This window comes from Monodelphis domestica, chromosome 1 (genome assembly GCF_027887165.1).
Source record: "Monodelphis domestica isolate mMonDom1 chromosome 1, mMonDom1.pri, whole genome shotgun sequence".
Lineage (NCBI taxonomy): Eukaryota > Metazoa > Chordata > Mammalia > Didelphimorphia > Didelphidae > Monodelphis > Monodelphis domestica.
Window position 1 is genome coordinate 668332720 of NC_077227.1, and position 72089 is coordinate 668404808.

A 72089-nucleotide genomic window follows, 5' to 3' on the forward strand; every position below is an offset into this window, starting at 1 on the left:
TTTTTGGATAGGAGAGAGGAGAGAAAATTAAAATGACACTGTTGTTACAATGCACCAGAACTGAAATATACTGCATAAAGAAAATATTTCCTTTAACTTTCATCTGAATGCATTAAATGTCAAAACAATTGTAAAGAAATATGATTCCCTGGACAATGATGCCATATTGTGATATTTTTACTAAGGAGGAAAGGATTTCAATATGGCAAGCTTATTTCTAACATGGAGATAGCTTCACATGCTTTGTTATCTTCAAAAATGAATGAATTCTGGAAAATGTATCTGCAAATTTTTCAAAATTTATAATTGTCAATATTAGTAAGTAGGTGATATAGTACCATTTGAGAAGATTCAAAAGAAACTAACTATGATGTATTGCCTTTACTTTGGGGTCCAAAATGTATTTACCTCCTATTTAATAAAGTTTAGTTTTCAGTGGATTTATTATTTCAAGTATTTTCATGACCAGCAAATTCTCACACATAATGCCTAAGCAAAAGACTTTCTTCAAATGGATTTATTGTTGGGTAAGTGAAATAATGCTCTGTGAATGATGAGGAGGTATTAGTTGGGTTTTTTTTTTAGGTCCATTTTGTTTAATCTTGTACAAAAAGTATGGGTAGAGCCAAAAGTGAAAAATACTTTATCACATTTGTTTACACCTCTATCTAGGACAGTTCATCAGATTCACTTTATTATGTGAACAATATAAAGTATGAGGCAATTTTGGGGAACAATCTGAGGCAAAAAGGGGAAAACAAAAAGAAACTTCCTATCCTGTTTATTCGTCTTCTTCTACAGTGTATAGCTGTGCTCACAGAGACAGCTTCTTTTACTCCTCCATGACTCAGGAATTCAGTTGTAAATAAAATTGACCCTGCTCAAAAGCTGAGGAAGACTGGTAATGATAGGTCCATATCCTGGGGGCATTGTCATATAATTCAAACAATGGTGCAGCTACCAGTTTGTAATTTTTGGGGACCTCAAACAAGGCTTTTTCTTGAAGCTCAACCAAAAAGAGTTTTTTTTTTTGCTCTTTAGTCTTTGTAATATGTGCTGGAATATATGGGTACTGTGGGGGTTCAAAATTTGGTCTCCACCAATTACCAATGAAGTCATCAGTGACCCAATCTTGCAGAACTCCATCTTGGTGCCCCAGTATCTCTGTCATTAAACATTTGAGTCCTTCTACTTCATCTTCTCCTAGATTAAGTTCACCACCAAGTAGTTTGAAAAAAGTTGTGCCCAGCTGTAGGAGTAACACATGGGGTAACTGGTGCTCATGAACAATGAAAACACCCTCTACATATGTTCCAAGAGTGTTTCATTGCATTCTAATCCTGAACCTGAACCTCTGGAATGGTTTGAGTTCAGCCTAGACAAAAACAATACCATATGTATTTGGTCAAAAATAGGATTCAATAATAATATAGCATTGATTGAGGTGGATGTAGCTTTGCTCTTGTTTCTTAGTAGCCCTTAATTAAATATCAACTCATCAAGTTTTGTTGACTTGAAGGGCAGTGCATATTCCTTTAAATCTGAAGCATGCCAACTCCTCATGGACTGAGCCTTTTAGATCCCAGTGAATCAAATCATGGGAATCATTTCCTTGCCACATTAAGGAAAATTTTGTCTAGTCTATAGGAAACAAATATAATTTCTAACAGAGGTATCTACCAGTTCAGTATTGCTGATTGTTTTAAGTTAAAATTCTGAAAAAAAAACATTGTGTTGCTCCCTCAGAATGAATGAGTAGGGGTAAAATGGTGGCTCCATTTTGGAAAAGAAATCCAGATACATTACATTTTGGAGCAGAGAAGCTTCTGGCCATGAAAAGGGAGGCAAAAGTGAAAGCAGATATAAATGACAGGCAGAAATCTCCATGGTTTGTTTTGAAATGAAAGAGGCAGGAATACTCAATTTTTCCATCTGGTTTTCAAAAATATCTTTCACTGAATCTGATATCTTAAAAACATACCTTTTATGCTTTTGGTAATCATACCATCAAAGTGTCAAAGCTCAGAATAGAGTTTACAATAAACCATAAAAAATATTAACAACTAAAAAACTATAAAATTATATAATTAAGAATAAACTAAAATTATTTAAACATGCTGTTGAATTATCTTAAAAATGGGAAATGGAATACAGAAATGACATTGACACTAAGAGTTTTTACCTATAATGTAAAACCAAGTTAAATATTTGTAACAAAGTGATTAATAGAGTCCAACAAAACCTTTTCGTTAATCAAACATTTAACTTATTTACCCAATGGAGAGAGATAGCTGCTAATCCAAGGAAAATTGAGAGTAGAATGCAAACTCATTTGGAAATGCATATGAAGGACAGCAAATTGTCTTATCAAACTTGGAGGGTGAGTGGAGAGAGAAAAAGTAATTTAAGGAAACCTGGAAAAAAGCAAAGCAAAGCAAAATTAAAATAGAAGATTGCTTCAAACAGAAGATACATGGAAAATTTGCAAAATATATTACAATAACTTGTTTCCTTCTCCTGAATAGAGAAATTACCACACTTTTACCTTAAAATTTTATCTGATAAGATGGTTACAGAGGAAGTAGACATGTAACTAAGAGGAGCAAAAATGGATGAAAAAAGTTAGATCGAATCAAAGACATATAGAAAAGATCCCTGCTAAATGAAGGTGATGTGACTGGGGGAGTATTGAGTGAAGCAATCTATGAAAATTGATTAAATGCCTCCTATGAGCCAGACACTATCTTAAGCACTGGGAATACAAAGAAAGACCAAAGTAGTCCCTGTTCTTGAGGATCTTACAAATAAATGAAGGAAAGAACATGAAAACAAGCATGTGTAAAAAAAAATCTGCTGTGTAAATTTAGAAATAACTGATAGAGAGAAGTTCCTGGAAATAATGGGAAGCAGGAAAACTTCTTGTAGGAGATAAGATTTTGCTGGTACTCAAAGGAAGTCAGGGAAGTCAGAGATGAAGAGGTAAAGTGTTCTATGCAAAGGAGATAGCCAGAAAAAAAAAATACCCATTTGGGAAATGAAGTGTTCTGCTCAAGGAATAACAAGAAGATCAGTTACTACATCACAGAATAGGTAGTAGATTGGAGTAAGTACTGAAAAAATAGGAGAGGTTTAGATGAGAAGGATTTTGAAAGTGAAAACAGACAGTTTTATAATTAATCCTAGAGGTGAGTTGGAGTTTGTTGAGTAGGAGGAGGGCATGGTTAGACCTGTGCATTAAGAAATCACTGATAGCTGAGTGGAAGATGAAATGGGGAAGAGATTTGTGGCAGGCAAAACAAACAAAAAAAACATCAAACTATTGAAACTGTTCACATATGAGATGATTAGGGGATGCTCAATAGAAACAGAGGAGAGAAAAGGTCATATACAGGAAATGTTATGAAGGTAGAAATGACAGAATTTCTCACCTAATTAGATATAGGCAATAAGAGAAAATAAGGAGCCTTGGATCATATTTGGGATATAGGCCTGGGTAATTGGGAGGATAATAATGCTTTTGAAAGCAGTTGGACAATATGGAATGAGGAAGATGTGGGTAGAAGATAATGAGTTTTGTTTTGGATATATTGAATTTAAGATGTTTAAATGACATTTAATTCAAGGTGCCTAATAGCTATATGTCTGACACTGAAGGGAAGTAGAAAGAATAAGGCTGAATCAGACAATTTGAGAATAATCCAGCACACAAATGGTCATTGAATTCATGAAAGATGATGAACTCACCGGGTGAAATATTTATGGTTGGAAAATGGAAGACAGTCTTAAGACAGAGCCATTTGGGACACCCGCAGTAAGCAAGCATGATCTGAATGAATTTTCAGCAAGGAAAATTGCAGAGTGACAGATAATTAGGGAGATAAGCTGCAGAGAATAATGTCATGAAAACAGACAGAAAAGAGTATCAAGAAGAGGGTGATTAACTGTGTCAAATGCCACAGAAAAGAATAAAAATTATGAAAAGTTCATTATTGTTGGTCAACTGAGAGAATATTAGTAACTTTGGAGAGAGCACTTTCAATGGAATGATGAGATCAATATCCAGACAGCAGAGACTTAAGAGGAGAGTGTGAGGAAAGAAAGTGGAGGCAAGTACTGTAGAGAGCTTTCTCTGGGCATTTAGAATATAGTATATCTAAAGGAGGTGAAGATGACAAAGGATTGTGAAAAATCTCAGACAATTCAGTTCTGTGTTGTGCTCTGTGCTAGGAGCTGTAGGGGATAATGACTGAATATGTCAGGGTACCCACTTTCATGAAGCTTATAGTTTAGGATAATAATAAAATAGACAGAAATAAGAATCCCATATGATATTATAAGCACGTTATTATGGTGCAGGGAAAAAAAAAGCTGGTATGATAGATTCATGAGAAAAATCTTTGGCTGCTGCAGAAACTAAAGGAAAGTTTAATGAATAAGGTGGCAGTCATTTAAGTTGAGCTTGTCCACTTTCTGAGGCAGAAAAGGACAGTGAGAACTATTCAAGTAGAAGGAACAGTATGAACAATGAATATCATTGAGAAAGAAAGAAGAGCAGTGGGCATGCTAAAGGAGGTGAAGATGACAAAGGATTGAGAAAAATTTCAGACAATTCAGTTGTGTTGCACTCGGTGCAAGGGACTGTAGGGGATAATGACTATATAACAAGGGTAATAATAAGGGTAGATCCAAATTGTGGAGACACTTGAATAGAAAAGGAATGAAAGACGTTTTGTTCAATAGGAAAACTTTGAATATTTTGGTAAAACAAAGTCTTTGATTTATGCTTCTGGGCAAATTATACAAATGAATCAAACACAGAAGAAACAAAGCACACTCTCCCACCACCATCAAGGGAAATGTGAAAAGGAGGATATTTGGGAAATGAGCACCTGGAAGAAATATTGATCTTAACATCAGAGGAAGATGCCAGCATCCTCAAGCATGAGTGAGCCTTTCTACTGCAAAGAAATTTCAGCTTTGGATTTAGGAAAGGAGCTGATGCTGAGTGGCCCACCTAACAGAGAGCTACATTCAAGAGGAATTATATAAAGATCATAGACAACAGTTTCATAGAATGAAATACTGGTTGGTTTTCATATATCCCAAATGGATACCTCATTGATAATATATTTTAAGTTTCAGCTACATTTTTCTATATACTCTGTCATCATTCCCAAGGATTTCAGGGACAATGTTTTGTACTTGCCTAAAGTCCTTTGATCAGGCCTAATTGAATATATTAGTTGATTTTTAAATGAAAAGTAGTCCAACAGGAGCTCAAAAGGTATAGCTTTATAAATATTCTACTACATAGCTACCCCTAGAACTCAAAGTAGTGACCTGTATTTGAGGATTTAACAAATAAATTGAAGGAATAGCCCCAATAGTGTTATCCTCTTCTATCATTTAGTTAACAGTCATTTATGATGTATTTAAGAACTTAAAATGTTAAGACCTGTAAGAAAGATTTTTCTCCAAAACTGTATGATCGAGATGAAGGAATATACCAGTTAACAGATGACTAATATTCTATTTGTTTCTTATTAGTTAATCACTACATTCATTATGACTCCCTATCACAACCATTTGGTTTTTATTATAGTCCATAAACTATTTCAAAGGATAGTAGTAGCCATTTTTGGATTCCTTCATTTTTTTGCAGGAATCCAAATGTCTGGAAGGAAAAATCATTCTTAGAAAAAGATCTTACTGAAATTACAGTGAATTGGCCAGAGCTTCAGTGAAGTTGCCTGTTTGACAGCCTTTGAAATGTGGCCCAGGGAAAAAGAGTAGGAATCTTTCCACTTAACACTGATTATTCCTTCAGTTTGCCTATATAGAGAGAATAAAGCTGTAACTTATTCTTCATATATTTGGTAATTTATAAAGAGAAAATATTATTTATGTAACTAAGTAGAATGAGTACTACATGAGCACTATAACCATAAATAGAGTCACACATATATTCTGCAGTAGACAATATACATATATACATAAAGTTGAAATATACCTATTCTTTATATATTTATAAATATGTAAGTAAATATACACATCTCCAAATTTCTCTCTCTCCCACTCTTTTTCTCTCTCACACACTCTCTCTCTATTCATCTCCCTTCCTATCCATATTAAGAAGTAAAACTAGCCTGATAGTGTTTCCTACTGTTGAGATTTTATGCAAGTCTTTTAAAAATTATCAGTTCTAATAGCAGCAACAATGTGATGATGATATTGGTGATGATAATAATGATATCGATCATTAGTAAAACATTTTAAGAGCTGCAGTGAGTATTTCATCTGATCCTCTCAACAACATTTCTCTTACTATCCTTTTTAGGTGAGAGCATTGAAATTGAGAGACATCAAGTGAGTTGTCCCAAATCATATAGCTAATATGTGTCTCAGGCAGGAATCCACCTCAGATCTTCTGGACAAGTTCAACATTTTCTCTGCTGTGTCACCGAGCTGCCTTATACCAGTTCTATATATCATTAAAAAAGTATCTGCCTAGATATGTTCATATTTTGGAAAATCAGTAAAACTATAAAAATGATGTATCATCAATGCCTGCTCTGTTTCAATGCCATTCTGGTAATAGAAAAATATAAAATAGGCAGTGTGTTATAATGGACAAGCAGCCTGCTTTATGCTCAGAAAAAAAAAAAAGACTAGTTTAAATTGGACTTTTGTTACTTAGTGGCTGTATGACCCAAGGAAAATCAATTCCCCTCATATATGTTCCATTCAACTGTCTACATCTCCATCTGTAAGTTTTACAATAGTTGATGATCTTGATTGGGAGAGAGTTTCTCTACTGGGAGTTCACTATGCCAGTGTAATAATTGCTATATCATATCATATCATATCATATCATATCATATCATATGTCATGTCATTCTATATAATAGCATTGTAGCATGTCTACATATAAATTTATCATATGTATATATAAAGATTTATACATTTATCACACGTGATGTTTCATCAATTTAATATATTTATTGAAATGAAACATGTATACATGCACATGTATAATTGTGCATACAGATATAAACATTATAATTCATTTCTAGGGAAATATCTATTTGTATACCTATTCATGGGACCCCTGATCAACCATTCAATCAATCAATATTTATTAAATGCCTACTATGTATTGGCACTGTGTTAGGCACTGATTGAGGTTTTTTATTCCACAGATAGAAAGAATGAATGACATAGGATCTAAGATACAACGTAACTATCTGTTTTGAACCTCTCTAATATAGCTATCATACACTGTTTTGTCTTATCAGCTTAATGAGGACAAGAATTATGTCTTATGCATATATGTATACACAGGCATATATATGTATTTGTATATTTTACATATACAAAAAAGCAAATTATTGCCTCTTTTAAAATGTTATATTCACAGACAAAACCATAACATTTTCTGATTTGGAATCACGTGACAATGCCAAAGTCATTGATAACAAGAGCATTCTTTTCTGGGTCTTTATTACCTGTGGGCATAGCCCCTGTGGGAGCAGTCACCAGGAAGCATCTCCACAGATAGTTTCCTGGGATGATGACTGTGGGAAGTGGATTTGAAGTGTTGCTGTTTTCATGACTTTGGGCTTCAAGGTCCAGGGTAAACCCTATCAGAGGAGTGGAGTGAAACACTGATCAAGGTAGTGGTGGTAGTTGGCACATGCTACCTATTTTATTTCTTTAGGGTATCTAACAACATCAGCTAAGTTGGTTTGCCTACCCTGCAGGTAGCAATTGGTAGAGATACTTTACACTTTGATTAATTGATTACTCAAATGATGACTGTCAGAGCTTCACTGGCAATAATATTAGTGATGTGTGTGTGTGTGTGTGTGTGTGTGTGTGTGTGATGTCATTCTCAGGGCTTTACCCATCAACCCATTTGTGGAAATTCATCTGCAGATGCCACTGGTGATGATAAAGAAGGTTGGCACCTTGTTCACAACTATCATTGCCCAAGTACATGTTTTGCCTTTTAATGCTTATAATTATTGAAAGATGGATTTTGCAATATTTAGATTACAGGCATAATAACCCTGTGTAATGCTTCTCTCTTTACTTATGAAACCCTGGGAAATATCAGCTTTGACTTTGTATAGTGCTTAATAACATAAAATATTTTGATGATCATTATTTCATTGGATCATTCTAAATCTATGAATTTTACAGGATGGGTATTATTATCATTACCATCATAAGATCCTTATTACCTTATTCATTATTGAGAGAAAACATTTACAGGAGAAAAGACATAGGGTCTTGAATCAGGAGACCTGTGTTTGATTCTTTCCTCTGAGGTTTTCCCTGTGTTTTATTGGACTAGATAGACACTTAATATTTTAACCTTTAGGTTTTTTATCCATAAAATGAGATTAGACTATATAGACTCTCAGGATCTTTTTCCCCCAGAAATTTAACTGAGGCACATGTAGATCATTTGACATATCCAAGGTCACAAAACTAGTAACTGCTGAAAAAGTTTGTCCATGTATTTAAACTCTAAGTCTAATATTCTTTCCTCTGTGTCAAGCTGTTGCTGAAAGAATAATTACAATACCTGAATCTTTGTCATTTTTTCTCTTAGTTATCCTGACAAGTTATGCTGACTTTGTGGATCTACGAAATTTGCAAATGGAATGATAATTTAATATGAATAAATTAAATACATAGTCATCTCATATTTGACCCTTAAGAGACATGAATGATTTTGTAGTCATGTTTCATGATTTCCAAGAATTATGAACTGCATAAAATGGCATTTTAATTCATGATAGTTATAAAAGAAAATATGATGAGAAATGCAAGAACAAACTTCCTTACAGACTTATTCTTGAGCAATTTTCTTTTTCCTTTTTGGCTTCATTTTTTGTTCTTCAAGAAATAATGGGAAGTTGTTGTTTTGTTTTGATTAACTAATATCACTTTGACAAATAGTAACACAAGTTAACATTGATGTGGCATTTTTATATTACTCATTTCACAAGTGGGATCAGAGAATTAAATATTATCTTTTGATTAGTTTTAAAAGGTCATTCTTACTGCAAAATCCTTCACTGAATTATACCTCACAATAATCAACTGTATCATAATTTATGTAATATTTATCAATAAAGCTAAATGGTCAAAACTTTTTTTTAAAGTTACTCAAAATCCCATTGGATCAAGGACCTTTTGGTAGTTTTCAGAGGATAGACAAATAAGAATATCATCGTCTATCCCAATTACAGTGAGTTGTTGGATTTTTCAACTTTTTTTTTTTTGCAAAAGATCTTTTTCTATTTCAATGAGACTGTAGTCAGGATTAATAATCTACCTTTCCCCCAGTTCCCCAATATAGGGAAATATTCTAGAAGTTTAATACAATGGAGATCACTCTAAATTATGTGATGTTAGATCAAAGCATTAAGTATCTCTTCACATGCAAAATTTTTCTTTTCCCTTTTATCTTAGGTTGATGAGAATCAATAACTTGTATTTGGAGAAATTAAATTATCTCCCATACCTGTAAAACACTGAACTCTATTGAGACTGAGTAGATCTAAAACTAAAATTTTAATGCCAGCAATTATTATAATAGTCTATCATCTAGTCATATAATCATATTAGTCTATATCCAGATCCCTGTAGTAAAACAATGGCATTACATGATACAAAAGACAAAATCTGATAGCTGATATATCATTTCCTCTGAAGTGAGATAAGCCACACGAAAAGGTAAAAGGTTAACTAGAAGAGAGAATTCTTTAGAAATTTTCTAATAGAAAATACCCTTGAGTAGTTACTAGTTTTTTTTAGGCTCATTAGATGAATTAGTATGATAAATGAACAAAGGACCAATGTGGGACTTAGAAAGACCTTAATTTATATCCTTCCTTTACAGCATACTAACTGTATGATTCTTGCCAAATTCAAATTTCTTTTTATGTTTTGTTCATATATAGTCATTTGAATTTTTTTCCCTCTTTTACTTTGAGAGAGAGATTTATCTGACCATTTTTTAACTCCAGCTTTAAGAACAGTGCCTGGCAAATAGTAAACACAATAAATGTTTAATCAATATTGTTTGAAGATTTTATACAACTAGAATTCCCAGTAATTTGATTGTTTGTCCTGGATTTACATTTCAACTAATTCTCCTTAGATTCTGGGTGATCTTGGCCAAATCACTTCCATTTTGTAGCCTCAGTGTTCTTATCTGTAGAATAAAGAGGTTGTATTAGTTGATATCTTAGGACTAATTGATCTCTAACTTCTCTTCTTGCTCCAAGTTTTTGATTTCTATAACACTACCTTCTCATCAAGCTCTAGTGCTATTATCCCTATCTGGCCCTACCTGTGATGAAGGGTCCTTTTAACTCCAATTTATGCTCTTATATTATCCTTTACTCCTTTTTTTTTGGGGGGGGGGTAGACCCTGGTACTTAGATACAAATCCCAAAGTCTCAATAACTGAGCTCTAACACTGAAGTCTGTAATTTCTTTTCATGATGTGTCCATGTAGACCTTTTCCAGGAAATTAATCAATTTCTTTCCCCAACTTTCCAAATATTAGACATCTAGAAATTAGAATTCATATTTTATATGTATGTATGTATGTAAAATATGATTACAGAGATATGTCTATGTCTCAATTTAGATAGAAATAGATTTCTATCTATCTATCTATCTATCTATCTATCTATCTATCTATCTATCTATCTATCTATCTATCTATCTATTTGAAATAGGAGTTACATGGCATACTGGATAAAGTATGGGACCTGAACTAAGGAAGATTTTAATTCAAATCAAGTGTCAGACACTCAGCTATTTGATTCTTGGCAAATCACTAAAACTCTCTGTCTCAGCTCCCTCATGGGTAAAATGAACATAATAGCACCTTTACCAAGTGTTGTTGTGAGAATAAAACCAGAAAATATTTTTTAAAATTTTACAAATTTTATATTATGTAAATGCCAGCTATCATTATTTCATAAATATGTATATATGGAATTATGAATCTGGTAATGATGGAAAATTTGGAATAATATATGTCTCTTTCTCCATACATGTCTATATACATATATATCAAGAAGAATATCAGAATAAGTATTAAAATAAATTGCTAGCTAATAAAATAAAATTTAGATAGCATTAGGGAGAGTTATAAAGTTTAAAATATCACTAGTGTTATAGCACAAAGATCTAGAGATTTTAGTGGATGGAGAGCATAATTTTAACCAAGACAGGAAGACTATTGTGGACTTTCTACATATATGATATTTAGGCATTCATTGGTATGATATTTCCAACTTATAGTGTTAGATAGTCTTCTGAAGTCTTGAGAATTTAAGTGACTTTCCAATTGTACATAGTTATATGTGTTAGCAAGGATTTGAACCTACTCTTCCGTCTTGGAATGCCAGCCTATTCTGTATCCACAGTAACAAGGCGTTTCTCTTTATAACATGCTAATCATTTCCATTATCCACTCACACAAACACTACCTTAGTATTATTCTCTTTATGTGTTATAATATTAAAAAGTCTTATTGTAGATGTAGATATTTCTTAGTTGTTGTCTGATTTTGAAAGTGTTCTCATTAGACCAGAAACTAATCTGTTAAATGAAGCCTAAGAAATTCAGTAATACAGGCTTTCTCCACATTGTCATTGATTTTAAGATTTTATTTATTTGTTTTCTATGTGGGTTTAATTCCAACTACAGTATATCTAAATTTTAAGTATTTATTTGCTAGAAAAAATTGAAAAAGTAAAAGAAGATACAATTTCTATTTGGGTGCAGCTATGGAATATTTCATACATTTTGAGATGATGATATTATATTATTAGTTTTCCTTAAGTATTTTATTTTGTTAGAAAAGCATCTTCACATTTTTGGGGTAATATGGAAATTTTTATATTCAACAGAAAGCTATTTTCTTTTCACCCTTTACCTCACTAAGGAAAAAAAGGAAAAATCCTTTAAACAAATATTCATAACTTTACAAAACAAATTCCCTCATTGACTATATACAAAATTTATCTTATTGGTGCAATATAATAAGCCCATAACCTGTCTGGCAGGATGTAGAAAATATGTTTCATCATAATTATTTCTCTAAAATCATGGATAGTCACTGCATTGATATTGTTCTTATAGCTTTCAAAGTTTTTTTGTTTGTTTAAAGTGTTCTTATTTTTAAACTCTTTGGCTAATTGTACTCATCTTCAACAGTTTTAAAGTTTTAATAATTGTTTATTTTAGCAATATTGATATTATAAACACTTCTAATTCTGCTTACTTCACTTTGCAACAAATATTATTTCTTTCCTTATCTTACATCATAATAATATTCTATCTCATTCATATGGCAGAACTTATTCTGCCATTTTTTAGTTGATAATAACCCCTTCAGGTTTTTTCTCCACAAAAGAGCTACTATAAATAATTTTGTATCCATAGAACCTTTTCTTATTTATTTTATATATTTTTTGATTCTGCGAATATTACTGATATCTAGCTAGATCAAAGGGCAAGATCTGATTAGAAACCTTTTGTGAATAAATTATACTGTTTTCCATAATGGTTATACCCATTGACAGACAGACCAAAAAAAGTGTCAATGTGGTTTTTTGCCCACTAATATTCCAATCTTTATCTTTTTTCTTTTTCATTCTCTTTTTCAGTCTGATGGGTTGCAGCTCAAATCTCAGAAATGACTTAATTTGTATTTCTCTAATTATTAGTCATTTTTTTCATATTCCTATAGGAAGTCTGGGATTCTTCTCTTGATGTAGAATTTATTACTGCTTCCATTGTAACATCAACACCTTAGATGACTTATTTTCAGGAGCAGAATGAAGTGAAGATGCACCTGAGAGAACCTTCAGATTGGTATATTAACAGAATAACAATGTCATCCATTTCAAAAAGTGTTATCTTCATTGATATGTAGATAGATGGATAAATGAATGGATAGATAGATATTAACATAGATATCTATATATATATCTAGCTATTGTTATTATGTTAGCTTTATTTTTGAACAATCATATTTATCAAGACATTTCCATTCCCATTTCATTGCCTCCTTCTGCTTCCTCCAACTAAGATGAAGTGGGGAGTGGCATGCATTTTCTCAAATACTTGAAGGCACAGATTGGCAATTATAATTTCAAAGCCTTCTTTGCATGCCAATTTGGAAGAATGATTGTTCTTTTTTCTATAGATTTTTTTTTTTCAGATCCATTGGGGTATACTCACTATTGAAAGAGTAACATGAATGATAATCTATCAAAGTAAACTGAGAAGCAGAACTTAGACACGTAGACAAAAGAATAGGATAACAAAATTCAACAGGATAAGAGAGTGTCCCCAAAAAATAATATGGTAAAGAGTATGTAATTGAATCTTATTTGTATGTAATTGATTCATGTTATTCCCCACATTACTTGGAAAGCAACACTGCTTTTTGTTTTGTTTTGTTTTGTTTTACTTTTTTATTTTTACTTGTCTTTGTATCCCTAGTGTTTAATAGAAATATTGGCACATGGTTACTGTCTAATACTTCTTGACTAGTAATAGACAGAATAAATGAATTCTATAAAAAATTCAAGAAGGGGGGGAATGAAGAAAAGGCTGTCTGATAAGAGGCTATTGATAAGTTTGTAAAGATGAAATATTGTTGAATAATGAAGTTGAAAGCTACATAACAAGGATTTAACATGGTGAAATGGAAGAGGAGGGAAGCAAGATTATGTAAAGGTACTATACGTTCTTTTTAAAAAGGAGTTATCTGCATATGTGACTGCTTTTTTAAAACTGTATTTTTAATTAATTAATTAATTTTAAAAGTATTTTTCCATGGTTACCTGATTCTTGTTCTCTGTAAATGTTAAAAACTGTAAATGCCAAACTCTATAAAGGTTTTGGCCAAACTGGTAAAGAAAATTTTTAGTGTTTTGACTTAAAATCTAAATAAGTGGTTGCCATGGGAAATTCCCAGATATGAAAAATACCAGGGTCAGATGGGGATTTATGGAGATTTTAATTAATATTAATGAAGGAATTAAGGGAAGGGAGAGAGAGAGAGAGAGAGAGAGAGAGAGAGAGAATTAATTGCTCTGGCTCAGGCTGAGCCAAGCAGTATAAAAAGGCCTAGGCCAAAATGGCCTAGGTCTGAGCTTAAGGGAGAGCGAGTCAGTCTTTATCATTCACCACAATATCGTCTCCAAGCTGGGTTCTTTTACTCCAAACTGAAATCCTCTCCAAACTGAATTCAATTGCTAACTCAATTCAAAATGTCTCTCCCTTCAACTCGGAACTCCAACTAACTCCAACTCCGAACTTCAGCTACTCCTAAACTGACTTCCAAACCAAACTGAATTACCTGAACCTTTTAAAGAAATTTTCTCTTATGTCACCTCCCCTAAATTTTCACATCTACCAATCACAGTAGACACTTTTCCCAGGACTGCCCATTCTTAGTTCTCATCTTCTTTGGTTCTCACCTTCTCTGGTTAGATTAAATTCTCTGAGTACTTCACACCTCTTTTGTTAAGCTTGCCTTTTGTAAGTTGCTTTATTAAATTACCGTTTAGGTACTAATTTAACCTTTATAGGTACTTAGCACCTTTTTGTATTAGATCTAAAAATAGACCTAGCTTAAGGTTCTAGCTTTACTATAAGTATGAGTTAGGGACTTTTTATTGTTCAATCAGGAGTTTGCAACTTTATCTTCCCCTAAGGTACTGTCTGAGTAGGGTGGAGTAATTTTAAAAGTTCTCAATACATTCCTGATTAAGTATCTTCATTGTTAAAAATGGGGAATAGCTTAATCAAATCATCTAAAGTAGAGTCTAAGTAGTTTTAAGATTCACATCTCTCCATCCACTTTTCTCTCCCTCCTCCCACAGCTGACAAGCAATTCTTCTGGGTGATACATGTATTATCAGTCAATACCTATTTCCATATTTTTATTTTTCATTTTTATAATGGAGTAATCTTTTAAAACTAAAATCCCAAATCATATACCCAAATAAACAAGTGATAAATCATGTGCTTTTCTTCTGTGTTTCTACTCCCACAGTTCTTTCTCTAGATGTGGATAGTTTTCTTTCTCATAAGTCTCTCAGAACTGTATTTGCATTGTTATTAGTAGCAAAGTCTGTTACATTTGATTGTCCCATAAGGTTTCACTTATTGTGTATAATGTTCTCCTGATTCTGCTCATTTCTTTTCCTCATCAGTTCATGGATATCCTCCCCATTTTTGTAGAAAACAAGCAGTTCATCATTCATTTTAGCACAATAATATTTTGTTAGCATCATTTATCACAATTTGTTCAGCCATTCCTCATTTGAGGGACAACCCCATATTTTCAAAAATTTTGCCAACACAAAAAGTGTGGCTACAGATATTTTTCTACAAACTTTTTTTAGTCTCATTCAGGTACAAACCTAGTAGTGGTATGATTGGATCAAAGGGAATGCTTTCTTTTAAAGCCCTTTGAGCATAATTTCAAATTGTCCTCCAGAATGGTTGGGACAATTCTCAACTCCACCAGAAATGCATTAGTGTTTCAATTTTGCCACATTACTTCCAACATTTATTATTTTCCTTTACTGTGATATTGGCCACTCTGCTAGATGTGAGGTAGTACCTCAGAGTTTCTTTGATTTGCATTTATCCAATCATTTAGAATTTCACTAATAATTTAGAACATTTTTCACATGATTATTATAATTTGATTTCTTTATCTGAAAAATTGCCTATTCATATCCCTTGATCATTTGTCAATTGGGGAATGGCTTGATTTCTTGTACATTTGACTTAATTCCTTATATGTTTGAGAAATTAGAACTTTGTCAGAAATTTTTGTTATAAATGTTTTTTTCCTGGTGTGTTGCTTCCCATATAATTTTGGTTTTCACTGGTTTTGTTTGTACAAAACCTTTTATATTTAATGTAATAACAATTATTCATTTTACATCTTGTAATGTTCTCTGTCTCTTGCTTGGTCTTAAATTCTTCCCTTCCCCATAGATCTGACAGTATACTCTTCTATGTTCTCTTATTTACTTATAATTTCACTCTTTATATTTGTCTTTTACCCATTTTTAATTTATTTTGGTATAGGGTGTGTGTGAACTTTAGATTACTACACCCTACTTAGTCTAACAAAAACAGGAATGTCTACACCCATACTTAAGCTACCATTAGTACATGTGAGAAGCAGGAAAGTGATGTAAAAACCTTCTATATATTTCATGTCCTCTCCAGGCTCTTTCCGTGGAGAGGTGACTCTGGTGGCAGCTTGCTGAGTGTTTTGGCATCTTGGCATGGCGGAAGCTATTGTCTGGGTTTGGGGGTGAGTTTTCCTTGATACTCTATTGGGAGAAGCTTAGAAGCCTAGTTCATGCTACTTCACTGAGGCATCTTCACTGAGCTCTCTCAGAGTTTAGGCTGATTCTTTTCCCTTTTACCTTTGAAACACTATCCTCTTAGGAAAGCCTCTAATCTTCTTCAAAGACCTCGTGGCAGAGGTCTTTGAACTCCCCCTGGAAAAGGCCAGGCAGGAGAAATCCTATACCCCCTCTCTCCCTTCTCCTTAATTTCTTTGCTTTATATTAATTAAAATCACCATAAATTTCCAAACTGACTTGGGTATTTTATTTGGGATTTTCTTTGGCAACCAAATTAATTTAGATTAAGTCACAACCCTAAAATTACCCTTATAGTTGAGATGTTGATCTAAATCTAATTTTTCAAATACTCTTTTCCAATTTCCCCAGCAGTTTTTGTCAAATACTGAGTCCTTGTCCCAGAAAGGTAGGATCCTTGGGTTTATCAAACAGTAGCTTCCTGAGGTATTCCATTGATCCACTTTTCTGTCTCTTAGCCAATATCATATTGTTTTGATGATCACTGATTTACAGAACAGTTTAAGATCTGGTACTGCTAGGTCCCTATCCTTCATATTTTTTTTTCATTAGCTCCCTTGATATTTTTTATCTTTTGTTCTTCTGATGAACTTCATTATAATTTTTTCTAATTCTATAAAAAAGGTTTTGGGTAGTTTGATTGGTCTGGCACTGAATTTTTATTATATTAGCTCATTCTACGTAAGAACAGTTAATGTTTTTCCAATTTTTTAGCTCTAATTTTAATTGTGCTTTAATTCCCCCCAGAAAAGGAGGAGGGTAAATTTCCTTCACATGAGAGCCAGGCCAAGAGATGGGAGGTCCTGAGGTCAAATCTAGCCTCAGACATTTCCTAGCAGTGTCACCCTGGGGAAGTCACTTAACCCTCATTTCCTAGTCCCTACCACTCTTCTTCCTTGGAACCAATTCACAGTATTGATTCTAAAATGGAAGGTACTGATTTTTAGAAAGAAGTTCTGAGGAAGCTATGAGGAGCTGTTCTGTGGGTCATATATATATATATATATATATATATATATATATATATATATATATATATTTAAATTAAAACACTTACCTTCCATCTTGGAGTCAATACTGTGTATTGGCTCCAAGGCAGAAGAGTGGTAAGGGCTAGGCAATGGGGGTCAAGTGACTTGCCCAGGGTCACACAACTGGGAAGTGTCTGAGACCAGATTTGAACCTAGGACCTCTCATCTCTAGGTCTGGTCCTCAATCCACTGAGCCACCCAGCTGCCCCCTTGTGGGTCATATTTTTTTAAAATTCACTGTATTAGTCCATCAGTTGGAGAATGGTTGAACAAATTGTGGTAGATGTTGGTGATGGAATTCTATTGTGCTATGAGAAATGATAAGCAAGATGATTTCAAAAAAATCTGAAAGATCTGTAGGAACGGGTGGAGAGTGCAATAAATAGAACTGGGAGAATATTGTATACAATAACAGCAATATTGCATATTGATTATCTGTGAAAAATTGGCTCCTGTCAGCAGTGCAATGATTTGGGACAATCCTGAAACACTTATGATGGGGTTGCTATCCAACTCCAGAGAAAGAACTATTGGAATTGTCTTTCACATCAGTGTATTTATAAGTGTGCTCTTACAGTAATGACCAATATGGAAGGGTGTTTTCATGACAATAAAATAAAAATTTAAACAAAAAGACATAAAAGTAAAAAATAAACAAAATTACTGTATTACAAATCAAAACATCTTTGTATCATTAGGGAAATAGTTTGACCTTATAGGCCCCCTGAAAGTGTCTTAGGATCTCTAGGAGTTGTCAGAAAACATTTTAAAAACTGTTATTTTAATCCAATCCTATAATTTTAGATTTGAGGAAAATGAGGCCTGGAGAGATAAAGCTATTCTTCTATTTTTATTGGGTAAATAGCCAAGCCATCCTTGAAACTCATGTCCCAAGTCAGAATGGAAGTAACTGAAGTCACTATAGTTTTTCAAGCAGATTTTGGACAACTGTCAGGAATGCTTTTAAGTGATTCTTGTTCAGCTATGCATAAGACTAGATGAAGTCTCTTTAAATCTAAGGCTTCTGTGAAATGACTTGCCTAAAGCTAAACTGAAAAAGATGGTGGCAAGACCAGGACTAGAATGCAGGTATCCTGACATCTAAATCTGGTTTCCTTTTCATTATAAAACCTTGCCTCCTTCACATGTTATTTAGTAAAATCAGTGACATGAATTGCTCAGTTATAGCCTAAACCATAATATTGCCTTGCACTCCTGCATTTTAGTGGCTTTGGTTTTATCCTGTTATTCTCAATTTAGTTCTGGTTGTCAGTTTGAATTATAATCCATTTCTGGATGGACAATGGTCTGAATCATCTGTTCAAGAAGATCGTATTAACATTTTCACAAAGGAAATAGAAAAATATAAATATATACACTAATATAGTAAAATGATTGTAGATAGAAATTGTGAACGACAGAAAAAGTGAGTGTTTAAATTTGTCTAAAGCTGAGGTCATTCCATGCAGATATTACACTTGCACCAGGGTCATGCAAAAATGATCCTTTTAATGAATTCCTGTAGTGAAAAGGCCCCACATCTTTTTTTTTTAAGAGTATCCTTTATCATTATACAGGAAATCATAGCTACATTCTATCTTCTCTTTAACATCATATATATCAGAGTTAGCAATTCCATCAACATGTTAATGACCTCTAGAAATAGTAGAAGAGATTAAATCAATTTATTTCTTTTCAGTCTGTATAAATCCTATTTAATCCTTCCCAGAATTTCTGGGGTGAGGAGTGAGGAGAAAATAACCCTCATCACATGTTCTAAAATATATTTATTCCACAGTTAATCAAATAAAATTATATATATTTTCTTGGTGATTCAAAATTTAAACTTCAGAAACTTTTCAGTGAACTTTGAAATCAGAGCAGGTAAGAGAATAATAACTTGTGATCTTATCATAAAGGAAGACATAGCTTTAATAAGACACCAAACCAACGGCCTGAATTGGCCTTGCTTCATCACTTAAGTGCTACAAGTGCATTGAAAAGTTGGACGGAGTCTCAAGTAACCAGCTGGATTATTTCCATTTCATTAAATACTGTCCTATCATGATACATTAATTCTCATTAGGAATAATGCTTTTTAAAAATAACTTTCTAAACAGATTACAGATTATTCTCAGAAATAATGTCACAATGAACATAGACTCTTCAGAAGTCCTAAATTCAGCTTTATTTAAGGTATGTATTGATTTAAAGATTTACTTTGTACAGAAAGAGGATCTACTTCCAAAGTCCCATTGTCAGATTTATTCATAGGGATTTCAGAGAGATTCCTATCCCTCTAAAGAGCTAGAATTACTTTCCTGAATACTTTCCTCATACCATCCTTCAGCATGAACACTTCCCCAAATTTTCATTATAGTTTAATTTTAAATTCAATGTCCTTTGATCACTGTCATCTTACACTGGCTCTTTCAAAGCTTCTTTATGCAGCATCCTCTGGATTCCTGTTCATGACATCATCCTATTCCTTATTTTAAAGTAGGTGATATCTGATTCCAAGTTAAATAAATCCATCCAAAAAGTTCTTGGTTAAGTAATTCTACCAATGAACTAATTTTCTTTTCCAGCTATCTAAATATTTAGGAGAATTAGTTTGCCAGCCAAGAGAACACTTTTAAAAAAACTCTTACCATCCACCTTAGAATCAATACTGTGTATTGGTTCCAAGGCAGAAGAGTGGCAAGGGCTAAGCAATCAGGGTTAAGTGACTTGCCCAGGGTCACACAGCTGGGCAGTGTCTGAGATCAGATTGGAACCTAGGACCTCCTGTCTCTAGGCTTGAATCTCAATCCCCTAAGCTACCCACCTGCCCCCCAAGGGAACACATCTTTAGTGTTTTCTTCCCCTAAATCAATTTCTTAATTTTACTTTGAAGTATGATTACTTATTTTTTAGACTTTCAGATCCATGTGACACTTGACAAAAATAACTGTGGAACTTTGGTACCTAGTGTCTGTTTAATTATGATAATGAAAGAATATTCAAGGAAACTATTCAGGTATCATAACTATGGGCTTGGCTCACTGTACTCATGTTAAAAGCTTTGACCACTGCAATATCCCCTGCTCTAGGCTCTGGACTCATCCTCTTCTCATGAGATGAAAGAAATAGTCCTGTAGTAGTTTTTTTTTCTTCCTTAGTAAAAAGGTAAAAGTTATTTTTAATGTAAAACATTCAATTCATTTATATATATTTATATTTATTATCTTAATTTTATAACATTAATGATAGTAAAATCAAACTTAATTTTTGTTTTATAGAAAGTTCAGGAGCAAATGGCATGTATACAATAGATAAATGTGGCAAGAGAAAAATGGACCTATAAACACTATTTACACTAAACAATAAGTGATACACGGAATAACAGAAGCCACCACATGGTACAGTGTTGGACCTGGAGGTAACAAGTGATTCTCATTATTAGTCTTACTCTGACCATCTTCCTTGTTTCTAGTATGATGGTTCTATTTATTTTGGGCATCTTTATAGCCCCCTTCTCCTACCCAAAGCTGTGCTACCAATTCCCCATCTTTATGTTCTGTCTTTTCATAATTTCTTCAAGACTAGGACTTTACATTATATTTCTTGGATTCCTGTCTATCTTTTGTTTTCATTCAATTAAAAATTTTATAAAAGATATACCCTGTGAAATATAGAGAATCAGTGTGGTGCAATGGAAGTTAGGAAGACATGGTTTCAAGTTCTCCTTTTGATCCATAATAAGTCTGTGACCATGAGCAAGTTAACTTACCTCTCAGTGTCTTAGGCAACCTTCTATAATCATCAATTGGTCATAAATTGTTATTGTTAATTTGCATTAGCTCCCTTTTTCAGCAAAATGACATTTTGAGACCAAATAACTATGTGCAACACACCATCTGAGAGTCTAAGCATTAAAGTCAAATAATGATACAGAGTCTGACATCAAAATTCTTGTTGTTTACTTGGAGGAAATGTACCATATAAGCAGATAAAAACACTTAAGAGTTCCTTGACACTAAGGACTATCTTTTGACCCTTGTTGTGCCCTTAGTGCTTAGCTCATCATTTGGAACGTAGTAGTGCTTAATTAATGCTTATTGACAAATTGATCACAATTGAGAGTATGATAGGACCAAAGGGGAGAGCCAGATAAGGCACTCTTTTGCTACTATTTTATTATGACTTTGCTATCAACCATCATTCTCCTGAATTGTGTTCATTGGCAGCATGTTGAACCAAAGACTCTAGACAGATTTTCTTTAGGAAAAATTGATTGAAATAGGAATTATGAAGCTAAAGCTCTGTTTTCCTGTACCAGTTGCCAATAGTGAACACTTTACCTTTGTTTTTTCTTTATTCTTTGAACCAGGTCCACTCATGGTCAATTTGATCCTGCTTTCAACTAGTCTAATGTTATGACAATTATGGATGTAAAGCAACTGAAGTAACAGAGGAAGTGGACTGTCTGGATTAAAAGAAAAATCATTTAGCTTAGTGCAAAACTTCACAATAAGCTTCAGAAATGTTTTGACATTTTGATTATAAAAAGCTATTGTAGCCTGTGCCCCTGCTCACTCTGTTTATTTCCTTGAATTGTTTTCCTCTAGTCTCCAAAATATGATTCATGCAGAGACACAGACTGGCAGAGAAAATTCTGATGATCCGGGCATATGGAGATGATTTCTCCTGGCTCCTCATCTCAGGATCACAGCAAGCTATTCTTTGCAGTGGGGTAGGTGTCACGAGTGGAATGAAGGAGGTTCTAGTTCTAGATTGCAAGGTCCTTTTTGTAATGATTTTTTTCCCCCTCTGATCTTGTCATTCAGACTTCTGGTAGAAAGCTGAAAACTTCAGTAAGAAACACAGGATGAGTTGTAGCCACCATGACCAGCAGTCTTTGTACAATGCTGAGAGCTTCTGAGCCTAAAGCAGAGGTGGCCAGAGGAGGTACCCAACAGAGGAATGAGAAGATCTAGCTGAGAGTCTTCAAGACTAATAGGGTGATTTTTTTAGTCTATGCATTTAAAACAGGGAGTAGACTCTCCTTTATATTATAATTTCATAAAAGTTAAATGTTACTGAGAAGTTTATGATTATAAATGCAATGGTGATTTGGTGCATGCCCAAATCATAAAAGATGGATGAGGATAGAAAATCCCTTTATATTCATAGGAAGACATTCTGAGGAGGCTTACATGTTTGGAAACAGTATTTTTCTATGAACTGTATAAGCAAAATAGGTGACTTTAAAATAGCCCAATTCAGCACCAAAATTGTCTTTTGTAACATTTGTATCTGAAGGAAGAAGTGCATGCCTCATGAACTGTTGGTCCCTAAGACTTCTTTCCCAAACCCACCATCCAAAGCCAAGTGATTTTGAGTATAAGATCTGGATCTCTGATTGTTTTGTGTTCATTTTTTTTTTCCATTTTAGGGGCAGAGAGAAGAGTCTTTCATTTGACTTCTAAATTTTAGCCACATATATACAAGAATACAAGAGCACAGGATGGATATTGCAAACATTTTAACATTGAAGCTCTGGGGAGCTAAAGACCCATGCTCAAAAGAAACTGAAACCAATTGTAGCTTTGTAAATAAACTCAGGGAATTAATGATATATAGGAACCAAGCTAAATTTAGAGTCTAGTCTCTCTCCTTCAACTCCCCCCAAGACAAATGTGATTTTAGAGGGATTGTTCCCCTAGGATTTTGAGGGCATTGTTTGTTTGTTTATCCTTAGTATAAATTTGAAGTAAATATCCCTTTGTAAAATATTATCTAATGTCAAATGATGCCATTTGCCTAGTTTCTGGGCCATAAAATGGAAGGAATACAACCTGTGGGGACTTGCTCTGATATTAGAGAAAAAGAGACAGCAATCTTGTGATGGATTGATAACATTGAAAGGGATAAAATATAACATGATTGACTTAAAAAGATAATTATGTTACATAACAATATAGCATTTGTACCATTGGTCATGACAATATGGATGAATTAGTGGGAGAGATTTCATCTCAAGTTAGAGAAGGCAAATCAAAAGTCAAAGTTTCTCTGGGTAGGATGATTTGGATAAGTGAAATCTCTCTGCCCATTTCTCTCCAGTTTACATGAGAGAGAATACATCATATGCTGGTCTGAAAGAATATATGATAATATGTGGGACTTATTACTATTAGAGACTAAAATCAAACAAGGTTTGGTCCATAGAAAGAGGAAGAGTAGTGAAATTGCAGGTAAAGCTGAGAAGGATCTCAGAACTGGAAAGAAACAAAACTGAGACACAGTTAAAAATAAAAGTCTTCTGATTGATATCTGAAGTTAGGAAGATATATCTCCTAAAATTATATATATATATATATATACATATATATATATATATATATATATATATATATATATCACCTACCTTTATGTTTAGTATATATTTATATTTAGTGCATGCATCTTTGAAATGCTCATTCAGAGATTTTAAAATTCTCTTTATTTAAATCAAAGCTTTTTCTCCAATACATCTAGTGTGAACAATGTGGTGTAAATAATGTCTCTTGATGTATTTACACTATCCTATCAGATTAGAACTATATCTTTCCATTGGTTTGGAACCAATGACCATATTTTAAACAATTATAGTATTTAATAATGTGAATTCAGATATACTCAGCTACTTGGGATTCATTATTGGAGCTAATCAGACCTATTGTCATTTGAGGTATGACAAATAAAGAACAGTTTTAAATATTTTAGGTTATGTTAGAAACACAAATATATTATATGTCCTAATGGAAGACATAAGCAAAGAAAAATGACAAAAACTCCTTAAGGAAATTTAGGCCCTTCACTTCATGACAAAAAATATTAAGGACTTTGAGCAGTGGAAAGAGGACTGGATTTCATGCCAGAGGATTTGATTTCAAGTCTCAGATTTGTGTTTTGTGGTCATTGTGACCTTGAAAAATGTTTTGGCTTTAATGGGTATCACCATCCTCATCTGCAAAATGATAGAATATGTGATTGAAACAATGTTTCCCTACCCTTTTACTTCAGACTTTAATTTATGATTTTAATGTAATCAAGTCAATAAAAAAGCATTTATTATATGGCCATTATGCACCAGGGCACTATGCTAGGACCAAATATAAAAATAAAATATTTCTGGTTCTTAAGAAACTTACATTCTACTTCATGGGAATTGTGAGTGAAGCACACAATATATTCATAACATAGTAGGGTATATTTGTCAATACTGATTTCTACTTTTTAGACAACAGAAAACTATTATTCCTTGTGGAAGAGACTGGGAAGTCAGTTCATAACTTCCTCTGTGGCATGAATCAACTCAAAAAAATAATGATGTCTAATGGTTCAGTAATAGTTATCAAGGTTAGCTTCTCTGGTTTTGCATTGTTGGACTCATTTGATCCAGACAGATCATGGTATTCCAAGAGAATTTGCTTTACTTTTGCTTACAAAAGCCTTATGACAACTTATTTCTGCTCTGTCATCCTGATTTCATTAGGCTGAATCCCTAAATCATTTGTCTGTTTTGTTTCTTTAGTAAATTCCAAGATAATTTCTATCAGAAACTAGGTTGAAATAAATTACTGCAATCTAATTAGTAGATCACCTGTTCTAGCAGCATGCTCCTTTATCTCATTATTCCTCCCTTGTGAGTCATATATCTGTTCCTAACATCAATCTTTTACTGTGATTATTGCAGAAAAAATGTGTTTAGTTTTCTAACAAATTTCTCTCAAGATATTGTTCTAGTTATGTTCCTTAGCATAGACTTCCTGAGATTGTTTTCCCTGAGCCTTTGTTGAATGTACACACCACAGTGACATATTGTTATCCTTCACTTTCTCTTCTTGTTTTTTAATCTTGATCTAAAACAAACAAACAAAATAACTCTTACCTTCCATCTTGGAATCAATACTATGTATTGGTTCCAAGGCAGAAGAGTGGCAAGGGCTAGGCAATGGGGGTTGATTAACTTGCCCAGGGTTGCACAACTAGTAATGTCTGAGGTCAGAATTGAACCCAGGATTTCCCATAATCTGGGTCTAGCTCTTAATCCACTGAGCTACTTCACTGCCCCTTAACCTTGATGTTTTTAAAGTCTGGTTTCCTGTTTTAAAGTACAGCCTAACAATTAATACCTAATGTGCCCCTGGGAGATAGGGATTCCAAGTCCAAACAAAAACATTTTCTGCTTTCAAGCTGCTTCCATTCTACTATGGTAATAAATTATATAAATAGACATTAGGATATATGACAGTTTAATAAGAGGGTGAGAGCCCTAACTACAAGCTAAGAATCATACAATTTTCCCCCCATAGGAAATAAACAATGATCTGATTTTTCAAGGAAAATGGGACATGAGTTTTTAAGAAGTCAATGTCTTTATGATGATCTCTGAGATTTAGCCTATCTAAGATGAATGTTCAATATCTCTCTGGAAACAAATTTATATCATGGGTTAGGTCATTGAATTCTTCAGCAATATACAGGATAAAATTCATGATATGAGAACTCCCACTTGTCTCTCAAGGCTCAGTATTTTCTCAGCTTTCCTTCTCTCTTTATTATGCAAGTATCTATGAGAGAGATCACCTTATCTAGCATATAAATATAATTGGCGTAGACATTTGAAATGTTGGCATTGATAGTTCTGGTTCTGCCATTCTTCTTAAGATTATAATTAAATGATGTTATTCTTCTCAATACTCTTCATTTCTAAAAAGTAAGAAAGTTGAACTAGATAATCTCTAGCCTTTCCACCCTGAAAAGTGGATGATTCAAAAATTCTATCTCATCCTTATTTAGGTAGAGAGTAGGTATTCATTCTATTGTCAAATAAGAGGATGGTTGAGAAATAAAGATGTTAAAATGTTTAATATAATATTCTTAAATAAAAACAAAAACCTTTGAATCCCTGTTCACCATAGGGTAATATCTATACTTGATTGTCTGATTTCTAGGGATTTGAATAATTTTATTTTTCCTTCCATATTTTCACATATTTCTCATAATTCTTTCATGGATACTATCATCTTAGTTTAATAATTTTTTAAAATTTTCCCTTTCTAAAACCAGACTTCTTTTCTACACATGTTTTATTGCTCTTCCTTTCTTCATTTTTTTCACATATTTCCCTCTTATCAGGATGTAAATGTGTCACTTACTTAACACTACTCAAATAACAACTTCCATTCAGTTCAGTAAAATCCATTTTATTTACCACTATTTACAAAGAAATGTATGGAACAAGAGATACAATAATGTTTATTATAGGGATTTTTAATCTAGTAAAGAAAATGACAGACACAAGTAGTCCATTTATAAATGAGAAAGTTACCATATAGGAGATGGATAAGTAAAAGAAGAGGCATAAGAGATTATTGTAAACCTTAAAATTTCTTAGACTTATAAATGTTGGAAATTTCACCATTGGGAAATTTCATACTTGGAAAATTTCCTATTGATAGTGGGAACTCTATTAGAATGTGAACCCCATTGGCATGGGAGGTTCCTCCTCCTCCCTTCTTAAGATTACTTTAGGACAGAAACCTTTTGCTGAACAATGGAAAGGGCTTTGACCTATGCTTAAGCATAGAACAGGAATTTCTTTGAGTCATGATTGATTTTAGAATTGATACAATAGAGATACTTGGAATGACAGAACCAGGTCTTGGAAAATACAATTTCCACCCCACTCAGTCCTAACAGGATTTAGGAAGGGCTGCAGCAAAGGATCAAGATTTAATTATTGAGAATATGACCTTCAACAGACATGTGCAAAGCCACAGACCTCTGGGCGGTCCTGGGCTAAGCTAGAGCCACCATTGGCACAGGGAAGACATGGACAGTGATTGGTAGATGTGAGAACTGAGGGAAGGGAACTTGGATGGTTTCCTTAAGGATAGAGGGGTCTGAGGACTGAGGGGGTTGGTTGGAGAGATTTTTGGTCTGAGAGGTGGTGCTTTGAGAGTTGGCTCTGAAGGAAGCTGGAGGTGGAGGCCCCTGAGACTGTTTCTCCATTTTGGTCACGTGAGTAATAGGGACTGATCTCCTTTCTTTGCCTCAGCTATCTAAGGGCTTGGGCCTTTTGGCCCAGCCTAAACAGAAGGGGTATTTAAGCCCTATTCCCTTCTCTCCCCTTTCTCTCTCCCTTTTATCTCTCTCTATCTCTATCCTTTCTTCCTCCTGTTTGTAATTAAACTCTATAAAAGGTTGACTGCTGACTTGAGTTTTCATTTAGGAATTACATAGCTGAATTCCTTGGCGACCTTAAATTAATATATATCAGTCTTTTAAAGTGATTTCCTTTTCACATTATATAAGGGAAAGTTCACTTTCACATGTAGAGATCAGGGAAGGCTTCATGGTTGAGTTGATATTTGAATTGAGGTTGGAAAGTTGGAAAGGTTTTGAACAGGTAGAGATATGGGAAAGGGAGCATATTGCAACAGTGGATAATGGTGGAACAAAGGCAGAGAGGCAAGAGAGCACATAATTAGAATCATAAAAATTTAAGTTATGAGGGACTTGGAAATTATCTCATTCAATTCCCTCATTTTACAGGTTAGGAAATTAGGGTCTGAATACTTTATCATGTATGGAATGGATCATAATTTCTTTATCTCATAGACTTAAAGCTTGAAGGGACTTTACCTGTCACTAAGTTGAGTTCCATGTTTTTTTAATATTTTTTCCAGATTATATGTCAATAGAATTTCTTAATAATCATTTTCTGATATTTTGCAATTCTTATTCTCTCTCTTCCTCCTACCTCTCTCTCTTCCCCCCAAAAACAGGTAATAGGATATAGGTTGTACATATATTCTCATATAATATATATTTCCACATTCATTTTGTTGTGAAAGTAGACACTTTGTTTCTTTTCAGTCTTGCATTTGAGAGTCAAATTTTCTATTCAGCTCTGGTCTTTTCATCAGGAATGTTTGAAAGTTCTCCATTTCATTAAATATACATTTTTTTTCACCTGAAGGATTAACCTCATTTTTATTGTGTAAATGATTCTTGGTTGAAGTCGTAGATCCTTTGCCTTCTTCAGTATCATATTCTAGGCCTTCTGATTCTTTCATTGTAGATGCTACTAAATCTTGTGTTATCCTGACTGTGGCTCCATGATATTTCAATTGTTTCTTTTTTGCTTTTTGGCTGCTTGCAAAATTTTCTCCTTGACCTTGGAGTTCTGGAATATTACTACAACATTCCTGGGAGATATTTTTTTGTGATGGCAAAGAACTGGAAAGTGAGAGAATACCCATCAATTGAGTAATGACTGAATAAATTATATTTTATGATTGTAATGAAATACTACTGTACTGTAAGAAATGATGAGTAGGAAGAGTTCAGAAAAACCTGGAAAACACTTACATGAACTGAAGCAAAATGAAATAAGTATAACCAGGAAAACATTAAAAACAAAGACAGGAATACTTTACAATGAAGAACTAAATTGGCTTAGTGATTCTCAGCAATAGAATGTTCCAAAATAATCCCAAATGATTTACAATTAAAAAAATGCCACCTGCCTACAGAGAAGAAACTGATGAAGTCTGAATCCAGGCAAACTTTTTTCCCCTTTCTTATTTTATATATATATATATATATATATATATATATATATATATATATATATATATATATATATATATATATATATATATATATTTGGTTAGAGGTTCCTTCCACAAACAATTAATATGGAAATATATTTATATGATTGTACATGTAAAATTTATGAGATTACTTATCATTGAGGGGCATATGTAAAGAATTTAAGACTAAAATTATTTTTAAAATGTTAGAAACATTTTACATGTAAGTGCAGAAAAACAAAATATTTTTTAAAAGAAGGGAAACCATGTTTGGGAGAAATGTAATAAAGTCAATCTGGGGGACTTGAACACACAAATGTAGAGGTAAATACATTCAGAGCTAAAATCACAAGATAATCCATTTCTCCTGCTACAGTTTACAGATATGGGATCTAAGGCCCAACAACCAGAGGAGGTAAGTAAATTATATGTTTATATTCAAATCTATGTCTAATAATATATGCTTATTTATGTACATATAAAGCCATATGTACACACAAGTAGATTGATATTATAATCCATATATAATCCATCATATAATAAAGATGTATTATGTATCATAAGAATATATGACATTTAGAATAAGATAGAAACACATTTAATCATATTTAGATGAATTAGAGGTTTATGAAGGAAACCAATTATACTAGAATAGACCTGACAAATATATAACATGTATCTTTTAATATAGGTAAATGTATGTACATAATATGTGCATAAAACATATGTATATATACATACACATACATGTAAATGTATTTGTGTACATTTTTGAAAACTTGATTCCAATATAAATGTTTTTTATTGTAATCTTCCAAATTTCATTCAATACATTTAAAACACATTCAGAAGTGTTCCAAAGGTCTTTCACAAGGGTTTTCCTAGATGCTCTTCCTATAACTTCTTCCTCCTACTAGTGACTTTTCTCTGAATTTTCCTCATATTTACATTGTACTTACCTGAAAATAGTTGTTTTCATATTGTCTCCCCTATTAAAAGGTGAGTCTCTTGAAAAAAATAGACCATGTAAGTTTCTATGTATCCCTTTTAGCTAAAAACACTACTTGGTGCTGAATAGTACCTATTCACCTAGACTGAGATGAATTGGTTTTCTTCTCATTCATTGAACAAAATATCCCCTTTCTTATTTTTCTGTCTTCTTCATTTCTAGCTTACCAAATTCCTCATTTCCTTCAATATTATCCTTACATTATCCCTTAATTCTAGTGCCTTCCTTACCTATATTGTTTTAAACTACTTTTTTTATCCTGTGTATACTGCTATGTATATTTAATGTTGTCTCCTCTCCACTCCAAAATGAAACCTCTTTGGTTCAGGGAAATTTTCATTTTTGTTTTTGTATACTTCACATACAGCATAGTGACTGGCACATAGTTGATCTTTTATAAATGCTTGATGTCTGACTGATAAGGATTAATTGATGGGAGAAACAAGAGTAGGACTCAAAGAGGTTTTCTGAAATGGGATTATTTTGGGATCCTTAGCAGAAAAAGAAATATGCTAGAGTTTCCCCCATGTTCCCACCTTATTTTAATCTTGTTCCCTCATTGGCCAATGGACTTTCAAATTCATAAGCTTTCTTACTCAAACAACAAAATTTACTTCTGTTTGAAAATCAAGACTGCACATGTGGTTTGCTTTTCCTTGCAGACTCACTGAAACAGAAAGGGGTAAAGCCACAAATTTTGATGTTTAGTATTATCCTTTATGTTGGTTCTTGAATTTGAGAATTCAGTGTTCAGTTTTTCTTGGTTGGGCTAATGCCTAAGAAATGAAAGGAGCACTCAGGTTAATGAGTTTGCTAATCAGTTGGTTTTGACTTTGCAAAAGAATAGAGCATCTGATTTTGAGAGAGTTTAAGGTTTCTGAATTTTGTTATTCAGCCATAGGATCATAGATTTAGATGTGGAAGGGAATTTAGAAATCAGCTAGTCCAAGCCCTACATTTTATAGATAAAGAAAAGAGACCCAAAGAATTGAAATGACTGGCCTATAGTCACACAGCTTATATTTGAAGAAAACAAATTCAAACCCATGCTATCCAGGTCTAAATTCCATTCCATTTCACCTTCCATTTCAACACACTGCACTCATGTAAAGCAAACTCAAACTGAATGACCTTGTATATGGGAGTTATATAACCATATCTTCTTTCATGGAATAAAAATTCCAAAGTACAGAAAAGTTATATATCATAGGGTTCCCAATTAGCATAGAAAATAAACAAAAGGATGACATCACACTTGACTAGTAAATGGAGGAGACTTGTGAATTCAAATCCGGGTGTTTTATTTTTCAAGTAGAAACCTGACAGCATGGGTCTTGGTTTAAATCCTCATTTTTCTACTTACTAGCTTTGGGACACAGGATTAATCTCCTGACCTCTAGGGATTTCAATTTCTTTAGTTGTAAAAAAAAATTGTTGAACTGTATTACATTTAAAGTTATAAGCCAAGAGCTTTAAATATAGAATCCTCTGATTCAAAAGTTTCTAATCTTTATAATTAATTGTTTTCCAAACTTGAAAAAAATTTTCCCTCCAATTTTTTTTCTACCCCACAAATGGGGATTCTGGATTTACCAAAGTGGAGTGGAAATTGAGATTTCTCTATGGCAGAAATTTCCTTAAAATTGTAGCCCTCACCAACCTTCCATTCCTCAGAATTCAGTTGTCAGTGGTACATATTGAGAAGAGAGATGTTAATAATATTTACTAATAGCTAACAATAGCCTAACACTAGTTTAGATTCCAAAATACATACTCTGTTTCCACAATGATTTCTGGAAGCATAGCTAAGATGGTGAAGTAGAGAAATTAGGCAGATGACCTCTCTCAATGCCCCCCCAATTAACTTTAAAACAATGTCCCCAATAGAATTCTAGAGTGGAAGAGCCAATGAAAGATCAGAGTGAAGCATTCCCAAGACAACTAAGGAAACTGGTAAGAAAATATAGATGTGGAAAACGACCCAAACCTCAAATGTGTGAAACATTACTGGTAGGACTATATGGTGGCAATAGAAGCAAGAGTAGGTTTGGGAACTATTAAGACAGAAAAAGTATGAGGAAATGGTAACTGGTGAGAAAAAGAATATTGAGGAGACTTATTAGGACTAGCTGTAGGACCAGAAGCTACTTGGCAACTTCAATGCCTCTTCCCAAGTTCTGGGTCAAAGTTCAAAGATGGAGACAAATACTTTCAGTCAAGAGAGATCAGAAGCACTGAGAAGCAGAATTGATTTTAGTTACAAGGGATCAGAGACCCTGAGAAAAGCATTATTTCTATCCCCAATAGATCAAGGAATAATAACATTTCTAATAACATAGGAGTAGGGGTCTTAAGGAGCAGTATTGATTTCAATTTTAAGGTATCAGGGTTGTTGTTGTTTTTTTTTCTCTGCCTGAGGACCAGACTATAGATGAGGAAAGAAGTGATCACCTCTCTCCATATTATGCCACCTTGGAAACACTGAAATTCAAATCCCTCAGAAATGATTCTGAAAAAAGCAATGCAAAAAGACTTAAAGTTTGAGCACTTTCTCCCAACATACACACACAAACACACACACACACACACACACACACAGCAGAAACAGAACCCAACTTTAACATAAAATTCAAAACCAAAAATTAAAATAGAAAAATGAGCAAAAGAAAGAAACATCATGCAAATCTACTATGCTGACAGAAAAAAAAAATCAGTATACAAACTCAGAAGAAGACAATGAAGTAAAACCAGCAATATAAAGTCTGGCAAAAATTTTATCTCTCTCACTATGGGAGATCCCAAAGGTATGACCAAAAGGAACCTAGATGGATGATGATCCTGGGGAGGGGAAGGAACCTTAAAAAGTCTGGAGGTAGATTTTAAGCCTTTTCAGACTCCACTGTTTTATGAAAAATCTCTGTATTAGAATTAAAAAAAAGAACTCTTTAATTTAGTGTCTGTATTTGGTCACATATATTGTATTTACTGATTGCTTGTTTTAAGATTTGATTTTGTTTGTTAAGTTCTGTTAACACTATATCACTTTGTTACTGTGTTTTGACAATTAGCTATATGTGCTATTATTACATTATCTCATTTGTACCTCCCCATATGACTGGACTGGAGAAGATACCATTGTAAAATCATCTTTGAGTTGTTTGTAACAAAAGGTAAGGATCCATTTAGTAGCTGAACAGAAGTGCTATAGCACTATTCCACACCTCTGCATTTATAAAAATTTAATGGATGAGACATATAAAGACATGCTTTTTAGGGCTGTTACAGTCTCATACCAGAGGAATTGTGAAGGTTTTCCTAGGCAGCATGGTACCCCTGGATGGCTCCCAAGAGGGAGCATTTCTGATAAAGAATAGTAGCTTCGGGATGATTTTTAACTCTTCAGCTTAATCTACCACCACCAGAATGATCTAGATTCTTGGTAACATTTTAGACCCAAAAGGTTTTCTTGAATTAGAGGCTATACTGCTGATTTTTATAAAGCTGTTTTCTTAGTGAAAATTATTGTATCCTGAGTTGATCTGTGTGTTTGTCAACACCCTTCTCAGGGGGATTGTATAATTGTCATAAAATTCTAGTTTTATAAAAGTTATGCCACCTCCCAGAATCCAGGAGGTGAACTGCTTGGAGAAGGCTCCATAGAGATGCCTGCAGAAACCTCACATTGCACCAAAAGCTCTGGAATGAACTTTGGGTTGTAGTGAAATTAAATTTTGGGGGACTGAACACATTTATTTTGGATGTATACTCTTATGCCAAAGGGGACTGCCCCCAATTGACTTTTTGTCAGTGATCCTAGTAATCATTGGTTTTGTTCTCTTTCCCCTTTTTCCCCAAATTATTGTAATTTATAAGTTGGTTATGTTGACATGATCCATTTGCAAGACTAGTCTCCCAAAGGATCCCAGGAGTGATTTATGAATTAGAATCTGTACCCTAAATCAAAAACTACCATTCCCAGCAAAACTATGATACCCAGCACCTCACTCTCTTCCTGTAGTTATGTGTTGACATAGAAAGGATATAAATTCTGCGGAGTTCTGTCTCTTATACTCTTGTCTTCCTATTGTGGCTTTGGTGAAGTAGGCTTTTTGAGAAGGTAAAAAAAAAACTTAGTCACATGGTTCTATTTAGTTAGATAATTAATTTTATAAAAATATGATACTTGTAGTATTGAACATTAATCTAAATCTTATAATGTTAAAGACTGAATTTGAGTGTGGTTCTTCTTGAACCATTAATTTTTATACTGTATCATACTGCCTCCATGCTATCAAATTCAAGGTTAAATAATAGGTATCTAGTATATAAATACCTATTTTTTGTTTGGCAATAAAGTTTCTGATCTTCTTTAGGAAAGTTGAAGTGACTACGGGATTTTTTTTGGAATTTGGCTACCCTGGTCATTTCATATGAAAGGGAACTCAATTTACCTGATAGCATTATATATAAATCAGATCATATGTATCCATTTACAGATCTAAATATTTCTTTAAAAATGTCTTATTATTAGGCTTTTTTCTTTTTTCTTTTTTTTTTGTTTTTTAAAATATATTTTATTTGATCATTTCCAAGCATTATTCGTTAAAGACATAGATCATTTTCTTTTCCTCCCCCCCACCCTCCATAGCCGACGCGTAAGTCCACTGGGCATTAGATGTTTTCTTGATTTGAACCCATTGCTTTGTTGATAGTATTTGCATTAGAGTGTTCATTTAGAGTCTCTCCTCTGTCATGTCCCCTCAACCTCTGTATTTAGGCAGTTGCTTTTCCTCGGTGTTTCCACTCCCATAGTTTATCCTTTGCTTATGAATGGTGTTTTTTTCTCCTGGATCCCTGCAAGTTGTTCAGGGACATTACACCGCCACTAATGGAGAAGTCCATTACTTTCGATTATACCACAGGGTATTAGTCTCTGTGTACAATGTTCTCCTGGTTCTGCTCCTCTCGCTCTGCATCACTTCCTGGAGGTTGTTCCAGTCTCCATGGAACTCCTCCACTTTATTATTCCTTTTAGCACAATAGTATTCCATCACCAACATATACCACAGTTTGTTCAGCCATTCCCCAATTGATGGGCATCCCCTCGTTTTCCAGTTTTTGGCCACCACAATGAGCGCAGCTATGAATATTTTTGTACAAGTCTTTTTGTCCATTATCTCTTTGGGGTACAGACCCAGCAGTGCTATGGCTGGGTCAAAGTGTAGATATTCTTTTGTCGCCCTTTGGGCATAGTCCCAAATTGCCCTCCAGAATGGTTGGATCAGTTCACAACTCCACCAGCAATGAATTAATGTCCCTACTTTGCCACATCCCCTCCAGCATTCATTACTTTCCTTTGCTGTTATGTTAGCCAATCTGCAAGGTGGGAGGTGATACCTCAGAGTTGTTTTGATTTGCATCTCTCTGATTATAAGAGATTTACAACAGTTCTTCATGTGCTTGTTAATAGTTTTGATTTCTTTATCTGAGAACTGCCTATCCATTTCCCTTGCCCATTTATCAATTGGAGAATGGCTTGATTTTTTGTACAATTGATTTAGCTCATTATAAATATGAGTAATTAAACCTTTGTCAGAGGTTTCTATGAAGATTTTTTCCCACTTTGTTGTTTCCCTTCTGATTTTAGTTACATTGGTTTTGTTTGTACAAAAGCTTTTTAGTTTGATGTAGTCAAAATTATTTATTTTACATTTTGTGATTCTTTCTATATCTTGCTTGGTTTTAACGCCTTTCCCCTCCCAAAGGTCTGACATGTATACTATTCTGTGTTTACCCAATTTACTTATGGTTTCCTTCTTTATGTTTAAGTCACTCACCCATTTTGAATTTATCTTGGTGTAGGGTGTGAGGTGTTGATCTATTCCTAGTCTCTCCCACACTGTCTTCCAATTTTCCCAACAGTTTTTATCGAATAGTGGATTTTTGTCCCAAAAGCTGGGATCTTTGGGTTTATCGTATACTGTCTTGCTGAGGTCGCTTTCCCCCAGTCTATTCCACTGATCTTCCTTTCTGTTTCTTAGCCAGTACCAAATTGTTTTGATGACTGCTGCTTTGTAATATTGTTTTAGGTCAGGGACTGCATGGCCCCTTCCTTTGTATTTTTTTTTCATTATTTCCCTGGATATCCTTGATCTTTTGTTCTTCCAAATGAACTTTGTTATGTTTTTTTCTAAATCAGTGAAGAAGTATTTTGGTAGTTCAATGGGTATGGCACTAAATAGATAAATAAGTTTGGGTAGGATGGTCATTTTTATTATGTTGGCTCGTCCTATCCATGAGCAGTTAATGTTTTTCCATTTGCTCAAGTCTAGTTTTAGTTGTGTGGCAAGTGTTTTGTAGTTGTGTTCATATAGTTCCTGTGTTTGTCTTGGGAGGTAGATTCCTAGGTATTTTATTTTGTCTAAGGTGATTTTGAATGGGATTTCTCTTTCTAGTTCTTGCTGCTGAGCTGTGTTGGAGATATATAGAAAAGCTGATGATTTATGTGGGTTTATTTTGTATCCTGCAACTTTGCTAAAGTTGTTGATTATTTCAATTAGCTTTTTGGTTGAATCTCTAGGATTCTTTAAGTAGACCATCATGTCATCTGCAAAGAGTGATAACTTGGTCTCCTCTTTGCCTATTTTGATGCCTTCAATTCCTTTATCTTCTCTAATTGCTACTGCTAGTGTTTCTAGTACAATGTCAAATAGTAGAGATGATAATGGGCATCTTTGTTTCACTCCTGATCTTATTGGGAATGCATCTAGTTTATCCCCATTGCAGATGATATTAGCTGATGATTTTAGATATATACTGTTTATTATTTTTAGGAATGACCCTTCTATTCCTATGCTTTCTAGTGTTTTTAATAGGAATGGGTGTTGTATTTTATCAAAGGCTTTTTCTGCATCTATTGAGATAATCATGTGGTTCTTGCTAGTTTGCTTGTTGATGTGGTCAATTATGTGGATGGTTTTCCTAATGTTGAACCAGCCCTGCATCCCTGGTATGAATCCTACTTGATCATGGTGAATGATCCTTCTGATCACTTGCTGGAGTCTTTTTGCTAGTATCCTATTTAAGATTTTTGCATCTATATTCATTAGGGAGATTGGCCTATAGTTTTCTTTCTCTGTTTTTGACCTGCCTGATTTTGGAATCAGTACCATGTTTGTGTCATAAAAGGAGTTTGGTAGAATTCCCTCTTTGCTTATTATGTCAAATAGTTTGTATAGTATTGGGATTAACTGTTCTCTGAATGTTTGATAGAATTCACTTGTGAATCCGTCGGGCCCTGGGGATTTTTTTCTTAGGGAGTTCTTTGATGGCTTGTTGGATTTCAATTTCTGATGTGGGATTATTTAAGAATTCTATTTCCTCTTCTGTTAGTCTAGGCAGTTTGTATTTTTGTATATATTCATCCATTTCTCCTAAATTGGTGTATTTATTGCCATATAATTGGGCAAAGTAATTTCTAATGATTGCCTTAATTTCATCTTCATTGGAGGTGCTGTCCCCCTTTTCATCTTTAATGCTGTGAATTTGCTTTTCTTCCTTCCTTTTTTTAATTAGATTGACCAGTACTTTGTCTATTTTGTTTGTTTTTTCAAAGTACCAGCTTCTTGTCTTATTTATTAAATCAATAGTTCTATCACTTTCGATTTTATTAATTTCTCCCTTAATTTTTAGGATTTCTAGTTTGGTTTTCTGCTGGGGGATTTTAATTTGATCGCTTTCGAGTTTTTTCATTTGCATTTCCAATTGATTGATCTCTGCTCTCCCTTGTTTGTTAATATAAGCATTCAGGGATATGAATTTACCTCTGATTACCACTTTGGCTGTATCCCAAAAGGTTTGAAAGGATGTTTCACCATTGTCATTTTCCTTGATGAAATTATTAATTGTTTCTATGATTTCTTCTTTAACTAAACGGTTTTGGAGTATCATATTGTTTAATTTCCAATTGGTTTTAGATTTGGTTTTCCATGTACCGTTACTAATCATTATTTTTATTGCCTTGTGATCTGAGAAGGCTGCATTCATTATTTCTGCTTTTCTGCATTTGTGTGCTATGTTTCTGTGACCTAATGTATGGTCAATTTTTGTGAATGTGCCATGTGGTGCTGAGAAGAAGGTGTATTCCTTTTTATCCCTATTTATTTTTCTCCATATGTCTACTAATTCTAATTTTTCTAAGATTTCATTCACTTCTTTTACCTCTTTTTTATTTATTTTTTGATTTGATTTATCTAAATTTGATAATGGTTGGTTTAAGTCTCCCACTAGTATGGTTTTATTGTCTATTTCTTCCTTCAATTCTCCTAGTTTCTCCATTAGAAATTTGGGTGCTATATTATTTGGTGCATACATGTTGATTAATGATATTTCCTCATTGTCTAGAGTCCCTTTTAACAAAATATAATTACCTTCCCTATCCCTTTTGATCAGGTCTATTTTTGCAATGGCTTTATCAGATATCATGATTACCACTCCTGCCTTCTTTCTATCAGTTGAGGCCCAGAAGGTCTTACTCCATCCTTTAATTCTGACCTTGTGGGTGTCAACCCACCTCATGTGTGTTTCTTGAAGACAACATATGGTAGGGTTTTGGATTCTAATCCATTCTGGTATTCGTCTATGTTTTATGGGTGAGTTCATCCCATTCACATTCAAAGTTATGATTGTCATTTGTGGACTCCCTGGCATTTTGATAGCCTTCCCTAATTCTAACCTTTTCTTCTTCAGCTCTACCTTTTAGTCCAGTGATTTACTTTGAATCAGTCCCCCTTGTCCCCTCCCTTGATATTTCCCTTTTTAGTCCCTCCCTTTTTCTTCCCCCCCCTTCCACCTCTCTTTCCCTCCCTTTTTGTTCTCCCTCTCCCCCTCCCTCCCTTGGTTTTCCCTTCTCCTTACCCTTGTTGGGTAAGATAGAATTCAAGATCCCAATGGATCTGGATGTTTTTCCCTCTCAGAGTTGATTTCCCTGAGATTGAGGTTTAAGTAACACCCCCCCTCTCTTCCTCTCCTTCTTATAGGAGTTTTCTTCCCCTCCCCTTCCCATGTGAATCTTTGTGTGAGAACGATTATTCTATTTGGTCTTTCTTTACCCCCTATTTATACATTACATTTTCCCCACATGTTGGTATACATAGATTGATATAAATGTAGTCCTTATAGAAGAGAGTTTGAGTAAAAGAAGAAGATAACATTTTTCCCCTTTCCTTAATATTTACCTTTTCAGGTATTCCTTGCTCTTTGATTTTCGGTATCAAACTTTCCACAGTACTCTGGTGTTTTCTTTGCAAAAAGTTGGAAATCTTCTATTTTGTTGAATGCCCATACTTTCCCTTGGAAGTATATAGTCAGTTTTGCTGGGTAGTTGATTCTTGGTTGAAGACCCAGTTCTCTTGCCTTTCTGAAGATCATGTTCCATGCCTTACGATCATTCAGAGTAGAACTTGCAAGGTCTTGTGTGACCCTGATTGGCATTCCTTTATATCTAAATTGTCTTTTTCTGGCTTCCTGTAGGATTTTTTCTTTTGTTTGATAGCTTTGGAATTTGGCAATTACATTCCTGGGAGTTGTCTTTTGGGGGTTTAGTGTAGAAGGTGTTCTGTGAGCTCTGTCAGTGGCTGTATTGCCCCCTTGTTCTAGAATCTCTGGGCAATTTTCTTTGATTATATCTTGTATCACCATATCGAGTTTGGTGTTTATTTCTGGCTTTTCTGGGAGTCCAATTATTCTTAAATTCTCTCTTCTCACTCTATTTTCCAGATCTATCACCTTGTCGGTGAGATATTTTATGTTCTCTTCTAATTTCTTGGTGTTTTGGCTTTGCTTTATTAGTTCTTGCTTTAAAGCCTGGTTTTCTTTTACAGTTTGGTCAAACTGGTTTTGTAGATGCGTGAATTTCTTTTGCATTATTTCCCACTTTTCCTACCAGAAGGCTTCCATCTTTTTGGTCATTTCTGATTCAAATTCTTCATGGGTTTGTGGAGAGTTTCCATTTCCTTTGGAAGATTTTGGAGAATTTTCTTGTATATCTTCTTCTATCTGCTCTGTATTTTGTATTTTGGCTCCATAGAATGTGTCCAGAGTTGCCCCTTTCTTCTTTTTTTTCTTGGTATTTTGGGGCTTCTGTGCTTCTGTGGAGTTTGCCATCTCTGAATGGGGAGGATTAGCTTTTCTTATCTCTGTCTGGTGTTCAGAGGCTTTAGTCCTGGGCAGATTGTTGGTTCTATGAGGTTTCCCTGGGTTAAATTGAGTATGCCTCACTGGAACTGGAGTGGAAGGGTCGGACCAGGAGGTCACACTCTCTCCCGGCTCTCTGGGTCGGGTTGCTTTCCGGAAGTTGCCTTCAGAATAGCTGGCCGTGATGCTGTTTCTTCCGCCTGCGGGGGGATGGGCTTCGGCTTACCCGAGCTCCGAGGGCAGTGACTTTCGCTGAGACTTGGATAGCAGGATCCAGCCCGTGAGGCTGTCTTGCCCGCCCTGAGGGTTGCTGTTGTTTCAGACAAGACTGCTCCCTGCGGTGGGGAGCTCCGAGGGCAGTGACTTTCACTGGGACTCGGATAGAAGGCCCTGAGGGTTACTGTTGTTTTGACCCTGCTCTCTGCCAGGGGAGCTCCGAGGGCAGTGACTTTCACTGGGACTCAGATAGAAGGCCCTGAGGGTTGTTGTTCAGACGACCCTACTCTCTGTGCCTGGCGGGGCTGCGGCTTTCGGGAGCCTTGGACTCTGTGCTCCTACCCCTTAGGTCTGAGTGATCTCGGGTTCTGGCTTTTGAGGGGGCCGTACCTTTTGATTCGGGTCCAGGTCCAGGAGGGTTCCCAGGGTCTATGCTGTTGATCATTTTGAATTTCAGCGCCTTAGGAGCTTATAGTTTGAGATCGGTCGGGAAGGGTTTTCCGGAGATCTGAACTTTAGCTTTCTCTAAGCCGCCATCTTAACCGGAAGTCCTATTAGGCTTTTTTCTCAAACTTTAACTTCATTCTTTTGGATGTTTTCCAAACTTGCAACCATATTCAATTTTTTTAGAATCTCCTCAAATAACATTCTTTATATATTTTATTTCAAATTACATATTTCTACAGCAATTAGAGTTTTGTTGTTGTTGACATTCTGGAGTCAACTCCAAATAAAGAAAAGTGGTATAGAAAAAAGATATTTTTCTCTAATAAGTAAAAGCAATTTTCTGAGAACTTATATTTATTTTCCTTTTGTGAAAAATTGAAAGTATTATTTTTGTTAAGGTTACATTGGAAACAGTTCCAAATAACTGCAATAAAGAGACTCTCCAGTGGGTTGGAGTGGTTTCCACATCAATCCCATCAGAAAGCGACATTGCTCAGAAGTTAAAGTACAAATACCTTGGCCCTACATATAACCCCCAGGAGCAAAAGAGAACAAATTAAAGATGGAAAGGAGCTTTAGAGACTCATTTTCTAAAGAATGGAACTACTCAGGCTAGAGAACTGGAAAGAAATTATCATTTGTATCTGAAAAGTTTGTCTCAGTAGAGATTTTAAGCAAGAGTCAAAGCTCATGCCAATGTAATTGAGTTCACAACAGGCATAGGAATGGTGAGGAAGGAAGCAATGAATTCATTCACTCAGCAAAACAGAACCTAGAGAATGATTAGGCAAAGAATTCATTGCTCATGCCTGTCTGATGAGGTGGCAATTGTACTTTGAGTTATTGTAAGATATCACTACACAGGCAGAGCAGAAAGAAAAGATGCTGACAACCTACTAGTTTGACATAAATTATTTAACCCAATGAGCAGAAAGTTTTGTATTTGTTTTAATCACAATATAAAATAAATCCTTAGAGGCCAAAGCATATTTCTTGCTAGCATAGTGGAATTGACCAACTATAAGAGACTCTGACCTTCTGAAGAGTGGATATTGCTGAGGAATAAAAATGGGGTTTGGGATTTTTGTTTTACCTGATGAGTATTGTATGATGAGTGCTTTGCAATTTTGTATATAGGAAAACAAAATTTCTCCCTGTACAAGGGTAACATCTTACAAAATTAAGAAAAAGAGATGGACAGAACCATAGGAAAATGACCTAATTCAAATTAGGTTTCCTTTAGTTTTGTTCCCCAATACATAACCTGAATTATTTACTTACTTACTTACATGGGTATTTTTATTGATTTATCATTCTATCATGTGTACAGTCTCTCTAACTATGCAGTTTTTAATTCCTCCATGATTACTTATTCTTTGTAACTCTTGTCCATATCCTCTTGGAGAGCTTCTATGGGAATGTCATGCATAATGATCACGGTTTCTTTCTTGCTTTCTTGATGTTTGTTATGACCTCTCTAGCATATGAGTCATCTATCTATTATACTTTCCTTTCATTATGACCAACTAGTTCATCTACACCATTAATATCATACCTTGTTTCCTGATCCCAACATATAACTTTCTTATGATAATAGCTGAGATCCCCATTAAGTGTAATGAGTAGCCTTGATCACTGGAAAATATTGAGATATTTCCCCCTTCTTTGGGCCAAGAAAGAAAAGTCAATAAAGGATTCAACAATAGAAGAGATTTATGTGAGTCATAAGATGAATTCTTTTTATTTATTCATTCATCTTATTTAGAATATTTTTTCCATGGTTCCATGGTTCATGATTTTTCCTACCCCTCATTGATCCCTACCTTCCAGAGCTGACAAGCAATTCTGCTGAGTTATACATGCATCATTATTCAAAACCTATTTCCATGTTATTGATATTTGCTATAATGTGATCTTTTAATATAAAACCTTAATCACACTCCCATAAAACCACGTGATACATTATATGTTTTTTCTTCTGCATTTCTGTTCCCACAGTTCTATCTCTGGATCTGGATGGCATTCTTTTTTTAACTTCCTCTAGATTCTCCTGTATCATTGCACTGTTGCTAGTAGAAAAGACCATTACATTCAATTGTACCACAGTGTATCAGTCTCTGTGTACAATGTTCTGGTTTTGCTACTTTTACTTTGCATCAATTCCTGAGGTCATTGCAGTTCACATGGAATTCCTCCAGTTCATTATTCATTTGGGTACAATAGTATTCCATCACCAACATATACCATAATTTGTTTAGCCATTCCCCAATTGAAGGGCATCCCCTCCTTTTCCATTGTTGTGCCACCACAAAGAGCGCAGTTATAAATGTTTTTTTATGTCTTTTCCTCGATAATAAGAATAATTATTTCGAGATGCAGCACTGTGTTTCTGGAGACCCTAATAAGTAAATTCTAAAGTTCCTAATATTGTTGGACAGATGCCCTGGATAAACCTTTGAAGGGATGAAGGGAAAGAAATAGGTGGGAACTCAGCCTGTCATATTTGAGGGGATAAAATAAGAACTGATAATATTGATATGTTTATGCTGCACACTGTGTTTAGCCAAAACAATAAAGAAAAACAACATAACAATTCTATGAGTATTCCTACCCTTGGGTGTGCCCCGTCATGCCCTTACTTTATGAGCCCAGTGCCCTTCTGCTATCTCTTCCTCCTTTTCTCAAAACTTTTTAGGAAAATATATGAAATTAATCACCTTCACCTTAATGTGAAGTTAATTCAATATGTAACCTTCCCAGAGACTTAAATTTAAAATTTTAGCTTTAAACAGAATATTATGGGGATAAAAGGCATTAAGCAGGTATATGGGCAGTTATTTTAGTATGCAGAAGGATATATTTTCTGTGCCTTTAAAATATTTTGTGTGTGACTGAGGTCAGGTGAAGTAATAGGTCATGGATAGTAAAGAGTTTAACTGTGTGATTAAAGTGTTTGAGGGAGATCAATATGGATATTAATGTTGCCTCACATGAAGGAAGGAGATGAGGGGGAGAAAAAATTGTGCCTTGCCTTGCCTTGTCTTGCCTACCCTATCTTTGCCCATCATTGTCTACCATATCCTTTCCTAGTCTTTCCTATCTTAGCCTACCCTAGCCTGTGCTACACAGTGTTATGCTACATTTTCCAAAACTATATTGTTTAGTCATGTTTGACCCTTTGCGACCTCATTTGAAGTTTTCTTGGCAAAGATATTACAGTGGTTTGCTATTTCCTCCTTCATGTTACTTTACAGGTGAAGAACTGAAGCAATGAGATTTGAATGATTTGTCCATTATCATACAGCTAGTAAATTTCTGAAGTTTGATTCAAACTCAGGAAGATGAGTTTTCCTGACTTTGGTCCTAGCATTCTAACCACTGCTCCATGAAGTTGTCTATCTTTTATAATATCCTACCGATTTTATTCATCCAATGAACATTAATTAAGCACCTATGTTTCAGACATTGTTATAAGCACTGGGGATATAAATACTCCTTCCTAAAAAAGAAAAGCAGTTCCTACTATTCAAATAGCTTATAATCTAAAGAGAGAAGACAAGCAAAAGGAAGCTGAAAACTAGAGCTGGGGCAGGAAGGAGGAGAAAGTACTCTATGGGAGTGGTAATAGAGAAGTCAAAGAAATCCCAAAGTACTGTGACCAGGTGAGAAATGAGGAGATGTCTGAGCTTAGCTTTTTCTTTAAATAGAGTTTTACAGTTTGTGTGTTGTCTTGACATTAGGAGGTAAGACTGCTCAAAAGCTGTGAAAGTTCTGACTATAGGGAGAAGAATGGCATAGATGTTTGAAAGGATGTCAAAGAGAAACTGGAGGTGTGTATTGGAAGAAATATAAAAAAGGATAATTCTTGCAACATAAGGATAGACCCTGCAAAGTGAAAATAGCAGCTCCCAATGGGGACTTGAGACTACATAAAGGGGCCTCTAATGATTAATGTGCTTCCTTGCCATTGTGCTCAACAACCTGGGACCTTTGACTCCTGGCTGGGATGAGCTTTGAAAAATTAGAACATATTGGCTCTTTAATTCCCAGATCAAGAGTCAGATACTAAGAATGTAGAGAAAGCACACAATAGGGATTAAGCAGCCAACAAGATTATGGTTAACTATTGAAAAGAGACATTTTAAAGACTATTCTTTGAAATTCAATTTCCTTTTATTCTTATCAAAATCTTTAAGTGGGATCAAGGAGCAAAGATTTTATTGAGGTGAAATGGAGTTTTCCTCTATATAGCATTTAAACTGATGCCCTCCCAAGATGCTCCTTTCCATTATGCTTTTGGAAGAAGCTGAATGAACATGAATTGTATTATTAAAAGCTTTAAACTTTTACCTGGTTCTCTTAAGAGTTTTGCTTAACAGTAGTGGATATCCCTACAATAGAAAATGTTGCTGCCCTGGGGAAGCAATGTTGAAGATCAGAGGTTTCAAATAGTTCCCAATATTCCCAAGCAGGCACTGAATTAGAATTATTCATTATTTTGTTAGATTTTACTTATAAAATATATTTATTATATTTATTACATATTATTTATTTACTATATTTATTTTATTTTATCAAATATTTCCAAATTACCTTTTTTTAAAAATCCAAACTGCACTTGAGGGTATTGAGAGATAACCATTTGAAACCTCTGGTATAGAAAATGGCTTGTCTGGAGCAGATAATAATACATAATATCCTAAGTCAATATTAGGCACACAGGGGTTTGAGTTTGTCACATTATTCTAGACTACCATTTAATTCTAACCTTCTAAGTGTAAAAATTAAATTATATCTCTAATGATATAAATATATTTTATGAGGTTTATTAAGGATTATTAGAAATCAAGGAATAAAGAAGATACAAAATAAAAATCATGAGCCCATGGCTAATTAGCCCATTTAAAATCCCCGAGTTTAGCTATGTGCTATGTCATTGCAAAGGAAGAGGAGTGTGTGAGGTGTTACTGTTAGTTAAATACCAATTGTGATCTTGCCAACGTGGAGATTCAGGTGAGATTATAAGGAATTCTGGGAAATACCAGGGACTTCTGGGGAATGAAATCTAGGTTTCAAAATCTCCATTTTTACATAAGCCTAAATCTAGGGGAAAAGGTTTACATAATATATAATAAAAAGATATTGGTATTTCAACAAAAAACAAATTTGGGAGTTGAATTACCACACTATGGCCTTAGCAATAAAATTAGTGTGAAGCAGAGACATGAGTTATGTGTGAATGGTAGTTGTAATAGCCTCCGTGTTATTATTATTTCAGGGCCTTCAGGAGGTGGACAGTCAAAAGATCTCCTCCCTTACTCATAGGATTGGTACCTAGAAACAATCTATCTATATTAGGTGCAACTGATTCCTATTGAATTTTGAAACTCTTATGAATAGTAGCATTTTACTATTATAATTGCATGAATCTTACTGTGCCCATCAGAAGGGATAAGCATAAAGAATGGAAAGAATCCTAGGAGACATATGAAATAATGCAAAATAAAGTAAGCCAAATATGCACAATGACTGAAACAATGGAAATGGAAAGAATACACCAAAAATCACACTCAACAGAGATTAATCATAATGACTAAATTTGACCTTGAAGAAGAGAAAAAAAAATTTCTTCCCTTCAACATAGACATAGGGTAGCCCAGCTTGACCTGATCTGGGTCTAGTGGGCCAGCCTCCCCCTCCTCCCTTCTCTCCTCCTTTCCTTGTTCCCCTTCCCTACTGGTAGATGGGAGTAAAGGGCAGAAGAGACCACACCCAGCTGAGGTGGGGATGATGGAGGCTTCCAGGGTGGAATGAACCTTCCTTGTTGAATGTCTCCTCCTTACCAGTTGAATCTAATCCTAAAAAAAAAAAACAAAAAACTATTTTCCCAATAGTGGGCTCCACTTTGTTGGTTATTTTATTGCTGATTAAGGGATTATAAAGTTTTCTGATTTCCTGAAGAAGGGGAGGCAGTTACTTCTGTATTATAAACCTTCATATCACAGCCACAATGGTGCTGTCATAGAGACAATGAGATAACCAAATCAAGCTATAGCAGACTTTCTTTATTCAAATACCTATGAAAAGGCATATACTTTTTTGAAAAGAAGCTGAATTAGATATGAATGAAGAGTTAGATAAGAAATGTGCTGGTCTTTTGGGGGGGGGGATGGACATCAATTATCAGATTACAAAAAAAAAAGTTATGGAATTAGAATCAAAGCTAAATGAAGGAAGGAAGAATTTATATGAGGTGAACCTTTTGGTCAGAAATGAGACCCAAAAGAATGGAGTTCTCGACCTCCAGAAAGTATGCATTGAGTGGACATGAGTCAGGTTCACTCATGCCATTTTCCACCCAGTTTTCAGTGTTATGGTCTCTGCTTCTGAGGATGCTACAATAAAGATGTGAGATTATGAAACTGGAGATTTTTAATAAACTCATAAGGGACACACAGATTCTGTACAAGATATTTCCCTTAACCATGGTGGCAAGCTTTTGGCTTCTTCTTCTGCTGATATGACCATTAAACTTTGAGATTTCCAGGGTTTTGAGTACATCATGATCACAATGTCTCTTCAGTAGCCATCATACCTAATGAAAATCACATATTATCTGTCACCAGGGATAAAACTATAAAAATCTGGGAAGTGCAAACTGGCTATTGTGTGGAGATTTTCACAAAACACAGAGAATGGGTACACATGGTGTGGCCAAGTCAGGTGGGCACCTTAATTGCATGTTGTTTTAACAATCAGACAGTTCATATATAGGTAGTAGTGACAAAGGAATGCAAAGCTGAGCTCAGAAAACACAAGCATGTGGTTGAGTGCATTTCCTGGGCCTCAGAAAGCTCTTATTCCTCTTTCTCTAAAGCTACAGGATCTGAGACTAAAAAAATTAGCAAACCTGGATCTATCTTGCTGTCTGTATCCAGAGACAAGACCATTAACATGTGGTACATTATCGCTGGCATGTGCCTTATGACCCTTGTGGACCATGATAATTGGGCACATGGAGTTCTCTTCCATTCTAGGGGAAAGTTTATTTTGAGTTGTGCTGTTGACAAGACCCTACATAGGTGGGACTATAAGAATAAACAATTGATGGAGACCCTCAACACCCATGAGCATTTTGTTACCTCCTTGGGTTTCTACAAGATGGCACCATACCTGGCTACTGGAAGTGTAGATCAAATAGTAATAGTGAAGGAGTGGGGCTGAGTGATTCACATTTGATGACTCCCCTCCCTTTCCTCTGGATGCACTTAGATACCATGCTTACCCCCCCCCCCGCCCCCTTCAGCTCTGTTTAAATAAAAATTGTCATTTCATGTAAATTAAAAAAAAAAAACATAGACATGGGGTTATGCATATAGAACACTACTAATATAGTCAGCCTCAGATTAATCATTGTTAAGAAGGGATTTCTGGATCAGGGTGGGGGAAGGTAGAGCTATTGATCCCAAAGTTACTCACAAACTCCAAAATATCATACTTGTATAGGGATTCAACTGTTATGTGGCTCAATTGAATACATCTTTGACTGTTAGTTTAGCTAGCATAGATAGTTAGCATTAGTTTTTAATTCTGTGATTGCTCTTCATTTTTTGAATGCTGGTATTCAGGTGTCATTACATTTTAAATGTGAAACAAACAGTGTTAGTGTCAAACTTTACTTGTAGGTGGGTGAGTCCATAAAATTTAGAACTAGCAGGGATTCCGATTACCATTAGTTCAAATTTTAATTTCATGGTGAGGAAACTGATGATCAGAGAAATTAGTAACATTTTAAAAGTCATATAGGTAGTTGGTAGAAAAATTGGGACTTGAACCCATGTCCTTAAACTTCAAATTCCACTATAAAACTGTAATAAATAACAAGAATTATCATTGTAACATCGTTTGTTGGATTTAAAGAGAAGACCTTGGTTTAAATCTTGTTCCTAAAACATATCTGATTTTAACCAAATCATTTTCATTCCTCTTCAACTTAATTTTCTAATCTATAAAACAGACATAATATTAACAATAGTATCTACCTCATGAAGTTATGGTAAGGCTTTGAACAATTAATGTATGTAAAGTATGTGCAATCCTTAAGAACTGTATCAATGAAAGTTATTAGTATTAGAAAATACTTTGGAAATTTAAATTAAGAATATCTCAATGCTATATAATATATATATGAAGAACAACAACAATAAAAAGAACATCACTGAGAATAGAACAAGGCTACTAGTATTGTTTACTTCTGTCATTAGATTAGGATGCTTTCTTGCAATGGGAGGCATTTGGTTGCACCACAGTGTGTTCACACTTACTTGCTATTTGTTGGAAAGAGCTAAGAAAGGTGGACTGCTATCATTTGCTGTAGTTTTCATTAAATAGGCACATAAAGAGAATTTATACAGGGGTAACTATTGTGTTAGCATTGAACTTTTGGGAATATCACATAAGATGGACCTAAAACAAACCAAGGGTGGGTTCTCCAGTTTTATGACTTGTATAGATAAATCTAGACAATTATGCAATTTGGGTATAGAATAGAATAATTTTTTTCATCCTTGAATAAGGGAGACATTTCCCCTTTCCCTACCTTAGAAAAGATTTTAAAGCATTTCTGACAACGATGGCTTCATTCTTAGCTTTACTTCTGATAAAACTGCTGACTATTTTGTTTAACCTCAGAATTCATAAAGGGTCTTTCATGTTTCCCTGCTCTAATTTTTCTACTTTACTTCCCTTTATCTTCATTTAAATGCTAGTATTTTGGGGGAGGGACAGAGCAAAATATGAAAATAAACACAGCTAACTCTAAAATAATAGAAAAAAAGTCCTACCAATGTCAGTGTATAAAAATATACATTGTAACTTCAGTACACTCAAATTACCATATAAACTGGGATCAGTTAAATATTACAACAAAGATATGCTGTCTGGGAGCTAAAAATGTCCAGGAGGCTTTTGGGGCTTCATTTTATTCTCCTGGTGTTGGACATGTAACTGTGAAATATGCTAAAGCTGGATGGAAATGAATTTCATTAGTATTTAAATAAAACTATTAATTTATGTTGTTATTTATTGGCCAATTATATTAGAAATTACAGTGTTTAGTTGAGGACAATCAGCTCCCCAAGAGCTATAATTTTGCCTGCAGTGGGTAGGAGACAGATACAATCAACCCGCACAGCAGCATTCAGCATTAGCATTTCCCCCCTGCCATCTAGGAGGCTAAATATATCTCATTGTGTAAATAAGGAATCAGAAAGTGGAAACCTACAAATTTTCAAATTTTTTAATTGAATCTTGGTGACTGAAACCAATACTGGATACTTGCCTCTTCTTATTTCCTCCCCCTTTTTCCTTGGTCATGTACTGTTATACTATACCTTTCAGTTTGCAAGATTCAGGTGGGGCTTTATTACATAAGCACTTCTTAGCTTTACAGACATTTTTTGAAGTTATTCTGCACTCAGAAAGACTAAACAGTATAAGAGATTTACCTATTCCAGGGGGCCTTTTTTTATACAATCCACTTGGCTAAGGACAGAGATTTTGAACTAGAAAAGAGGTTAGAGTTAAGACAAATATGATACCATAGCAAAAGACTAAGGAGAGTGATAAAATAGAAGCTAGCATTTATTAAGAAAGCTTTTAATGCTTATAAAGGTGGCTTATAAAAGTTATCTCATTTTGTTCTCACAAGAAGATGCTATTGGTATCCCCACTCATTAAGGGAAAAATATAAAAATAATATCATTAAATTTTATTTATAATATGATAAATAATAATAATATAATATAAAATTGATAAAGATTAAATTGTCTGTCCCAAATAACAGAGCGAGTAAATGTTTGAGGTCTTTCTTAAACCTTGGTCTTCTTGACTTGAAATTTAGCATTCCACCACTAGTGCTTTCTGATCTGATTGCATGAAGATGGAAATGGTGCAGGAATTATGGTAGTGGGGGAAAGAAATCAGTTTCTGATGATAGAATTGTGAATGATTCTGACAAGGAGGAAAGGAAGTATTTAGACCTCAATTACCTCCTCTTTGGGTCAAAGATTGGACTAAGTGACTTGAGGTTCAATTTAGCCTTAAAGATAATGAGTCTTCACAAATTAATTCTATCAAACATTTAAAGAATAATTAATCCCAATACCATATAAACTATTTTGAAAAATAAGTAATGAAAGAATCATACCAAATTGTTTTTTATGAAACAAATATAGAAATGTTACCTAAGCCAGGAAGAGCAAAAACCAAGAAAGAAAATTATAGCCAAATTTCATTAATGAATAAAGATGCAAAATGTTTAAATAAGATATAAGCATGGAGACTACAGCAATATGTCACAAGAAAAAATTACTATGACCAGTGTGAATCTTAAATTTTTTCAGACTCTACCTTGGAACATTATCTTAAGGTTATGGTTAAGGTTATTCCCCATTTAAACAATGGAGGTAATTGGTCAGGAATGTATTGGGAATTCTAACATTACTCCACCCATACTTAGGTATGCTTTAGGGGAAGATAAAGTTGTAAACTTCTTACTGAACAATGAAAAAGTACTTAACCCATACTTATAGTGAGGCAAAACCCCCTAAGCTAGGTCTATTTTTAGATCTAATACAAAAAGGTGCTAAGTACCTATGAAGGCCAAATTAATCACTAAAAGGTCAGGCAACTTGCAAGGGCCAAGCTTAGCAAAGAGGTGAGAAGTACTCAGAAGATATAATCTAACCAGAGAAGGTGAGAACTAAAAACTAAGAATGGGCTGTCCTAGGAAAAGTGTCTACTGTAATTGGCAGATGTGAAAATTTAGAGGAGGTGACACAAGAGAAATTTCTCTTTAAAAGGAACTGTCTGAACCAGTTCAAGGGAGTTTTATTTAATTCAGCTTTGGAAGCTGAATTGGAGAATCAGGAGTCAGAGGACACTGCTGGGTCTCTGATCACTAGAGTTTTGCTTGGAAAGATCTTGTGGTGAGTGATTAAATACTGACTTAGTTTCTCTCTTAAAGAGGGTTTATACCAGGAAGGGAAGACTGGTTTAATATTCAGAAAATTATCAACATAATTGACCATATCAATAACCAGACTAACCAAAATCATTATTATTTCAATAGATGCAGAAAAGCCTTTGATGAAATACAACATGCATTCCTATAAAACATTAGAAAGCACAGGGGAAAAAATGGGTCAGTCCATAAAATGACAAATAGTATCTACCAAAAACCATCAGGAAGTATGTAATGAGGATAAGTTAGAATCTTCCCAATTATCATTAGTATTGTTTAATATTGTAATAGAAATCTTAGCTTTAGCAATAAGAAAAGAAAAAGAAATTGAAGGAATTAAAGTAGGCAATGAGGCAACTAAGTCATCACTCTTTGAAGATGTTATAATGGCATACTTAGAGAATCCCAGAAAATCAACTAAAAAGTAATTGAAGTAATTAATAACATGTAAAGTTGCAGGATACAAAATAAACCCACATAAATCTTCAGCATTTCTATATATATTACCAACAAAGTCCAGTATCAAGAATTAGAAAGGGAAATTCTATTGAAAATTACTCTAGGCAACATAAAATACCTGGAAATCTAATTGCCAAGACAAACCCAGGAATTATATGAACACAATTACAAAACATCACAACACAAAGTCAGATCTAAACAACATGGGAAATAATTGCTCATGGGTACACAAAGCTAATGTAATAAAAAATAACAGTTCTACCTAAATTTATTTATTTAGTGTCATACCAATCAAACTACCAAATAATTATTTTGTAGAACTAAAAAAAATAACATTCATCTGGAAGAACAAAGCATCAAGAATATTAAGGGAAGTAATAAAAAAAATGTTGAGGAAGGTGGCATAGCAGTACCAGATCTCAAACTGTACTATAAAGCAATACTAATCATAACATTCTGGGAATGGCTAAGAAATAGAATGACTTTATGACTTCTAGTGTTTGGTAAAACCAAAGGCCCCAATTTCTGGAAAAAGAACTCACTATTTAACAAAAACTGATGAGAAAAATGGAAAGCAGTATGGCAGAAACCTGTATAGGCCAATATCACACATCCTAGACCAACATAAAGTCAAAAAGATTATGTGATTTAGATAAAAATGAGTAATACTATGAATTAATTAGGGGAACACAGAATTTTTTACCTGTTAAATCTTTGGAGAAAAGATGAATTTATGACCAAAAAACAGAGATTATTTTATAATGAAAAAATAATAATGTTCTCAGCAGCAAGTTTGAAAGAGAAATTCCATTTAAAATCATCCTCTACAATATAACATATTTAGGAACCTCTTTGCCAAGACAAGCACAGGAATTCTATGAACACATCTACAAAACAGTTTCCACACAATTAAAACTATATCCAAATAATTGGAAAAACATTAATTGCTTATGGGTAGAATGAGTTAACATAATAAGAATGACAATACTACCCAAATTAATTTACTTATTCAGAGCCATACCTATCAAACTACCAAGAAATTCTTTTACTGAATTAGAGAAAAGTATAACAAAGTTTATTTGGAAGAATAAAAGATCAAGAATATCAAGGGAGATAATGAAAAAAAAATGTGAAGGATGGAGGCGCAGCAGTACCAGATCTTAAACTGTATTATAAAGCAGTGATCATCAAACAATATGGTACTGGCTGAGAGACAGAAGAGAGGATCAATGGAATAGACTTGGGGTAAATGCCCTCAGCAAGATAGTATATGACAAACCAAAAGATCTCAGATTTTGGGACAAGAACCCACTGTTTGACAAAAACTGTTCAGAAAACTGGAAAACAGTATTGGAGAGACCGAGTCTAGATCAACATCTCACACCCTATACCAAGATAAATTCAGAATGGGTAAATGACTTAAATATAAAGAAGAAAACTATAAGTAAATTAGGTGAACATAGAATAGTATACCTGTCAGATATATGGGAAAGGAAAGAATTCAAGAATAAGGAAGAAATAGAGAATATTACAAAATGTAAAATGAATAATTTTGACTACATTAAATTAAAAAAAGTTTTTATACAAACAAAACCAAATGCAACCAAAATTAGAAGGGAAACAACAAATTGGGGAAAAAATCCTTATGACAAAAACCTCTGACAAAGGTCCAATTTCTCAAATTTATAAGGAACTAAATCAATTGTACAAAAAAATTCAAGCCATTTCCCAATTGATAAATGGGCCAGGGACATGAATAGGGGCAGTTTTCATATAAATAAATCAAAACTATCAATAAGCACATGAAGATGTGTTCTAAATCTCTGATAATTAAAGAAAGGCAATTCAAAACAACTCTGAGTTACCACCTCATACTTAGCAGATTGGCTAATATGATAGCAAACAAAAGAAATAAATGTTGTAGGGGATGTGGCAAAAATTGGGATACTAATGCATTGCTGGTGGAGCTGTGAAATGATCCAATCATCCTGGAAAGTAATTTGGAATTATGCACAAAGGGCTTTAAAAGACTGCCTGCCCTTTGATCCAGCCATACCAATGCAGGTTTTGTACACTAAAGAGATAATAAGGAAAAATATGTGTACAAAAATATTGATAGTGGTGCTCTTTGTGGTGGCAAAAAATTGGAAAATGAGGGGATGCCTTTTATTGGGGAATGGCTTAACAAATTATGGTCTCTGTTGGTGATGGAATATTATTGTGCTGAAAGGAATAATGAACTAGAGGAATTCCATGTGAACTGGAACAACCTCCAGAAACTGATGTAGAGTGAAAGGATCAGAACCAGGAGAATGCTGTACACAGAGACTGATTCACTGTGGCATAATTAAATGTAATGAACTTCTGGACTAGCAGCAATGCAATGATCTAGGACAATTCTGAGAGACTTATGAGAACGAATGCTATTCACATCCAGAGAAAGAACTTTGGGAGTGGAAACACAGAAGAAAAACATTTCCTTGATCACATGGTTCAATGTGGATATGATTGGTGATATAAACTCTAAATAACTCTTGCAAATATTAAAATTATATAGAAATAGGTCTTGATCAATGATACTTTTAAAACACAGTTGAATTGCACATTGGCTATAGGGGGGGGAGGAAAATAACATAAATCATGTATCCATGGAAAAATACTCTAAACTAACTAAATACATTTAAAAATATAAAAATGAATAATTTTGGATATATTAAATTTTTAAAAGACTTTCTACATCCATAACTAATGCAAACAAGATTAGAAGGGAAACAACAAACTGGGAAAATGTAATAGCAAATGATAAATGTCTAATTTCTGTGAAGATTAAATTAACTCTTCCTTGATTATGAAAATTAAATGAACTCCCCTGCCCATTTTTAGATTTAATCACCAAGAGTGTATACACCCTACTTACAATTGAGTGGGGATATCTGCCCATATTTAGATCGGATCACCAATAGTGTAAGCAACCGACTTAATCATTTAGTGGGAAAGTCTTTGATCCATGTGTGCAATAGTGGGTGACAAATCAGAATTGACTGACTGCCTCCTGGGCAGTCCTAAGGAAAGCTTTAGACTATGATTTGTCCATGTAAAAATTGGAGGAAGGCACAGGAAGTGTCACAAAAGGAAGTGTCTTTAAAAGGGATTACAAGTTCCTGGGAGAGACAGTTCTTCATTCTTTGGAATTGAGACTGGAGAAGAATCTATTGACTGAACCTCAGACCCTGTTCCTGGTGAGGCTGTTCTTAAATCTCTTCCTTTGGACTGACATGTGGTGAGTGAAAACATTGACTCCTTTCCTGGATTTTTTGAAGAAATAGCTTCAGGAGAGACATATCTGCTTGAAAGAGGCTCACTGTATCCCTAGGTCCTCAGCTACAAGGGCTGAGTCCTCTCTGATTAAGGACTAAACTCCCCTGCCTGGTTTTGAGCCAGGGGTCAGAGGAAATTATTTAGTGCTTAGGCTAGATATCTTACCCTATCCTCTCTCTGATTTTCTAACTTCATTCTTTCTATGTTTTGTAAATAAATTGTAAATAAATCTCTTTAGAATAAATTAAATTCTTGGAGACCCTATATTAAAATAATCCAGTCAAACCTTTTTATTACATATAATTATATATGATATATAATTAACCCCTTTCCCCCCTTACATTTCTCAAATTTGTAAAGATCTAAGTCAAATGTATAAGAACACCAGCCTTTTTCCAATTGATAATTGGTCAAAGGTCTTGAACAAGCAGATTTCAGATGAAGAAATCAAAGCCATCAATAAGCATATGAAAAAATGTTCTAAATCACTCTTGGTCAGAGAAATGCAAATTAAAACAACACAAAAACCTCAAATATTTCATAAATGGCCAATATGGCAGTCAAGGAAAATGGTAAATATTGGAGGCAATGTGGCAAAATTGGGACACTAATGCATTGTTTTTGTAGTTGAGAATTTGTCCAAACATTCTGAAGGACATTTTTTAATTATATGAAAAATGCTATAAAATAGAACATACCCTTTGATCTGATAATACCCACAGATCTGTATCTGCAAAAGATAATAAAAAAGGGGAAAGAACATATTTGTACAAAAATATTAATAGCAGGTCTTTTTGTTTAGAATATTTTTCCATGGTTACATGATTCATGATTCCCCTCCCTTTCCTGGAGCTGACCACCAATTCTACTGAGTTATATATGTATCATTTGTCAAAACCTATTTCCATGTTATTCATATTTGTAATAGAGGGATCTCTTAACATCAAAACCCTAATCATATCCCTATCGAACTATGTGATCAAACATGTTTTTCTTTTGCATTTTTGTTACCAAAGTTCTTTCTCTGGATTCGGATAATATTCTTCCTCATACATTCCTCTGGATTTTCCTGGATCATTTCATTGCTACTAGTAGAAAAGTCCATTACATTCCCTTGTGCCACAATGTATCAGTCTCTGCATACAGTGTTCTCCTGGTTCTGCTCCTTTTGCTCTGCATCAATTCTTGGAGGTCCTTCCAGTTCACATGGAGTACCTCCAGTTCATTATTCCTTTCAGCATAATAGTATTCAATCACCAACAGATACCACAATTTGTTCAGGATTCTACAATTGATGGGCACCCCCAGTCCCATTTTCCATTTTTTTGCCACTACAAAGAGTGTGGCTATAAATATTTTTCTACAAGGTTTTTTTTTTTTCCTTATTATCTCTTTAGGGTACAAATCCAACAGTGGTATGGCTGGATCAAAGGGCAGACATTCTTTTTGAGCCCTTTGCATATAATTCCAAATTGCCCTCCAGAATGTTTGGACTAATTCACAACTCTACCAGCAGTGTATTAGTGTTCCAATTTAGCCACATCCCCTCCAACATTTATCACTTTTCTTTTCTGCCATATTGGCCAGTCTCCAATCTAAAAAGTAAGGTGGTACCTCAGAGTTGTTTTAATCTGCATTTCTCTAATCAGTTGGGATTTAGAAGACTTTTTCAGTTGTTTATTAATAGTTTTGATTTCTTCATGTGAAAACTGTCTATTCATGTTCCTTGAATATTTATCAATTGGGAAATGGCTTAATCTTGTACATTTGACTTAGTTCCTTATATATTTGTGAAATCAAACCTTTGACAGAAAGTTTTGTTATAAAAATATTCTCTCTGTTCCTTGCCTTCTAATTTTGCTTCTGTTGGTTTTGTTTGTACAAAATCATTTTAATTTGATATAATCAAAGTCATTCATTTTACCTTTTGTAATATTCTCTATCCTTTGCTTGGTCTTAAATGCCTTCTTTTCCCACAGATCTGACAGGTATACTAGTCTCTATTCACCATATTTATTTATAATTTCAATAATTATACTTACATCTCATTTTGAATTCATCTTGCTATAGGATATAAGATATTGATTTAAACTTTATTTTTTCCATACTCTTTTCTAATTTTCCCAGCCTTTTTTGTCAAATATTGAGTTCTTATCCCAAAAGCTTGGATCTTTGGGTTTATCAAACACTAGCTTGTTGAGATCATTTATTCCTAATCTATTCCAACGATACACCCTTCTCTTAGCCAGTACCATATTGTTTCAATGACCACTGCTTTATACTACAGTTTATGATCTGGTACTGCTAGGCCCCTATCTTTCATGTTTTTTTTTTCATTCTTCCCCTTGATATTCTTGAACTCTTGTTCTTCCAGATGAACTTTGTCATAATTTTTTCTAATACTATAAAAAAGTTTTTGGTAGTTTGATAAGTATGGCACTGAATAAGTAGATTAATTGGGGTAGGATTGTCATTTTTGTTATGTTAGCTCATCCTCTTCAGGAGCAATTAATGTTTTTTTCCAGTTATTAAGATTTAGTTTTAATTGTGTGAACAGTGTTTTTCAGTTGTGTTCATGTAATTCTTATGTTTTTCTTGGTAGATAAATCCCTAAATATTTTATAATGTCTAGAGGGATTTAAAATAAAGTTTCTCTTAATAATGCCTACTGCTGTATTCTGTTGGAAATATATAGAAATGCTGATGATTTATGTGGGTTTATCTTATACCTTGCAACTTTACTGAAGTTGTTAATTATTTCCACTAGTCTTTTAGTTGATATTTTAGGATTCATTAAGTAGACCATCATATAATAAGTAATAATTTAGTTTCCTCACTGCCTACTTTAATCCCTTCAATTTATTTATCTTTTCTAATTGCTACTGCCAGCATTTATAGTATAATATTAAATAATAGAGGTGATAATGGACATTCTTTCTTTCTTCCTTATCTTACTCAAAAGGTTCCTAAATTGTCCCCATTGAAAATTATATTTGCTGATGGTTTTAAATATATGCTGTTTATTATTTGAGAATAGCCCTTTGGACACTTCTGGGTAAAGAAGGCTCCAGAGGAGAAATGGGATTCTCCTCTCCACCAATCAAGACACCAATCAATGACAAAACCAAAACCAAATGAGAATAAGCAGTAGGGTAAAGCACTGAAGGCAGGCAAAGTTAGGGCATTTGCATGCTAAAAGGGGGCAAATTTCTCCCACCAAGGGGCAAGCTCATCATCCATCCCTCACTTCATCTACCTTGCCAGAGACCGAGCAAGCACAGGACAAACTTTTAAGTTCTAAGATGGAGGCTGGATGAGGTCAACAACAGACCTACCCCTAAGAGAAATTGGGACTTGGGACACTGGGAGGCTGAGGAAACATCTAAATAGGATGCAAAGCTTGGGAAGAAGGAGCAGCTTATAAAAAATGCACCATAGAGGCCCCCAAAATAGCCTCTGGGCAAAAACCTCTCTAGAGCTAAATACAGAGACTTGCCTACACTCCACACACAGAACTCTGTAAGACAATCTTTAAATTCTCTGGGGTTGGACTTGCTGGTAAGCACAGAAAGACTAGGGACCCCAGGAGGCTGAGGAAACATGGAGATAGGGTGGAGAGCTTGAGGAGAAACAAGAGGCTCAAAGTAAAATGCCACAGAGACCTGAAAAATAGCCTCTGGGCAAAAACCTCTCCAGCTCTTAATACAAGACTTGCACACCCTCCACACACAGACCTCTGCAAGACAATATTTAAGTTCTAAGATGCTAGAACTGCCCCTAAAAGCAGCTAGATACTGTGGAGAACTGGGGAACATATCCTCAGGGAAAAAACCTCTCCAGAGCCCAAACATCATGAGCAATACTCACATAGACTTTTGATCAGGAAGGAACAAGACAATGGTCACCAACTCACAGGAGCTAAAACACACAACCACCAGAAAAACAAACAAAAAAAAACAAGAAGAAAACTTTGATCCTTGATAATTTGTATGCAGAAAAAATCCAGACTAAAGAGGAGACAGTAGAAGCTGACGAAGAAGTCAACACACCCAAAACTTCCAAAAAAGTGGAAATTGGCCTCAAGTTCTTGAAAACTTCAAATCTGAGATTATTAGGAAGATGGAAAAGATTTGACCAGAAAAGTGAGAAATAGTTCAAAAAGAAAATAACAATTTAAAATATAGGATCTTCCATTTGGAAACTGAAACCCCAAAATCAAATGAAATAATGAATAAATTGAAGACCAGAAATGACCTACTGGAAGACATGAAAAGAAGGATAGATCAAACTGAAAAGGAAAATAAAAAGCTATTAGTTGAAAACCAGTCATTAAAAACTAGAATTGAGCAAGTAGAAGACACTGATCTCACAAGACAGCAAGAATTAATAAAGCAAAGTCAAAAGAATGACAGATGAGAAGGCAAGACAAAATATCTCATTGAGAGGATGGTTGAACTTGAAAATAGATCTCAGAGAATCAATTTGAGAATCATAGGCATACCTGAAAACCTGGAAACAAACAGAAACATTGACATCATACTACAAGAAATTATCCAAGAAAACTTCCCTGATATTCTTCAACAAGAGGGCAAAAATAGACATTGCAAGAGTCCATAGATCACCCACTACACTAAATCCTCAAAAGACAACCCCCAGGAACATAACTGTGAAATTCAAGAGCTTCCAAGCTAAGGAGAAAATATTACAAGAAGCTAGAAAGAGACAATTCAAATATCAAGGAGCACCAATCAGGATTACATAGGATCTGACAGCCTTCACACTAAATGACGACAAGGCTTGGAATATGATATTCAAAAGGCAAGAAAATTGGGCCTACAACCAAGAATCACCTAACCATCGAAATGAACTATATACTTCCACAGGAAAGTATGGGCATTCAACAAAATAGAAGACTTCCAAATATTTGTAAAGAAAAGAACAGAACTAAACAGAAAATTTGATATCAAAATATAAAAACCAAGAGGAAACAAACAGGTAAATAAGAGAGAGGTCTTATTTTTTTTCCCTTTAAAGGCCTCAAGAAGGCCAAATTATTTATATTCCTATAGAGAAAATTGCTATTTGCAAGTCTCAAAAATTGTATTCACTATTATAATTGTTAGAAGAATTATTCATAGGTAGAGATTGGGATAATAAGTGGTTTAAAATCATATGCAAAAAATAAGGAAGAAAGAAAAAGGGAATAGAAGACAGTACCAAGAAAAAGTGAAAATAAGGAAAAAGACTTGTACAACAATATTCATAGCCTTCTTCTTATTGGCAAAAAATTGGAAAACAAAGGGAAAATTCTTTCAATTGGGGAATGTCTTAACAAATTGTGGTATCTATTGGTGATGGAATACTATTGTGCTCAAAGAAACAATGAACTTGAGGAATTCTATGTGAAAGGGAATGACCTCCAGGAATTGATGCAAAGTGAATGGAGTGATGCACACCCAGGAGAATAATATACACAGAGATGGTATTTGTGGTATAATAGAATGTAATGGACTTTTCTACTAGAAGCAAAACAAGGATCCAGGACAATTCTGAAGGATTTATGAGAAAGGACACTATCCATATCCAGAGAAAGAACTATGGGAGTAGAAACACAGAAGAAAAACATCTTCTTGTTCACATGGGTCGATGGAGATATGTGAATTTCAAAACTACTCCCCCCTAATCAGATCATTCTTTAGAAGAACTGATTTAGCTATTTCCTGATCAATAACAATAGAGATACTTGGAATAACAGAATCAGGTCTTAGAAACTACATTCTCTACCCACCTCAGGGTAACAAGATTAGGAAGGGCTGTAGCTAACTCAAGATTTAATTATCTGAGAATATGGCCTTCAACAGGCATGTGCAAAAAGGACAGACCTCTGGATGGTCCTAGGTCAAGCTAGAGCCACCATTGGCACATGTGAGATGCAGGAAGTGAGGTAGAGAACAGCCTCAGGGGAGTTGGAGGAGTGCACAGACTGCTTTCCTTCAGATTGGTCACGTGAGTGATAAGGTCTGATCCCTTTCCCTGCCTTGGCTAATCCAAAGCCTTAAAGCCTACTTTGGCTCAGCCTGAGGCAGAGTGGGGTCTGAGTTAAACCTCTTTCCTCTTTTCTTCTCTCTCTCTCTCTCTCTCTCTCTCTCTCTCTCTCTCTCTGTCTTTCTCTCTCTCCCTCTCCCTTTAATACTTTCTTCCTCCTGTTTGTAATTAAAACACCATAAAAATTTGGCAGCTCACTTGAGTGTTTCATTTAGGAATTACATAAGTGAATTCCTTGGTGACCTTAAATTAATATATATATATATCAGTCTTTTTTATGTGATTTTTATATCTCAGTTATGATTAGGGTTTTAGACTCTAAATGATCACTCCAGGGAAAATATCAATAATATGGAAATAGTCCTTGACCAACAATACACGTAAGACCTAATGGAATTTTTCATCGACTATAGGGGTGGGAGTTGAGGAAGGGGAGGGAAAAAAAAATACATTCAGTGACTCTGAGTATACAAAAGCATCACTGATGAAAAATTCTACTTCCCTCTTCACAGATAGGCAAAAAGCCCAGACATAAAATATCTGTATTTTTTTGGACATAGGCAATGAAGATATCTGTTTTGAATGAATATTACAAACAGAATAGCTCTTTTATTCCTATACTTTCTAGTGTTTTCAATAGGAATGTGTGTTGTAGTTTGTCAAAGTTTTAGGTTTTTATTTTTTTAATAGCCCTTACCTTCTGTCTTAGAATTAATACTGTGTATTGGTTCTAAGGCAGAAGAGTGGTAAAGGCTAGGCACTGGGGGTCAAGTGACTAGACCAGGGTTACACAGGTAGGAAGTGTCTGAGGTCAGATTTGAACACTCCCATCTCTAAGTCTGGCTCTCAATCCAGTGAGTCACCCAGCTGCCCCAATCAAAGTTTTTTCTGCATCTATTGAGATAATCATGTGATTTCTGATGGTTCGATTACTGATTTTGTCACTTAGGTGCATCATTTTTCTAATATTAAACCATCTTTGCATTCCTGGTATAAATCCCACCTGGTTATAGTAGATAATCCTTGTGAAAAATTGCTTAGTCTTTTTGATAGTATTTTATTTTATATTTTTGCATCTCTGTTCATTAAGAAGATTCATCTGTAGTTTTCTTTCTTTGTTTTTTGGTCTGTCTGGCTTTGGAATCAATACCATATTTGTGTCATAAAAATAATTTGGTAAGACTCTTTGATTAATTTATCAAATAATTTGTATAGTATTGGGATTAGTTGTTCTTTGAATGTTTGATAGAATTCATTTATGAATCCATCTGGCCCTGGGAACTTTTTCTTAGGAAGTTCATTGATGGCTTTTTCAATTTATTTTTCTGAGATGGGATTATTTAAGTATTCTATTTCCCCTTTTGCTAACCTAGAGAATTTATATTTTTTGAAAATATTCATCTATTTCACCTAGATTATCATATTTATTGTCATATAGTTGGCAAAATAGTTCTAAATTACCTTAATTTCCTCTTTAGTAGAGATGAGATCATCCTTTTCATCTTTGATACTGCTAATTTGGTTCTCTTGTTTTTTTTATTAGATTAAACAGTGTTCATTTCATTTGTTTTTTCAAAGGACCAGCTCCTAATCTTATTTATTAGTTCAGTATTTCTTTTACTTTCAATTTCATTAACATCTTTAATTTTTAGGATTTCCACTTTAGTTTTTATCTGGTGATTTTTAATTTTATTTTTTCTACTACTTTAAGTTGCAATCCCAATTCATTGATCTCCTCCCTCTCTATTCTGTTGCTATAGCCACTCAAAATGATAAATTTTCCCCTGATTACTTCTTTGCCTGTATGACATGTGTTTTAATAGAATGGATCCTCATTGTCAGTCTCTTTAATGAACTCCATAATTGTTCCTATGATTTCCTTTTAGATCCACCAGTTTTGAAGAATTAAATTATTTTGTTTTAATTAATTTTAAATTTGTCTTTCTGTGGATCCTTGTAATTTTTATGGCATTATAATCTGAAAAAAGTTGTATTTATTATTTCTGCTTTTATCCATTTGCTCTCAATATTTCTATGCCCTATTACATGGCCACTCTTTGTAGATATACTGTATACTGCTGAGGAGAAGATATATTGCTTTTTATTACTCTTCAGTTTTCTCCAGGTATCTATTAACTCTAATCTTCCTAGCATTACCTTCATTTCCATTACTTCTTTCTTATTTATTTTTCATTGCAATTTATCAGATTCCAAAAGGGGAAGGTTGAGATCTCCCACTAATATGGTCTTACTATATATTGCCTCCTTTAGTTCTTTTAATTTTTCCTTTAGAAATCTAGATGCTATGACATTTGGTGCATAAATGTTTAGTAATGATATTACTTCATTGTTTATAGTACCATTTAAAGAATGTAATTTACTTCCTCATCTCTTTTAATCAGATCAGTTTCTGCTCCAGTATTTTACTTTGAATCTATGTGTCACCCTGCATGAAAAGTGTTTCTTGTAAACTACATATGGTAGGATTCTAGTTTTTAATCCACTCTGCTATGCACTTCTGTTTAATGGGTGAGTTGATCCCATTCATATTCAGCATTATGATTACTATCTGTGTATTACCCTCCATCATATTATCTCCTTTAAATCCTACTCTATTCCATTTCTCTCTCTCTTCCTCATCATCAATATTTTGCTTTTTGTCAGCCTCCCCACTACCCTCCTCACTTCAATTACATCCCTCTTCCCTTGCCTTATTCTCTTCTACCTCTCTGTGGGGTAAGATAGAATTCTATACTCCACTGAGTAGGGTAAGATAGAATTCTATACCCCACTGAGTATACTTGTTTTTCCCTCTCTGAGCTCTTTATCATGAAAGTAAAGTTTAAGTTTTGCCTCTCATGTAAGGATAATTTAGGGTCATGACCTAATCTATATTTAATTTTTGGTCGCAGGGGATGTCCCAAATAAAATACCCAAGTCAGTTTGGAAATCTATGGTGGTTTAATCAATATAGAGGGAAGAAATCAAGGAGAAGAGAGAGGGAAAGGGCATAGGATTTCTCCAACCTGACCTGTGCCAGGGGGAGTTCAAAGTCCTCCACCACAAGGTTTCTGAAGAAGATTAGAGGCTTCTAAGTAGTTAGTGTTTGGAAGGTAAAGGAGGAAAAATCAGCCTAAACTCCAAGAGAGCTCAGAGAAGATACCTCACCTGAACTAGGTTACTAGGCTTCCTCCAGTATGATATCAAGGAAAACTCACCACTAAACTGGACAATAGCTGCTGCCATGCCAAGATGCCAAAAGCCTCAGCACACTGCCACCAGCCACCTCTCTGCCTCAAAAGAGGCCAGAGAAAGGAAGTGACTCAAAATATATAGACGGTTTTACATCACTTTCCTGAGTCTCACCTGTAACAGTGGTATCTTAAGCTTGATTTAGGACAGCCCAGAGGTCTATAAGCTGTTTCTGATTTGTCATTTGCTAGCACATGTTTTTAATAGGCCATTCTCCTAGATACTTAATCCTTAAGTATGGGTGTAGACATTCCTGATTTTGTTAGATTAAGTAGGTGGAGTAATCTAAAGTTCACAGTCACCACCCTTATTCTCCCCTCTTTATAAAGATTTTTTGTGCTTCTTTATGTTATATAATTTACCCCATTCTATCTCACCCTTCCATTTTTTCTCAGTGCAACCCTCTCTTTCAGCCCTTGATTAATTTTCTATACATCATTTGTTTGCATACATATCATATCATGCATACCTATAGTTCCATATCATCATATTTATATATATCATATCATCATAATCAGCTTACTTTTCCATCCTCTTTCTGAATAAATTCCTTCTATCTTCTCTACTACTAAAGGTAAATTTTAGGAATTATAGAAATCCTCTTTCTATTTAGACTTATAAACATTTTGACTTTATTGTATCCCATAAATTTTCTCTTTCTAATTTACCTTTTTGGGCTTCTCTTGTGTCTCATATTTGAACTTGTTTAAGTCTGGCTTATTCCTCAGGAATGTTTGGAAATCTCTCTTATTGAATTCCCATTTCCCCCCAAAAGAATATATTCAGTTTTGTTGGATAGGTAACTCTGGGTTATAAATCAAAATACTAACTGAAATAATTATTTCTAAAAGATATCTGATGGTAATGGGTTTTAGTGTGTCAAGGAATGATTGTTTGGGACCAATATCAGAAGAACACAGGGTTTGGGAAGGCCAACAGGATAAAGCTTATAGGATACCAAATATTATTAAACAGGGTTTATTTAAGATAAGGGATGGAAGGGAAGAGAATTGGGATAATCTAAGTATAAAAACTAATTCCTCTGCAATGTATGAAATAGGTATTCACACCTTTTGCAGTTGGTTATACCTTTTGTGGTTAGTTAACACCTTTTTTGGTTAGTTAACACCTTTTTGTAGTTAAAGTGGGCAGATCTACTTTAAATACTTAGTTAAACACTTTGGGAATTAAAATCTAAAAATAGACAGGAGATTACAATTTCATCTTCACTGTCAAGGAAGAGCGAAGTACCTTCATTGTTACAATCAGGAGATAGCCAAATCCAATCTTCACATTGCATTACTTTCATTTCTTCTTGCATCACTTTCCTTTTTTCCTTGTATCAGTTTCATTTCTCTTTCCCACTTTTCCTCTGCCTCTATCAATTGGTTTTTCAAGTCCTTTTTGAGTACTTCAAGAATCTGTGTCCAGTCCATATTTTTCTTTTGGACTTTGGGTGTGTTTCTTTTGCTTTCACTGACCCCTTCTGTGTCTGTACATTTATTTGTTTCATCAATTCTTTGACTATGAAGACTTCCTTTTAAAAATAAAATAATCAGCATACTTACAAAATAGTAGTTCATTATTATAATTTTTAAATAATTGAGAAAAATCATACAGCTAAAAAACTTTGTTGACTTCAGGATCATTTCTGAATGAATTTGTCTTTTATTAAAAATAATGGCAAGTATGTGGATTTGAGAATAACGGTGTATATAAAAATATATAAAGAATTGCTTCAAAATTTAGAAAGCATTTTGGTGTTTTGAGAAATCTTTGTAGAATATAATTCATATCTTTATTTATTGTGCAACTCAGTCTACTTAAAGCTCCATGTAGGTGATTCTCTCCAATATTCTTGAGGGCTTTTTTCTACATCTCTTGACATTTAATGGATACTGAAAAAGCACAAAATTGTCTTACCTTTCTAAAATATACCACATTTCATTCAAAGCAGAACTTCACTATTATCTATTTCCCATCATCTTTCCTCTCTACTCTACCAACCCCATCTCCACCATTCACATTCTTGCCATCCCCAAAATTACTTTGTGATTATTCACCCTATATTTCATTTAAACTGATTTATTTGCAACTCCTCTTTTCCACCACTAATCCACCAAACTTGGTTAGACTATAACCCTTTTGTGATCACCTTTTTTTTATATTTTGTTGCCTTGGGTCTTTAGTAACAGAGAATAGATTAAGGAAGCATTCAATAAAGGGTTGCTGAAAACGAAGGCTTGTTAAATACATCTTCCTCCTAATACCATCCCCCAGTTATTTGTGGTAGTCTATTCATGATCATCATATCCCACTACATTGCTTTTATTATAAATGAAACTTATATTGAATATGATATTCTATCATATAAAGTCATTTTCACTGGAAGAATATTGATTTAAAAAATATGGACTTTTTTTTTCCAAAAAGAAGCTTCTTATTTAAAAAATATATGGTAAAACTTCCCAAATGACAGCTGGCACACTCCTATTTAATTCTGGACTCAGTTCATTAACCATCTGCAATATCTACATACATACATATATATATATATATATATATATATATTAGGAATTGTCCCTAAAACTGCATAAAATAGTTTGAATAATTGTTATTTTTCATCTTTTTTTCTGCCGTGGATGGTTAGGCTGACATTATCTTGAACATCATGGTAATAATAACAAACAATAGTATATATGAATATATAGATGTGCATATAGATGTATATCTCCCTAAGGTAGGTATGCTTATTTTTAGTAGCATAGGCATCTTGCAATGCCTTTGCAGTTTATTAAGTTCCATGAACCATATATTAGAAATCAATAGTCTAGATGACATTAAAGGTTGTTTTCAACTCTATAACCCCTTCTAAACCTCCTGGTACATCCCTCTGTGAAATGTTGAAATGCCTTATTGACCTGCATAGATCTTCTCCAGTTGGCATTTCCAAATCTAAGTTCTTCCTCTATAATGCCATAGAAAACTCTCTGTCCTAGAAATGTACTCTATCCTTAAACTTCTCACAATGGAAGTACCTCTCAATGACCAATCCCTTCCAGAATTCCATTTTAGAGGATTTCTAAGCCAGCCATATATTCTTCCACTGGCTGCATTCCTGATTCTCCAAATTTTGTCTACAATTTCCCTACTTGGGAACCTTCATTTCTCTCTGACTCCATTATCCACAATCTCATTGAATTATGAATGCCTATTCTGCACTATTTTACATCATCATTAGATAACAGCTCAGTGCCTTCCCAGAGTGGAAATATTTGATAAAGAAGAATTTTAAAAAATACCCAAATTAGAAAAAAAAGTTTTCTCACTCCATCCCATCATCCTTTTTAATCCTCATATATAAGTCCCTATTTTGAATGGGAAAATAAAACAAAATCAAAATCTTCTCTGCTCCTCTGCATTATTAGTATTTTGGTGGGCCTCAAAGGATGAGTAGAACTTTTATGGTTATAAAAATAAATAAGAAGGAATTCACACCAGGAGAGTAGCATGAACAAAGTTCCACAGATATTCCATAGAGACTGAACCAAATAGGATAGTTGGTTGAAACTTAATTCCTTTCCATTTCAGCACTAAGCTGCATGTATTTTAGCATTGACTAATATATCATTTTATGTCAGCTCAAACTAAATGGCATATGCATGCAAAACAAAAGGTGTTTTTGTGCACAAAATAGAAAAGTAATGGCAAGGAATTTCATAAGGTATGAAAATCTCTTTGTGCCAGTTTTCATTGGCATTGGCTGCCACCTCTAACTGAGGAATAGCCCAACACTAGTTTAGATTCCAAAATACGTCCTCTGTTTCCACAATGAATGCAGAAGAGGGACTCTATAGAAACTTGTCACAGTTTTAGGAGTGCCACCTACTCAGCACAATGGTTGCCAAGTATTTCAGAAATCAGTGTTGATTATCTTCATGGAGAAGCTTTAGTATAGATATTGCTTGCCTTCCTGTGTTGTACTCACAATCTAGTATGAATCAACCTCTCTAAATTGTAGTCACTTTCATCAGACACAAAAGCTTTGGGATAGCCTACTCGTGGCTGTTATTTTTCTTTCTTTCATTTCTCCCATTCCAATTTCCTTGCTCAATCTGCCTAATAAGATGTTCTAGTCTTTTAGCTTGCACCCCCAAAGCGATCAGATTTCAGGATAGGTGACATTACCCATGTATGGAACTCATTCATGGGCTTCTGAGGGTGAAATCCAAAGACAATTTCCTCTAGTGAATGAGGTTGTCTCCATCCAGTGCATTGTGGGTATATGGGTCCATGCAGACAATGTCTCTTGACAGTGAAGAATGTGAGGGGACTGTTGTAACTGGAATACAGATGGAAGAAATAGACCTGAGGAAAGGAACAGATCAGAGTCATGCAATCAGTAGCAGAATAAAAACCCAAACAAGAATCACTGTTATTTCATTTGCTTTTCCCCTTGCTAGGTTAGGCTACCTCCCTACAAATCATTAATGAATACTCTTTCCCTTGATTTTCTACTAGGATGAAGTAAATTCAATCAGGTATATACCTATGGAGCCTAGAATTTTTAGCACTACAGAGTTGTCTCACTTGGGAAGCTTTGCCATTCCTCCAAACACTGATGGGCCTTTAATATGGGAGTGGAATGACTAATGTAAAGAAGAGTACTCTGGGAAGAAGTAAAGTTCTCATTAACTTTTCAACCTTTGCTTCTCTTCACCAGTGGTAGGGAAAAAGTAGGGGATACATGAATGGGTAAACCATGACCACTGCAGGATCAGAGAGAGTCTTCTCAGGGAAAGTAGGTGAGATTTCTTCTGATGATATGATCCTGAGAAACATCTGTGAAAATGATATAAGAATGCACAGCAATCCAGGGGAATTTAACGATTCAGAACAACAAAATCTCACTCTTATCCAAGGACAGAGGAAAATATGGGTTCAATTATATTGAATAGGAACATCGTGGAGGATGTAAACAATCCTCAACACATTACATCATTATGTTCTAATAAAAATAATTAAAACGAGGAAATCTCCAGCCACAAGTGCCAACATGCATCAAAGAACCAATAAAAAGGTTGTTAATGAGGTGCCTTGGAGAGAAATGTGCTGACTAAAGCATTTTCCTGGCTGCTTCAGCCTGTCAAAGATATACAGTGTCAATGTGAAGTCAGCTTAAGATGTGTCATTTTGAAGGCCATTCCCTTACACATGTTTCCATTTTTTAGTTATTTCTTTTCTGTTCTTTAAAAATAAGTCACCTGTTTTTCATAAAGTGTAATAGGATAAAAACAAACAAACACCTGTTTGTCAAAGAAACCCTTTTGTCATCAGATAAATACACTGTCAGGTATGAAGGAAAATACTGTAAAATAGAAAAGTTTGCATTTATGTCATTCCATATAAGTATGGAAGGGTGAAATCCTCCTTTTTAGCATGTCAGAAGTGCCTAATGAAATTGCTTCTGTGTCCTTTGAAGCTGTGAATATTTAAAAAAATGAAACTGAAATTATTGATCTGTTAAGCAAGCTAGAAGTTCTTGTGAGGGTAGCTACAGATGGATTTTTATAAAGCCAGAGTAGAAAGAAAGAAAAGAATAGAAGAGCAGAAGAAGCCAGCAGCTACAGTGTTCTGGGGGATATCATAGTGGGGGAGCTGAGAGTGGAAATCATAAGAACTAGATAGAGATTTTGTTAATAGAAGGATATTCTCTGTACCAATGAAGCAGAGCTCACTCTCTATCACTAACAGTACTGAAAGTTCAAATAATTTGGAAAGGGTATCAACAAGTTTCAAATGCTATACACACATTCTTATTTACACGTTATGTGGCAATTCTGTACTCATTTAAAAGATTATAAGCATATATAAAGTAAGCTCTCTTTGCAGTAAAATTCAAATAAAATTTCTAGGTACTGTTTTGATAATCTATTTCATAATTATGATTATACAATATCCTGGTGAACATTTTTAAAAACTATACAAATAAAATTTCAATGGACAGACGGTCATTCCATATACCTTACCATAATAAATATTGAAGTGAACATAGCTTTTAGGTTTCCATTGCTATTCCTCTTGACTATTTTCATGAGACTATGGAAGTGAGTAAAAGTTTTCCAGTGTATCAAATTATTAATTATAAACCCCCACAAATTCTCAGATTTGAGTAAAATATCAGAAGTTACCTACTACAAAACATACCTTAAAACAAATTCCCTCTAAATTAGATAAGTGATCATTTTTGCCTTGCCTTAAAGGTTTGTAGAAATGAGGAACTCAACATATTTAAAGTAATATCCAATTTTAGACAGATGAAATTATTTTGAAATTGTTCTTATAATGAATCAAAATCTCTCTTCTGTCTTTCCATTATTCTTTGTTTTGAAAGATCTTTCTGTTCTTTCTGAATGTCATTCTCAATATAGTATACCAAAATACAACAAGAATCTAGGAATTTAAACATGAGGTCATCTCTTAAGAAAATCAAATTGCAACTGTTATGGATCAATATAAATCAGTCAGTCAACAAGGATTTGTTAGGTACCTACTGTATGTCATGAACACACAGAGGCTGAGAATACACAGACAAAAATCAAATAATATCTTCGCATAAAAAGTTTACTTTCCTTTGGAGGAATTGTAATTTTTTTCCTTTTCAGCATGGATATCTATTCCACCAGTGGATGAGGTATGGCTTAGTAAATTCATCCAAATAATTCTTCACCCCATACCTCACCTTTGACCATATGTTTGTTGATAGATTTGCATTTGCAGAATTTTGAATTTAAAAGAACCTGCTATCTCTTGACCTCCACTGGTATATTTTTGAGAATCCATAGGAACATCCACACCACTTAAAGGCAAAAAAAATAGGCCTGAGAACAATTAATATATTCAACTTCTCTTTCTGTACCTCTATGAATATTTCAATTCACTTGAGGGCACATATTAAAAAAGTTAGTAAGTGCACAGGAAAAGTAAGTGACTGACTGATGCTCTACT

At 34.3% G+C, this 72089-nt stretch overlaps 2 pseudogenes; one reads left to right on the forward strand and one right to left on the reverse strand.

Annotated features, from left to right (window-relative positions):
• Positions 1-855: 855 nt before the first annotated feature.
• LOC100010244 (cleavage and polyadenylation specificity factor subunit 5-like) lies at positions 856-41474 on the reverse strand (annotated as a pseudogene).
• Positions 41475-46994: 5520 nt separating this feature from the next.
• Positions 46995-48208, forward strand: LOC100620036 (platelet-activating factor acetylhydrolase IB subunit beta-like; annotated as a pseudogene).
• Positions 48209-72089: the final 23881 nt, after the last annotated feature.